This window comes from Perissodus microlepis, chromosome 1, assembly GCF_051167445.1.
Source record: "Perissodus microlepis isolate ML-2025 ecotype Zambia chromosome 1, ASM5116744v1, whole genome shotgun sequence".
NCBI classification, from domain to species: Eukaryota; Metazoa; Chordata; class Actinopteri; order Cichliformes; family Cichlidae; genus Perissodus; species Perissodus microlepis.
The window spans coordinates 33,875,873-33,942,211 of NC_140461.1; the positions used below are offsets into that span (position 1 = coordinate 33,875,873).

Here is a 66,339-nt window from a genome sequence, read left to right on the forward strand (position 1 = left end):
CATAATTGGTCATGCTAATCTAATTGTAACCTATGTTGTTGGAGAGAGAAATAACATCGTGGAAGAGACATAAAGTGAGTAAAAAACGTCCTAAATGCATTTAGAGTTTATTTAGAACTACAAATTAAATTTCTTTTAGCAATTATTGTTTTTTTTTTTTAATGTCACAATTCCAACCCTGCTTCTTTACCCGGGCTTGGACCGGCAAAAGTGACCCGAAATAGGCACTCTGGTGGAGTTACTTTGTGTGTGTGTGTGTGTGTGTGTGTGTGTTTACAAGTAGTTTTAAACCTTGTGATCCACAAAACAGCAAAAGAGTAAAAGAAGAACTGACTGCGTTACAGCACCCGCTGCTTGTTGAGAGTAAAAGCGATATGCACTTTCACGTCTTTTTTTAGCGACAAAAAAAAGTCGCTAAGGGGTCTGAAAACTCGCTAAATATAGCGACAAAGTCGCTAAGTTGGCAACACTGGTCACAAGGCAGAAACCAGCAAACTGCTGCCTCACTTTGATTCTCAAAGAGCCATTAGCTGAAAAGCTCAAAGCCTAATTTTCTAAAGATAGAGTGAATAAACCAAACTATTTGCAGTGAAATGTATTTCCATTCCTATTTGTTGGATCTTCCAACGATACCCTGTTGTTGTATATTCAAGCAGAACATACAGGAGAAGGCCATTTTTAAGCAGTTTAACTGAATTTGACAATTTCTAAAGTTCTGGGTTACAAAAGTCCCAAAACCTTTAAGAACTTACCATTGCTTTATTTGCCTCCGGTCATTGCAGTTCATCTCATCTATGTTGTTAAATGGCTAATCCAGAGGTAATACCCCAGCATCAACAGGTTCAGTGCTGCAGGATTAACAGAAGGATCTGAACTCCTCACGGAGGTCCCCAACTTCTCCGATCAGCTCTTACATGATTGTAAGTTTTTGGAAGGCTGCATCTTCATTTCAGTTTGTTTGTTTTCATCAACAAATAAAGGAGGTTACTTTTTTTTTATTGCTCAAAACTTGCACTTGTTGGTCCACGGTGATGTATGTGGCTGAAGAAAACAAATTGCTGTTATTTTTAGGTTGTACAGTCCTGATCAAAAGTTTAAGACCATTTGAAAAATGGCAAAAAAACCCATATTTTGCATGGTTGGATCTTAACAAAGTTCCAAGTAGAGCTTCAACATGCAACAAGAAGAAATGGGAGTGAGGCAAAACAGGCAGACTTTCCCAGGGAGGCTGAGGAGTGTGATCCCCCTGTAGTTGGAACACACCCTCCGGTCTCCCTTCTTAAAGATGGGGACCACCACCCTGGTCTGCCAGTCCTGGGGTACTGCCCCTGATCTCCACACAACATTGTAGAGGCGTGTCAACCAGTACAGCCCTACAACGTCCAGAGCCTTCAGGAACTCAGGGCGGACCTCATCAACATCAGGGGCTCTGCCACCAAGGAGTTGTTTAACTGCCTCAGTGACCTCGCCCCCGGAAATTGGCGGGTCATTCCCCTCATCCCCAGACTCTGCTTCCTCCTCGGAAGACGTGTCAGTGGGATTAAGGAGGTCCTCGAAGTATTCCTTCCACCACCTAACAATTTTCTCAGTCGACGTCAGCAGCGCTCCGCCAGCACTATACACAGTGCGGGTAGAGCACCTCTTTCCCCTCCTGAGACGCCTGACGGTTTGCCAGAATCTCTTCGAGGCAGTCCGAAAGTCTTTTTCCATGGCCTCTCCGAACTCCTCCCACACCCGAGTTTTTGCTTCATTGTTATTTATTTTATTGTGTTTTAGTTATTTAATATTAACTATTTAATTTAATCATTGTCTCTACTGGTTTTTCATTAATGTTTCTAGCAAATTATAACAAAACTTTTTGTTATAATTATAGGGCTGATTGGCATAAAATTTACAATCAGCCCTATTATGTTTATTGCCTCATTTGTTGGAGCTTAAGTTTATAGACGACATTCTGGCTAAAACAGCTGCCAATAATTTGCTGTAAATATGAACTTTTGAATAAAAAAAAAAAAAAAAGTTTTGTATTATACAGCTCTTCTGTGCTTCGTCAATAGGAGACGGTAATCAAGCTTATTAAAATTGTATTTTAACAGGTTTACATTATATTACTTTTTTATTTCAATGTAATTATTGTGCAAAAACCAAAGTTCACTGTGAACTTTACATTTCTCAACAAAGTATACCGTTATGTATTCTGCATTATCACTATATTTTCCACAGTGAAATTCTGGCAACCACAGCTGCCAGTATTTTACCGTAATATTGAACTTTTTAATATGTATTTTATCCAGTTTCACTGTATTTAACAATGCAAAACTGTAATCAGGTTAATGGAATGTTTGTTGTTTTTACAAGTTACCATGAACACGTTTATGATTCTTTATTGTGAATTTTACATTTATCAACATAGCATACCGTTATATATTCTACATTATCACTATATTTTCCATGGTGAAATTCTGGCAACCACAGCTGCCAGTAATGTACTGTAATATTCAACTTTTTACTATGATACCGTATTATTTTATACTGTTTCACTATATTTAACAAAGTAAGACTGTAATCAGGTTAACGGAATGTTTGTTTTCACATGAATTATCCATAAACAACTTTACAATTTATTTTTAAATTCAGTCATTTAGTGTAAAAAAAAAAAATAAAAAATAAAAATAAAAATTTACAAATGATCATTTACTGTGAAATTTATGATTACCAAAATAGTATACCGTTTTGTGTTCTACATTTACAGTTTATTTTTCACAGTGAAATTCTGGCAACCACAGCTGCCAGTAATTCACCATAAATTCTACAACTTTTTTTTACAGTATAGGTCTCAGAGTTCTCCCCGCCTCACCTGAACATGGCAATCCCCACACACCTGCATAGGCCCCTCAGCACAGCACGGTGGCCACAGGGTAGACAGGCAGTTCCATCAGGCATCTAATGGAACCCTGGTCGTCTGACCGGAGCCAAGCGTCATAAACATCAACCTCCTGACAATTAACTTCCACCAGCCCAGGCCTCACAGAAGGGGGGAATTAAGTGACCCAGACATGGATTCACCCGTCCGGGCCCCACTCACTGCTGGCTGCGTTAACCGACGAGCTGCGGGCAATATGCCAGACAGGCTAACAGGCTGGAATGCTACTCGCTGTCTGGCTAACGGTTAGCTGGCACGAACTGTAGCCTAATTCCCCATTCCACTGTTTATTCCCCACAGAGTGAAGCAGGCTGAAGCAAACAGTTGGAACCCTGAAGCCGTATCCCCTCTGTGTACATACACCGAGCTGCACAGTGCCCAGGCGCAGTAGTTCCACAGCAGTGCAAGAGCACCATCTACTGGCATAATGAAATATAACCATGGTCTGGCAACACATAACAATGTCAAAATAAGTCACAATAATAAACAAAAAATAAGGGGGTAATTGGTTTTCTTACAAAAATAAACATGTAGTTTTTTCAACCTGCTACACTCTCCCCTGTTTTAAGGATAGTTCAATACAATGTATAAGGACAATCTATAATCAACCTACAGCCAGAATCAAAGTGAATGGTAGCCTGACGGATAGAATTCAGCTACATAGAGGTACAAAACAGGGCTGTGTCTTGTCACCAATTCTTTTTGCCTTATATGTCGATCCACTAGCGCAAGCAGTGCGGCAGCATTCAAATCTGGAGGGGGTAACTCTAGCCAGACAAAAACATCGTAATGGATTATTTGCTGACAATGTCATTTTTTTCTTACGGGACCCTGACAAGTGCTTTCCAGTTTTGATGCAACTATTCCATACCTTCGAACACTTGTCGGGCTACAAAATTAATGTATCCAAAACACAAATTCTATCATTCAACTATACACCTTCTCAAAAGATTAGAGATGAATATAAACTAAATTGGCACTTGAATACCATGAAATATTTGGGTGTAACCTTGACAAAATCATTATCTGTTATGTTTGACACGAACTACAATCAGGTGGAGGGTAACATAAAAAAAAGACCTAGAACGGTGGTCAACAATACCTACAAATTTTTACTCTAGAATTCAAATAATAAAGATGAACGTTCTCCCAAGATTGCTATACATGTTTCAATCACTCCCACTTCCTATACCTCAAAGTAAATTTAAAATATGGGACAAGATGATCTCAAGGTTTATATGGGATGGGAAGAAGCCCAGAACAAGGTTAACAACATTACAACTCCCGAAGTGTAAGGGAGGGATGGCTTTGCCTAACCTAAGGGAATACTTTTACGCAGCCCAATTTAGAGCTCTTGTTTGTTGGTGTAGACCAGAATATGAGGCACGGTGGAAGGAAATTTAGAAAGAAATTGAGGGAAACAAGATTAAAACTTTTATCTCCGACAAACAATTAATGACCTCTTACAAAAGTAGAATGAATCAAATTGTGAAATTTACATTAGACATATGGCACACAGTAATAGAAAAACATCAGTTAAAAGAACAATTATTTTTTGCTGAGATGGTTTAGACATGATAAAAAAATTCAAGCCGGAACAATTGGATCAAACATTCAAACGATGGGAGTTAAAAGGGATTACAGCAGTTTGTACTCTAATGAAAAATGGAACACTAATGAGTTTCCAACAACTAAAAAATAAATACAAATTGGAAAATAGAGATTTTTTTTAGATATCTGCAAGTAAGGGATTATTGCATAATGCAAATAAAGACTGACTGGCTTGACAAACCATTGGGTGTTATTGGACTAGTAAAAAATTGCTATGAACATAAACAATTCAAAGCAGTTTCCACTTTCTATAGATCATTAGAAGAAGATAGACAGGACACAACCTTTTACCTTAAAAAGAAATGGGAAGCTGAACTGGCCATAACTATAACAGAGAAGGAATGGGTCAGTATGTGTGAAATACAACACAGCACAACGAATTCGCCGTTGTGGAGGGAATTTTGCTGGAAAAATTTGACACATTTTTTCATTACACCCAAAATTTAAAGTAAACAGATCTCAAGTCCACAGAAATGTAAAAATAATTCTAGCCGCAACTAAAAAAGCAATCACAAAGAAGTGGTTACACCCAGACCATCCCGCTCAACAAGATTGGATTAGGATTGTTCAATATTAGACTGATGGGATGTAAATACAATAGACAACGGAGGAAGTGGAAAGCATTCCGAAGTGGCACCAAAAACACAACAGAAAAAGAAATTTGCATGTGATAGGTGGAAAAAGAAATGTAAACTCCAGACTGTTTGTATGTTTGTTTGTTTGTTTGTAATTTTCTTTACTGTATTATTTTCTGGACACTCTGCTGCCTGGGATCCTTTGTTTACTCGCACGACGTTGAAGGAAAACAAAGAGGGGGAAACATGCCGGAGTTTTGTGCTGAACGCGACAGAGAAACAACAAGCTACCTCTGCCCAGCATCCTGTTCGCGAATCTCCAGTCTCTTGACAACAACCTTGACGAGCTGCGTGCACGGATTAAACACCAACAAAACATCAGGAACTGCTGCGTTCTGGCCTTCACAGAGACATGGCTGGAGCCCAGCGTCCCCGACTGCGCCATCATGCCGGACGGATTCACTGTTTACCGGGGAGACCGAACGAAGGACTCAGGCAAGAAAAGGGGAGGAGGGGTGTGCTTTATGGTTAACTCTTTGTGGGCTAGAGATGTGTGTATCTTAAAAACTTACTGCTCTCAGAGCCTCGAGCTGCTGACCATTAAAGTTAGACCTTTTTACCTCCCGAGGGAGTTCAGTTCAGTTCTTCTTTCAGCTGTTTACATTCCCCCACATGCTGACAAAGCTAAGGCTATGGATAAACTATATAACATCATTATTGGACTTGAGAACAAAAATCCAGAAGCTGCCTTTATTGTGCTGGGAGACTTCAACAGAGCCAACATGAAGAAGGTTCTCCCCAAATACTATCAGCACATCTCCTTCCCCACAAGAGGTGATCAAACACTGGACCATTGTTTCACTCCATTCAAAGAGTGCTACAAACCCCACCCCCGCCCAGCTTTTGGCAAGGCAGACCATTGTTCCATTCTGCTGCTGCCTGCATACAGACAAAGGCTGAAACAGGTAAAACCAGTTTCCAGGGTCATCTACAAATGGGACAGTGAGGCTGAGGAGGTCCTACAGGACTGCTTTGACACAACTGACTGGCAGATATTTGTGGATGCAGCTGATGGCGACATGAATGAACTCACAGACTCTGTCATTGGATATATTGGAAAGTGCATGGATGATACCATCACAAAAACCACTGTCCGCATATATCCAAATCAGAAACCCTGGGTAATGCCGGGCTCACACTGTGCGATTTTTTCAGTCGCGCAATTCAGCTCCTGCTCAAACTGTACGATTGACTCGCAGGGGTTAGAAGTTCGTAGGTCACGATGCAGGGTCTCACACTATATGGCCCGATGCTCTGATGCGACCCGAGTGTTCACACTGTGCGTCCATAAAGTGAAGGTTATAACAGAAATTCTGTCGCTCGCTCTCCCTCTCTGTCTTTCACTCACACAGACACGCACACCACCACCATCAACTTTGCTAAATTGCTAATGAAAAACATTGACCAGGCAGCTGTGATTGAGCAGCAATGTCTATCCAACTATTTTCACGGTTGTTGTGGTCGTGATAATTTTGTGAGGCCACATCAAAAAGGCTCGGATGATTTGTGTTTGCGCGTGCGCAGTGTGAGAAACTGCGGTGACACCCTCACGACGGTCACGAGGATTTCAGACAGGTTTGAAATCCTCACGACCAAGCGATTGATGATCGGGAGCTTGTCGTGAGGTGTTAATCGTTTCTCGTTACCCCACGTATACTACATGATGCACGACGCACGATGAAGGCCAAAATTGGGCCGATCGCTAAAAACGGTCGCACGACTCAAAAATCGGCTCAAAATGGGCCAAAAATCGCACAGTGTAAGCCCAGCATAAATAAAGACATTCGTGCTAAGCTAAAAGTGCAGACTTCTGCCTTTAACTCCGAGGATGCTGATGCATATAAAGCAGCCAGGTATGACCTCCGAAAGTCCATAAAAAAGGCCAGAAAGGACTACAGGGACAGCTACCACAGCTTTGACACCAGGCGACTGTGGAATGGACTATGCAGCATCACTGACTACAAGAAGGACAACACAGTCAGTGTTCAGCCCACTGCATCTCTCATAGACGAGCTCAACAACTTCTATGCTCGTTTTGACGCAGACAACAGAGAGCGGATCCTCTACCCTCAGGAGGACAGTGAGGCTGTAACTTTAACTCTGAAAACAGAAGCTGTGAGATGGACTTTTAAAAAGGTCAATCCTCACAAAGCTCCAGGACTGGACGGCATCCCAGGCCGGCTTCTCAGAGTGTGTGCCGACCAGCTGGCAGAGGTGTTCACCAACATCTTCAACCTCTCCCTGAGGCAGTCAGTGGTCCCCACGTCCCTCAAAGCATCCACCATCATTCCTGTTCCCAAAAAATCAGTGGTCTCCTGTCTGAATGACTACCGTCCTGTTGCACTGACATCTGTCATCATGAAGTGCCTGGAGCGGCTGGTCAAAGGTCACATCTGCTCCTCCCTCCCTGACACACTGGACCCTCTTCAGTTCACCTATCGGACAAACAGAGCCACGGAAGATGCCATCGCCCTGGCAACGCACACCACCCTCACTCACCTGGAAAAAGGGAATACATATGCAAGGATGCTCTTCATCGACTACAGCTCAGCATTTAACACCATCATCCCCTCAAAACTTGCCACGAAGCTCGTCAACCTTGGGCTGGGAACATCAATCTGCAGATGGATTCTTAACTTCCTCACAATCACGCCCCAGGTGGTGAGAGTTGGTAAGCACACCTCCTCATCACTCATCCTAAACACAGGTACGCCACAGGGTTGTGTGCTTAGCCCCCTCCTATATTCCCTGTTCACACACGATTGTGTTGCTAAACACGAATCCAACATCATCATCAAGTTTGCGGATGACACAACCATCATAGGCCTCATCACAGACAATGATGAGATGGCCTATAGAGAGGAGGTGATGGCGCTGTACGAGTGGTGTCTGGAAAATAAACTGACTCTCAACATCAGCAAAACTAGAGAAATGATAGTGGACTACCAGAAACGACCAGTCAGGGAACACCAGCCCATCCACATCAACGGTGTCAAGGTCGAAAGGGTCAGCAGCTTCAAATTCCTTGGAGTCAACATCACCGAGGACTTCTCCTGGACCCTTCACACAGACACTGCTATCAGGAAAGCTCACCAGTGGCTTTACTTCCTGAGGAGGCTGAGGAAGTTTGGCTTGAACGGCAACATCACCTCAAATTTCTACAGGTGTGCAATTGAGAGCTTGCTGACGAGCTGCATTACAGTTTGGTACGGAAGCTGCTCTTCCAGCAGCCGTAAATCACTACAGAGGGTAGTGAAGGCAGCAGAGCACATCACTGGCATGAGGCTTCCTGCCATTCAGGACATTTATCTTCAGCGATGCCTCCGTAAAGCACACAGCATCATCAAGGACCACAGCCACCCAGCACATCAGCTCTTCTCCTTGTTACCATCTGGCAGACGTTACAGGAGTCTGTCTGCTCGGACTACAAGACTTACGGTGTGTTCACACCGAACGCGATAGACGCGAGCGAAAACGCCCCAAACGCCCCAAACGCCCCTAATTTGACGTGCGCACATTCGCACCTCGACGTGTGTCCAAGAAAAATCCATCGCGCCTCAAAATTGCATATTTTGATGCGCGTGAACCGGTAATGTGGGAGGAAGTTGTGCCAGACGGTATCTTTGCTAGATGGCAGCTGTTGAGCTAGCGGTTGAAGAGAGAGTCTGCCTTCTCTATTTACTGTGGAGAGCAGAGCAGCTGGGTCCATCAGGTCCTCCAGACGCGTGAGCAGTTTGGTGAGTTTCACCACTTGCTCCAGGAGCTGCGCCTGGATGATGGCGATGACAGCGGTACCACCGTCTTTCACTCACCCAGTTTGAGGACCTGCTGTCCTGCGTCGGTCCAAGCATCGCCCGCCTAGACACCAACTACAGGCGCTCAATCCCACCTGCAGAGCGCCTGTCCATCTGCCTGCGGTTAGTAAAAGTGTTAAATACGGTAGTCCTTTATTGATACCTGTGCTAATATATGCTAAACCATTCGTTTATACACTGCTAACATGGATGTGGTATGCTATCAATGAATGCAGTCGGTGTTTACTGATAGCAAACTGTGGTATGGAGACGACTGTTTATAATATTTCTAGTGATACTCGAAAGGTCTCATCAAGTCCCGATTTAATTCAATTTATGCTGTTATCAGTGTTTGCAACGATAGCTTGGCTGTGGTGTCATATCAATGTATGCTCTCGGTGTTTGCTGATATCAAACTGTAGTATTAGGACCACTGTGGGTCAATCTTTGTAGTGATACTCACTCCTTTTTTTTTTATTTAGACCTGGTTTAATTCTGGGATAGTTGAATATTTGTATATAATCTCCGCAGCTGTCAGACTCTATAACAGGGGTCACCAGCGTTTCTTTAAACTGAGAGCTAGATAAAACTGTGAACAGTTTGGTTCATCTTTAGTTATAATGGTTCTATCCAGCATATTCTATCTTGATAAGCTATGTCTTATCACAGGTTAATTTTTCAAAAATATTAACAATGATTTAAGCAAGGAAAGGGCTACATGTCAACATACAACTCTTTATTTCTATTAATGTCTTACTTCATTCCTACCTGATTGACATGTCTAGGAATTATGCGTGATTGGCTCGCTGTAGTGGTAAAAGTTGCTACCAAATGAAATTATGATATGTTTAAGTTAAAACAAAACACCCCAGGTAGCGACGGCCATCTGGGACTGTCTAGTGGACGACTTCATGGCTGTGCCTTCACCTGGAGACTGGCGGTCCATCACAGAGGGATTCCAGGAGCGCTGGAACTTCCCTCTCTGCTGTGGAGATCTGGATGGGAAGCACGTCCAGACAAAGGCACCCCATATATCATATAGGAGACACACACATTGATATACACTAAATATTTATTTCATTTCTTTTTTTGTGGTGCCCAAATTTATGCACCTGCTTGATTTTGTTTAAACAATTATTGCACACTTTCTGTAAATCCAGTAAACTTCTTTTCACTTCTTAAGTATCACTGTGTGTGTCTCCTGTATGATATATTTAACTGACATTTTTTATTGTAACAACCAACGATTTATACAGGAAAATAATGGCTATTACATGAAACATGATAAATTTAGCAAGCGCAGGAGACACGACACGGAGGAGATTTGTCAATCAGGCTGCAGAATGCAATGCTGTACTGTGCAATAAAAAAATCAGCGAAAAAGCGAAGCAGCGACGGATGAGCGGGACCACTGTGTGCTGTTTATTAATAAACAAAATATATTCCTATATGACAACATGCATAAAAGCAGAACGGTATTTGTACATCAGTGGGAAAATAGCGGTGGCTTGCTAGCTTTTGTGCGGCTTCCCCGGGTCAGTGAAAACTTTCAAAAGAGAAATTAATGAAATTACCAGGTTGCCCGATCTCTTCACATATCTTCCTCCAAGCTCGGTCCTTTATATTCCTGTCTCGGTACAGAAAGCAGCTGGTGTTGTACAGCTTCGGGTTGTTTGCTACAGCGTTGATTAGCCTTCCCTCCATTGAAGAATGAAGGGCTTTGGCTGGATCTGCCCCTTTGACCTAGGTCACAGCCACGTCACCAGGCTCCTGATTGGTTGTCGCAGTGCGATTTGACGCTGGAGTTCAGATTTTTCCAACTCAAGCGGTAGACGCGAAACGCGCGTATGCACAAAATGCAACACAAAAACTGACGCGCGTGTTTTTTTTCGCGAGTCAAACGCGCCAGACGCGGTACACTGACGCGTGTTTCACGCGTTTTGGCGTTTTCGGGACCTGCAATTGCGTGTCATTGCGCTTTTCCATTGACTTTACATGTAAACCTGACGCTCTGGCCGCCTCTATCGCGTTCGGTGTGAACACACCGTTAAACACAGTTTCTACCATCAAGCCATACGACACCTCAACCACAACACTTAAACACACACAGCACAGTCCACAGGACGCACTCAGAAGCCACCCTGCAGCTTCACAAGTACTCTGTACAATCTGCACTGGTCACTCAACTTTATTGATATTTATATTTTAAAAAAAGTGCAATACTGTAACAACTGCCACAAAAAAACTAACAAACTTCTGTACTGTTCAGTTTGTTCTGCTGCTAAAAATTCAATAATTTCTATTTTCTGGCAACTGATTTCATGTCAACAGGTACAAGTTAACCAGTAATGGTTGTGTAATTGATTACTAATGATCAGTTTGCATAATCACATCTGAAAAAGAGAAATTGTGCCTGTGCACTGATAAAAGCTATTTTGGAGAAAGGTATATATAATCTATGCAAATCATATAAAATTTACTCTATTATTGCACTCAGCCAAGGAATTATAAAGTAATGGGTTAATTATACCCTTTTCTTAAGAGTAACAACATTACATTAAAAAATGCAGTAATATATACCCCCAAACCGTGAGTCTTATGTTCGTAATTGCGCATGCGCCAGACCGCGCTTTTTGACTCTGTGGGACAGCAAGAAAATTCTGGGTCCTTTCTCCGGCTTCCATCGAACCCGGTCGAACCACAGAAGTGAAGGTAAGCTATTTACATAGGGTGAATAATATATAATAGCGCATGCAAATGGTAATTTTTGAAGTGATGAGCTATTACACTTTACTTGTATTGGTTCCGTCTGCGTAATGCACCATTACTTGAAATGAAACTTTGAATCTGTTGCTGTCTGTTAACTGTCTAGACAACTGCCGGTAAGTTGCAATGAAATGTGTTCGTGGTGCACTTTCAGTCAGCATGCATGACCAGTCCCAGACTGGTAATCGGAACACTGAGGTCGTGTCCAAATTCATGGGCTGAATCCTCCTGAGGACGCGGCCTTCGCTAGCTACGTGGGCCAGGTCCTCAGAAGGTCGGGTAGACCGGATGTAAACCTACGTTTAACCTGAGTAGTGAAAGACCGCGGTGATCTGAAAATGATGTGCCGGGAGTTGTGCCGTTCTCGGCGGATCTAGTGACCCTTGAGCTCTCGGCTAGCTATCGAGCTGGTGGGTAACAGACGTCTCCGAAAACGTTGAAGCACTTTGGCAATTATGCGATATCTTGATAAACCGAGCAGATATTTGAAGTTTACACACCAACATTCTAAAGCTCCCAGCCTGAAATGTTGTCCCAGTCCTGTGCATGACTGTCTGACTGCTTGTTTTAAGTTTAAAAACTAGTCAATTCTAGCTTTTTCTAAAATATTGAAATGGCAGATGTTAAAAAATAAAACAAAGTACTACTGTATCTCACTAGTATGTGTGAAAATACCCACTGTTGCTGCACCTAAGTTTTTCTTTGGAATTGTGGGATCAAGTAAAAGATTTTTGAATTGATTTTATATTATATTGGGTAGTGTTAGAACGTCAGTGCTTAATAATTGTTTTCATAATCATACTTCCCCAATTATTCAGCAGGCCACATATAGCCACCTGGTTCTTTTAAACACCTCGGGGTGCAAATTAATTTTGCATATTATATGCCTGGGCTATAATTTGGGGAAATACGGCATGTTCTATGAAGCATATTACATCTATGAATATGATCTATGAAGCTAATTCCATGAAGCATGAATATTAATCTATGCAATTGCAATGCCTTTATTTTAGTGAGATATAGACATTATCCCTTATATATTTGCTTTCCAAGATGGCGCCACAGTAGGCAGCCTGTTTCCTCAGCTCCCAGCTTTTTCCTTTCCTTTCTGTTTTTTCTTGTGCTTTAAGCTTTTTTTTACCCGACACTCTTGGTCGTGTTTTATTTGTTGTGCAACGGGACATGGACCCACAAATTTTCGTGAGAATAGTAGCATGCCTTCTACTCTTTTTGAGACTTTTTACCACCACTTCTGGAGAATCTGTAAGCCAAGCCATTGTTTACAGTAGGGAGCAGCTACTAGCACTTGGCAACAGGAAAGTACTCCCGGAGGAGTGACCCAAGATTCCGAAGGAATTACGACGTCGGAGGAGGGGATGCAGGGCTGGAGCGAAGTACCAGGAAAGAAGGAGACGGTACAAACTAAGCATTCCATCCATTCTCATTGGTAATGTAAGATCTTTACCCAACGAGATAGAAGAGCTAATTGCGCTAACCAGACTGCAGTGGGAGTACAAGCAGAGCAGCCTCCACCTGTTCACTGAGACATGGCTCACGGACCACACCGGACTCTGTCATAACTCTGGATGGTTTTTAACTGGTTAGAGCAGACCGGAATACAATGGAGAGTGGTAAGAGGAGAGGTGGGGGACTAGCAATGTATGTCAATGAGAGATGGTGTAACCCGGGACACATCACTGTGAAGGAACAGAGCTGTACCAAAGACATTGAACTGTCCGGCCATACCACCTGGCCAGGGAATTTTCACACATTATTGTGCTGACTGTTTACATCCCACCCGCAGTCCCTCATTATTATGTCTGGGGACTTCAATCACGCCTCGCTATCTGTCACTCTCCCTAACTTCTCCCAGTATGTTGACTGCCATACAAGGGACAGCAAAACCCTGGATCTATTGTTTGACAACACAAAGCAGGCTTACAGTGCATCACCTCTCCCCCCGCTTGGCCACTCAGACCACTACTTTACCAACAGACCACAGTATGTGAGGCTCCATGACTGTGTGTCCGAGGTGGTAATCTGCAGCACAGGGGCACCACAGGGCACGGTTCTCTCACCTTTCCTGTTCAGCCTTTATACTTCAGACTTCTGTTATAATTTGGACGATTGTCATCTACAGAAGTTCTTAGATGATAAAGCCTTCATTGGATGCGTATCAGACAGAAATGATCAGGAATACACGGGGGTCATCAGTGACTTTGTTGGCTGGTGTGAGACCAACGTACTCCAAATCAACGCTGGCAAGACAAAAGAGATGATCATAGACTTCAGGAGGAAGTCACCCCCTACAACACTGGTGAACATCCAAGTGAAAGACATTGAGATAGTGGACACTTATAAGTACCTGGGTGTTCACCTCAACAATAAACTGGACTGGACTACAAATACAGACATCCTGTATAAGAAGGGCCAGAGTCGACTCCACCTGCTGAGGAGACTGAGGTCTGCAGGACTTTATTAAGGACATTCTATGACACTGTGGTAGCATCTGCCCTTTTCTTTGCAGTGGCCTGCTGGGGGAGTGGATGTACGGACAGGGACAGGAGCAGGATTGACAAACTGTCGCAGAGGTCTAGCTCCGTGCTGGGATGTCCCCTGGAGTCTGTGGAGGTGGTTGGCGAGAGGAGGATGTTAGTAAAGCTGACATCCATCATGAACAACCCACATCACCCACTGCATGAGTATGTGAGTGTGCTGAGCAGCTCCTTTAGTCAGAGACTGAAACACCCTCGCTGCAGGAAGGAGCACTTTCGCAGATCATTCATCCCAACAGCAGTTAGACTCTATAACTCCTCAATCACGATGTCATGACTCACCACTTCATGCATAATGGACCTTCCATGTGTATGAACATGTGCAGATATATACAGTGTACAGAAGCCTCCAGACCAGGACCACCCGACATAGGAACAGTTTCTTTCCCCTCGCCATCTCCCTTCTAAACAGTTGACCTGTCATACTGCTCCCACTGCCAGACTGCAACTGCACCTTATGTACATTCTGTAGTATTGATTCCACTTCATTTCTGTATTCTATGTATATAAGTTTAGATTGGTTATTTATAGTTGGCTTACACAGCTTTGTGTATGTATGTGTATGCATGTGTAATGTATATATAGACACACGTGTGTGTGTGTGTGTGTGTGTGTGTGTGTGTGTGTGTGTTTTACATTGCTGTGCTTGAGAGCCTCCATCTACCGGAACCAAATTCCTTGTATGTGTCTGCACATATACTTGGCCAATAAACACGATTCTGATTCTGATTCTGATATATGTATGTATATGTATACATATGTATATTTAGTGTGTACATGTGTGTGTGTACATGTCTATACATAGGAATAGTAGCGGTACAATAGTTATGTCAAGCTATATAGTTTATGTCTTGCATATTTCCAACCATATCCATAATCACATACTGTGTATGCTACCATTGTATATACTGTATTGTCTTACTTTTTTTCATTGATTGTACTTATTTGTATTTTTGTATTTCCTTCTGATATCTGTACCTGAGCTGAGGTAACGCAAAAAATTTCCCCGTCGTGAGATCAATAAAGTCTTATCTTATCTTCTTATCTTATCTCTTACATGGTACAGGTACATGTCTGAAAATGTATTTTGTGTAATATATTTTCTTATTTTTGTTGCAGGAAGAATCTGTGTATGTGGACACTCACTATTTGCCCTCTTTTTCAGATCCTCACGTGTGTCCTTTACAAGCAGAGACTCACTTCACTTCACTTCACCAGTTCTAGGGCTGACGCACCCACCCACGTCCCCACCCCCGGTGTATCCTTTACAGCAGGGGTGTCCAAACTTTTGTCACTGAGGGCCACATACATAAAAATATAGGAGGGGCTGGGCCACTTACTAGAAATTAGGTATATAACCTTAACTTTAGTGTATTAAAGTTAGAAAAATCACTTAAAAGTGGTCAAATGTGTTATATTGTTGAATATAATTAAAGACAAAATGCCTTCATCACTGCTTTCCATAAATGGATCTTTATTGATTTATTCAGAAAAAGCTTTGGTAGCTCATTCTCAGAACAGCAGCCTCAGATTTCTTCTTAGACAGAAGATTTACAGTACAGAGAAAAAAAACAATAAAGGGGAAAATGGGACGGGTACATTTCAAGTTTGTTATTAGGCTTAGCAAAACATCTATTAACGTCCGTTTGAAACGATTATCAACATTAACAGACTGAACTGGACTGAACAGGAGTCCATATAATTTTAGTAAATTATTCTGGTGAGTATCAGCTGTGCTGGGTATGTAAATTGGGCCATCCAGCTGCGGTGCTGATCGCCACTCGTGCCAAAAATCCGGACAAATGTCACTTGATCAAGGAGCAGATCTGAAACGGACATCTGCCCTGCCAATCATGATGCATCCTCACAGGTGTCAGAGCAGGCACGCTCCGTTTTGCGTAACTATTTTTAAATCCCAGTAGATCTGCAACCACGTAAGCTAGCGCAATAATTTTTTTTTGCATATGAAACCGGAGGAGTTGTACATACATCTTATGTCATCAGCTTGTCCTAGGTTACGGTTTCCTTACACATATAGCTTTGCAAAAACTGCATAAAAAAGCACTTGCAGCAACAAAAACATAATATTCCAGAAACACGCTTTGCCGATCCAATCAGCTGTTTGTAACACTTCCTATGTCCATCCAGTGTTGCCAACTCCTCAGTAAGGAAAATCGCTATTGGCTGTCCTAGAAGTCGCTAGAAGTCGCCAAATGACGTCATCGCCCAATTTGCATAATTGGTCATGCTAATATAATTGTAACCTATGCTGTTGGAGAGAGAAATAACATCGTGGAAGAGACATAACGTGAGTAAAAAACGTCCTAAATGCAGTTAGAATTTATTTAGAACTGCAAATTAAATTTCTTTTAGCAATTATTGTTTTTAATGTCACAATTCCAACCCTGCTCCTTTATCCGGGGCTGGACCGGCAAAAGTGACCCGAAATAGGCACTCTGGTGGAGTTACTTTGTGTGTGAGAGTGTGTGTTTATAAGTAGTTTTAAACCTTGTGATCCACAAAACAGCATAACACTAAAGGAAGAACTGACTGCGTTACAGTCAGTGCGGGAGCAGCGGCTTCGCTCATGCCTGATTCATTTGCCTGAAAACTCGCTAAATATAGCGACAAAGTCGCTAAGTTGGCAACACTGTGTCCATCAGCGCGAACTATCGCATGTCCGCCATGACCTGCCCGAAACCGGAAGTGACGTCATTTTGCGGAAATGTAGTTTTTTTGCCTTCAGGGCCTTATGAGCCTATACTGGTGTTTTTAAAAGTTATGTTTGACTTTATGACTTTCTGTGTCGTTTCTGGGATGCTCAGGACTCATATTGCACTGCTGGAAATAGTTTATTTTGATACATATGCTGGTTTTTTGCAAATTTGCATCATAATATTTATTTTCGTTTTTCCTGCAGTGTATAAAAATTGGTGTATTTCAAAAATAAAACTATAAAGACACTCAAAATAAATTTCCTGTGATGGGAAACTATTTTGTGCAACTTTTTCGTATTTGTAGTTTTAATGGATAAGCCTCTTAAATTTCTCTAACTAGAAATATATGTTAAAAGACAAAAATGATTTTAAATTTTTTTGTAGTTTATTGCACGTTTTTGAAATTGATGTAATTACTATGCACTTAATGCATACATATTATTAAAATTTGGGCTATAATGGTTGTATTGATGTATAGCAACTTGAAATGCTCCCAAAAATGTCACTACAACATGTAAAAATATAATATAAGCTCTGGCAGACTTGGTTCTATGGTAGGTCTTAAAGGGTTAAAAGGATTGTGAGGCAGACTGGGTGTTTTAGAAACATCCTCATGACAATGGTAAGAAAACACCAATCGATGATTGCGTATCATACCCACAATTACAACCACCAAAGGCCAGCACTGTCAGTGTCCCAGAAGACTCAAGTGGCAGTCGATGTTCTAAAAGACAGCATTAAAGAGTCCTTTGCAAGGAAATTCCCCAGGGAAGACTTTGTGAACATGGTAAATGGTCTGATTCTTATATAGCGCTTTTCTACTCTCCCAGAGTACTCAAAGCGCTGTATACAACATGCCTCATTCACCCATTCACACCCACTCGTACAAGCACTTCTATACACAAGTGCAAACTAACCTGCATTCACACGCATTCACACTCCGATGAACGCATCGGAGGGCAATTTGGGGTTAGTATCTGCCCAAGGATACTTGACATGCAGACTGGGGAAGCCAAGGATCGAACCACCGACCTTCCGATCTGTAGCTGATCTGCTCTACCACCTGAGCCACAGCCACCCCGCTGACAAATAAAGCAACCATTTTAGGCACAGACTATAATATTGGCATGATGCTGCCATTTGGCTCAACAGGAGGCCTACCTGACTTTGCAGAAATCCATCAAATAATCATTTTGCACAAAACTCCCGTCTTTGTTCTGAAGTTGCTTAGAGGCTGTTACTGTGAACACCTGAGGAGTTTCAAAGTATAGCACACAGGAGAGACAGAAATCCTTAAACATTCTGAACTGAAATAAACATACCCCATGGCTGAATACAATACAGCAGATGGCCGTATGGTGTCCCTTAAACACTTCATTTGCACATCAGAGTAAGTGTAATGGGTTGATTATTTCCGTTATATCAAATGTTTGTGCACTTATTGAAATTATTGAAAAAAAATATATTGTTTTACCAACAACTATATGCGCAGGCATCCTGTCTTATTTGTTTATTGTAATGTTTATTTAACAGGCACAATACATATAACATTGAAAAAGAAAGTGGAAACATGTGATGCATACTTAACTCTCCTCTATTCTTCTTCCCTTATCTCCCTCTTCTTAAAATGACAATCAAAAATTATTTATTCAAAATTCTACTGAACTAAATCTCTGCTTTTATTTCTCTGGCAGAATAATAATGAAGAAAATATATGCAAGTAAGCTTATCAACTCTTAATAACCTGTCTCAATTTCTTTTCTTTCTCTGTCTCTACAGCTGAGGAAACACAAACCAAACAACAATGGCAGTCCAGTTAAGAGTCATTTTAGAAGAACACAGCGTTCAAAAATTGACACTTCCAACAGGAATTCCTAATACAGTGTTTCCATAATTACTGAAATTTTCCAGTTGCGTGGGGAATTTGTACTGCTATACCAAGACAAAGACTTTGACAATCAGTTTTTCAGTGTCATCTCGACTGCTGACTTGTATGACAAGGCCACTGTTAAAGTGATCCTTAAAGAGCCAAAAATCACCCTTGACTTACAACCAGTATGTGAATCAGGATCATTGTCTACATTGAACTCTTCGACTTCAGTGAGCACCCATCCTGCAAGTACTACTGAAACGGACATCTGCCCTGCCAATCATGATGCATCCTCACAGGTGTCCGACTGCACATCGGCAAGTTCCAGTGACACCATCATTCTCCCTGATTCATGTCGCCCTGCTGCATGGCCAGTGCCATTTCAAGTACCGGAGTTTTCCCGAAACATACAACTAATCCTCGCTGAGGCAAACAACTCATATCACGACACTGGAATTACCGGGCCAAGCTAAGATCTCGAAAATTTTCTTCCCCGGAAATTAATGCCTTAAAAAGGAAGCATCCAGCTGATGCAGTGCCATCAAAGAATGTAAAAAAGCCAAAAAAAAAAAGCAGAGGTTAATTATTTCCCTCCGCATCCTACTGGAGAAACCCAAGAGACACTGGAGAAAGAGAGGCTTGAATTAATTTATGAAATAACGAAGAAAAACAACGCAAAGATAATTGCAGATAAAATTAATAAAACGTTCTCTAGCCGAAGAGTTGAAGTGGTCAGCCTCTGCCCCTCTGTGGGTGAGTTAAAAGAAACATGGCCAGCATTATTCACTGAGGGTCAGGTGAGTATGTCTGATAATTTTTCCTTCCCACCAAAAAACATTAATGTTATAACTATGAGATCTGGTCTGTCATTTCAAATTTCATTTTTTTTGTCCCCTTACTTCTTAGCTCATCGAAGAGTTCAGACGCATCACCACAGTTTCCTTGGCGGAGACATTCATGCTGAAACTTGATGAGTACACACCAGGTCTTTTGCAGCTTATGCGTGCCAAAGGAGGAGCTGCTGGTTCCAAGCTGAGACCTCTGCTGGACACTTTGAATGACCTATGTTATTTGACTTTTTTCACAAATATGTAATTATGGAGGGCTGCAGTAGGTAGCAAGAAGGTACTGGGTTCGAATCCCAGCCCAGGGTCTTTATGCATGGAGCTTGCATGTTCTCCCTGTGCATGTGTGGGTTCCCCCCGGGTACTCCGGCTTCCTCCCACAGTCAGAAAACATGACTGTTAGGTTAATTAGTCTCTCTAAATCATAGGTGTCAAACTCTGGCCCACGAAGCCATACCAAATTACTATTAGAGCTGGCCTACTGGTATTATACAGCTAATATATATATTGTTTAGTATTAAGCTTTGCTTGTTCCATATTCAGTTTTTCAGCAAAACGTGTTTGAGTCCATAAGAAAAGATTCATTCTTATATCTGGAGGAATAAATATATTTCAATAAATATTAACGTTAGCCCGCGACTTTGTTCCAGTTTTGAATTTTGGCCCACTGTGTATTTGAGTTTGACACCCCTGCTCTAAATTGTCCTTAAGTTTCAGTGTGTGCGTGCATGGTTGTTTATCCTGTCTGTCTCTATGTTGCCTTGTGATTGACTGTCCAGGGTGTACCCAGCCTCTCACCCGTTGAAAGCTGGAGATAGGCATCAGCCATGTTTTTGTTTTTAAGTAATTCAGTCTTAATCGGGGTAGTGGATTTCTGAAACGGGTTTCCAACCTCACATTCCCAGTTTTAATTAACGACACATTCCCTGAATGTCCTTCGTCAGCTTCCAGATTGAAACAGAATAAAGTGTAGCCGTTACCAAAGTAGTCAAGTGTTATGGCCAAGGGTCTGTCCTTTAAATGTCTTCCTGTGGTTTGTATCAGTTGGTAAAATTCTCTGGTATAGTGTTTTCTCTGGAGATTTGGCTGGAATGGTTTAACGAGATAAGCATGACTATCGGCATATAAAGACATAAATTCTATATCACAGTTTTCAAAATTAAATGAATTACGCCGGTAGGTTCCAGTGTATGCTTCATTGTCGGTGAATGCAATGATGAGAAATTTAGGTATCCTGCCCATAAATAAATTGTCATTAGTTGATATTCTAGCCCCTGCAGGTATGGAGAAGGTCTTTAAAGATTCTCTGTCTACTGTGTATTTTGCGTTTACATGCTTCAGTGCCTTGCCGTGCGCTAACCTAACGCTGGGTGAGACGGTGACTTTTTTCACGAACAAGCTAGCCGAGACAATTTTACCTCTGTAGGCTGTGTCAGCCCCAGTCATGATAGCAAATTTGTCTTTAGAGCGCACAAATTTCAGCGACAGATCGATTCCATTAAGTAATAGATTTTCTTGAAAAAACAGGTGTTAGGGTTATATTGTTGGATTGTCATTTATGCTTAGAAATTTATATTTCTATATGCTTAGAAGTATATATTAATTTGTAGATTGAAAGAATGTCTCAGTATTCTGGCATAGATCAGACACCTCCTAGGATCACGAGAGAGGTCGTATCATCTCTTGCTGATATATGGTATAGCAAACACACGTATATCTGTTTGAGTGTAAGAGCAATTTGTTTAGATGGACCGCTAGACTCCTGGCACCAGCTTTGGGGAGTCTTCACAGGGTCACATCTTGACTCTCCTCTATTCTTCCTCCCTTATCCCCCCCCCCCCCCCCCCCCCCCCCACACACACACACACACACACACATACCTACACGACACACAGACAAGGTATTCTTTGTCCACATGTATACCTATGGAAGACGTCATATGTTAATGAACCTATGCATATTCATGTAACCACAATAAAAGGAGTACTACGGGGAACCTGGCTGAGAGTCTGACGGAGGTCAAGTGGGCGGAACGACACTTGGCTCCAGTTGGCCACTTCGCCTACTTGTTTCTTGCTTTGCTGTGTAGTAGAATTGTCTCGTTCCAGCGGTGGGCCTGTGCTAGACAGACCCATCAACAGGTCTGCATGTACTGGTGCAATCAATTCAACAATACTGCTATTTGCTCTCCTTCTATAGATGTGTCATTCATGTGCGATGATGTATCCTTACAGAATAACCCCGTGCTGAACTGTGTGTCTGAAGTCTCCTTATTATAATTGATAAGGCATTGTATTATGCCTCTGTATGGATACGTGTTGGATGATTGGTTTATCAACCTATCCCCCAAATTTATATCGACTTGGGAAAATAAGGTACAGCCGGGATAATTAACAAAACCTACGTCAGCGTCCCTAGCTAAGTTTGTACCATCAGCGTTTGTGATTCTTACACGGGTATAGATATATGAGTCATTTAGATCCAGGTAATTTTCTCGGGACGATGAGATGTAAAACTCGATCGGCCCTCCATCAGTGATTGCAGATACAGGTGGGATTTTGATAAATGTACTTTTCTCAATGCTCGTTTGTGTGTAGGGAACAGTAAACAGGTCCAGCTCTGTTTTTACACATTCTCCAGAATGACTGTTACACAGTCATTCTGGAGAATGTGAATGTGGGGTCATAGAAGGCTTGGGCGTATACACGTACAAGCCGTTACCATCCTGCTTAGTGGTTGAGGGTCTGGTTATGTTGGATATGACATCAGACACTATGCCTGACGCGGTTGTTTTTAGGTGGGGTTTGACTATGCTGACTCCTTTTTTAAACAACGGTACAGCAAATCTAAACAAACTGCGGAACAAGCCCCCCAGACCTGACCCATATTGCGCGCTGGACCCGATATACCCTCTGAGCTCTCCACCAGCCTGCGATACGTAGTATTTTACATATTTTGCTTCATCTGTGTTGTAGATGGCCATCCTTTTTTTAAAAAAATGCTGGGTTATCGGTCGGAAGTGGAGCTTGACAGCTTGCAGTATCGAAAGTGTATGTGTTGATTTTGGTCGTCTTTCAAATCAATTTCTATGCCGTCGATTAATGTCTTTGACACATGTGTGCAGTGCGGGCTGTCAAATCATCGTCTGTAATATTTGTAGCCCTTAATAGCCGTGCGTGGGCGTCGCCCACAAGCTGATAATCAACGATATCTACATAAATAAAGATGTTATATTTTCCACCGTATATGTCTGCGGGTATGTGTTTTTATAATGAAGTACAAACGGGTCTCCTGTTTTGAATCCTAGGATTTCTGCCAATGTCCCTCTAAATGTGAGAATGGTCCCCCTAGGCCCCATAACACAGGCATGGTTACTAACTGCGTTGTATTGCATTTTAATGTCGCCTGTGGCTTGGTGCTGCTGACATTTAAAATTAAATTCTTTTATTATCTGTTCAACAAATGCATAATGACACACAGACAGCTCAATCGTGGTTACGGCTATGGTTTCATCTTTGACTGTGTCATAAATTTCCACTCTAGAATCTGATTGTGGAAAAGACAGCCATATGCGTGGGTACTGTATCTCTATAACAGCAACCTCATACGGCTGATTCAAAACAATAGATTTTGCTAGCTTTGTTCTAAAATTAGATATCTTATTGCCCGGGTAAGCATGTGCCAAAGCATTCAAGAAGATGCTTACATAAAAGCCTTTGTTGTTCTTTTTATTCATGCTTCCTCAGTCTTTGCTCAGTGCTGAATGAATGTGTGTAGAGCTGCGTCATTTGAGTTAATTATTCCTCAACTATGTCTTTTTCTGGAATCCACGAATTAAAGCTGGTGGACCATCCTAGCCATTTCACTAGCACCTGCTTTTTCCGACTCACTTTTTTTCTAGCCAATATGTTTTCAATTTTAAATGTTTTGTTTTCATCAACAACCACACGTTGTATCTCAGGCTCATAAAATGTCCCTTTCAATACCTCTCCTGCTAGATCCACTAGTCTGTACACTGGGGGCTGTCTCCCTATACGCTCATTGACTGTGAAAATCTCATCAGTGTAGCTCTGCTCGTATCCTTTTCGAAACACTCCTCTCAGTTTTGATATTCGTACAGTGTCACCAATATTAAATTTAAAGCGCAGTTCCCTCTGAGGCCTCATTTTGTACAGCGCGTTAAAGACTGACTTCTCATTATCCTTATTCACCTCTGCCAGAGCCATTTGGATAGAGCTGTGATAAAGCATTGTTATATGCTTGTGTGAGATCTGGTATGACATCTTCATATTTCCGGGAGTTGGCAGCTGTCAGCGCCAACATCAGCAGGTGGAGAGTAGCGAGCTTGATGTCGATTACTGTTTCCTCACACAGGTCTGACACGGTGGGGTCCTGCGAGCATTGTGGAGAGGGTGGGGGAGACTGGGGGGTCTGGATTAGCAGCGCTGGTGGTGGTGACTCTGAGAGGTCCCACGACTGCATGTCGTGCTCTGTAAAATGAAAACCAAAAGCTCTTAATTTTTCGCATAGATACACACACAAGCGCACACACCCACACATTAAACCTACCAGTTCATTGTTTAGTTGTTGGAAGGTCTTATGATTTTAGGTTTGCACAGGGTAGCAGGCAAACCACTCTTCGCCAGATCATCAAAAACAAGGCGTTTTCTAATACCCTCGTATGCAGTGTTGAGTCTGTCCCTCTTGATCGCGTCATCAATCTGGCTAAACAGACGCGACAAACCTCTCCAGTCGCTCCACTGTATAAAAAACAAGTCCTTAAACCATCTTGTGTGCTCTTCAAGGTTTAGAGGGTAAGGATTTAACCTCCAGTTTTCAAGCCCTCTGGAAGCAATAAGACTATCCCTGTCATCACATACACTGAGAAAAATAAAGTCGTCAGGGAAAGGATCAGCCTCAACCCTGTAAAGCTCAGGGCCTAATGGGCTGTTCCACTGGGAAACATACAGCAGCTCTGGGAAGCCTACATTGTCCAGGTCTGCACACACTACAATGCGGAAGAGCTTCCAGTTTTTATTTTATTATTAGTCCTTTATTTATCCAGGTAAAAAATCTCATTGAGATTAAAAATCTCATTTTCAAGAGAGACCTGGCATGACATGACTCGGGGTTCCCCCCAAAACAATCCCTCAAAACAATCTACACTAAGCACAACTGCTCCATTGGTATATTTAATGGCATACACATACCCTTCGGCGCCTCGATATTCTAACTTAAATACAGTCTCATCTACGGTGTTTTCACTGCGTTGCTTTTTACGTTGAGGACCCCGACTGCATACTCCTGTAGACATACCTAGAGCGGCAGCGGCATGGGCTATGTCCTGGCTGGGTGTCATGTTTGATGCCAATGTCATCCTGAGTTCCTTAGGTCGAGGCATCGGGGATCCTTAGCTCAATGTGTCGGTGCTCCTTAGGTCGTGGTGGCGATGCTCTAAGAATGTGAAAGAATTACTTTTATACCTATAAAACCTAGACCATCTGGAAGATGTCGTTACTTTCAGTTTGTACACCTAAATGAAAATTAATGTTAACTGTAGACCTAAATGTGTCCAATCATCACAGGCTACATTCTATTAAGATTAATTGTGTCCAATCTGGCTGTTTAGCTCCAGCTGCTGTATAGACAGTCTGCAGCTTCCCATTGGACTGAGAGGAATCAAACCATTGAAATGCATTCAGCTATGACCTTACAGCTTAAAACCAAAGCACAACTCTTTGACCTGCACTGCTCTGTCAGTCTGACTGACTGGGACATGGAATAGGAGCTGAAACTGGCTACAACCACTAACCAGTTATATCATGGTGATTGATTTTATTTTTGCCAGTAGTGTTTGCTCTTTATTTTGTCATATGGATGAGCAGTTTTTGACTCGTTCTGAAGCAGTGAATCAATCTGAAGGTAAGACAGTGTGTATTTTCTCATTGTGCATGCGTCAGTGTGTTTGTCTGTCTCTGACAGATGACAAAGTGAATGATCAGTATGTGGTCCAGAGGCCTTTTGTAAGAACCTCGAAAAGAGAAGATACATTTATTTGGTACGATAAAACATCAGGTGAGCCTGCCTTGAATCCCACCCCCATAACTTAGCAGTAAAGGTCTACTTACAATCACTCTCAGTTTTTCTTAGTTTGCCTTTAAAAAGGTGGCATGTGTAATCTTTTTAAAGAAATGGAAATAGTCAGTTTATACCTCAACAGGCCAGTTTGGGAGGCACATTGTATTGCTTTAGACACTGATGTGTGTGATTTTATTTTATTTAAATCCTTTTAGTTTTCCCTTTTTTCCAGTACAAAAGGATATAGTTCCATCACCATATTGAAATTATTTAGTGAGCTTTGTGTGTTTGCCACTACAGTGCAGTGTGTGTTTGTGCTTGAGTGTTGCGTGAATAGCTTTGGAAACCTAGAGGCAAACTACCTCTAGTTTGCCTTTCTTAAGGGGGAGAGGGAGGTGCAAATATATACATTATCGTGCCAGTGCACAGTAGCAGACAAACAAAATAGATGCCTGCTTGTCAAAACTTTGTACTGCCGCTATGCTTTCTAATATACTTTTTTTTTGTATGCAGTCACTGTGAAAGGAGGGAAATTGTTACAAAGAATTTAGTTGTTTTCTTTTCTGGAAAAGAAGCAATCACACGACACTTTTGCCTTTGACTTTATTCGTCTGGCTTCATGTGTTGGAGAAATGATTCTAAAGTAATCACTGTAGCAAACTGAATATTTCTGTCCATCAGATACGTTTGTGAAACCAAGCTTGTGGCTGCTGGGGAATCCCAGCATTGTCTGCTCGATCCAGTACAAAGAGATTAAAGCTGACGTGCAGCCTTGTGTGTAAAAATAAAAAGCTAAACTCTGCTCCTGGAGACCTGATGTCCCCTGACAGCAGAGCTTCATGTGTTTTCCTCCCATGATGCTCCTCTCCAGGAGGAGCTGCTGAAATCAGTTTCCTCTTCCTCTGAGTACACAGTACACACTAACTGCTCACAGCCACACTATTATGTACCACCCATATCTGTTTGCAGCAGCAACCTTTAGGTTACTTTGTTAGAGGATTGGGTGTTTGTGCAGAGTCTCAATGAACATTTATTTTCTGGATTTAACATGTGACTTTATCAGATAATATTGTAGGTTTAAACACTTACAACTGGTATTCATGGGATATCCCAAGGCATTCATTAAAGACCAAACCATGTTTGACCAATAAACATCGGTCACAAGTCAAACACAGGCCCCCAGTCATTCATTGTTTGCTGTAGGTAATCAATAAGTGACTTCAGTCTCTACATACATCTTTTACACAAAGTCAAATACACATTTTGAATACTGAAGGATTTTTTAAAATTTTATAATTTTCTATATGCAATGCTAGAAGACTAGTTAGTAATGATTGACACAACCTGTATTTGTTGATGTTACTGTCAATAATCTGATCATCACTGACGATTAGGTCAAGAATGATGTCGTCTCCTGTCAACCCATCAAGAGCAGAAGTAAGGCAAGGACCATAAAGCCCAGGGTGGGAACACTAACTTTGGACCTGGACCAAAACTCGCCTTTTTGAAAAGTCCTCAAGAACCTTTTTTCCTCAGACAGGCTTTTGTCCAAATGATGAATTAAAATCAGAAAGTGTTTAAAATTTTCAGGACAATAAGCCTCTTAAGCCAGGCTGCTGGCCTCATCCACCAGTGAATTACTGCATCCTCATTGCCTTGGCACTCAAGAGCAGCCATACTGGGAGCCTCAAAGCAGATTTACAATTTCACCAGGTTAGGATTTGATTGTCTAATTGCCCATGAGGTTCCTTCACTACTATCAGGAATGATTAGGTCTTTCAAAATGTCAGATGGGTCCCTTTTCATTCCAAAAAGATGTTTACATTGGATAAAACTGCTGCACTGTCTCTGAGGTATTAGCTTTTCTGATGTTTAATACTTTCCCAGAGAGCACTTCCCATTTTTTCAGACGGCTCCAGGTGGCTGGAAGAACACCATCCAACAAACTTGTGCTTCAACAGCAGTTTCCGCAAAACATGCAACCAGCTGTGCAGAGATGGCAAGAGGAAGTCATGTTTTTGGCCACGTTACTTTAGATGGCCAATGGCAGCTTGAGGATGAGAGCCACACGTTGGCAGGAGAATCCTTAAAGCAGCTGGAGAAGAGCATGCCCCACCCAGGTAAATGGAATGCAACCTTAATATGAGGAATGAATTGACTCATAACTCCAGTTTACTGTTAGAACTGGTAAGATATTTACAAGGAATTCAATTTGGTACCAAATATTAATTATTTTAAAGAAAATGCTTTGTAATAAAACTCATTTTGAAGTGTAGAATTCAGTTTAATTAACTGAGGTGCTGTTGGTTTGCAACAAATAACTGCGTTTTGTTCCAGATATGAGTCAGTGTTTATTTCCTATGTGATTTCAGTTAAAGGGGGAAATGTGCATTTAAACACTAGCATAATAAAACATATACTATAAAAGATCCATCTTCTGCACTGTTCATTATCTAAATTTATGAATCCATCTTCTTACAAATAATTTGTCTTCCCCAAAGCTCATACACACACAAATGGAGAGAGGTTAAACTGCTGACAATCACCCTTGATCAAAGACTGCAGTGTGCAGTAGCCAGCTGAAACAGGCTACTTTAGATGAGTGGTACTTATAAGTGGTACACTGTAAAATCTAAATAGTTCCCAGAAGTTAAACAAATTATGCAGACTCATTGCCTCAAAAAAAAAAAAAAAAAAAAACTAAGTAAAGCTCACTTATGATAACTAAGTTAGGGTTACTTATTCATTCTGAGTATAATGCCCAAAAGGCTTCCCAGCAAATCATTGAACTGATGATCCCACTGCTTCCAATGGCTTGTCTTTTTCCCAGATTGGCTTTCTGGATTTTTATTTCACAGGTACATGTAATGTATTTTTTTTCCTCAAGATCCAATTTTCAGAGAAATGTCTAATCATAATTTTCAACTCAATCCCACAGCTGATGACACAAAGACTATTTTTAATTTAAATTCAACTTGCCTGTTTTCTTTTGCAAGATGTTTTGTCTTTATGTAAATCTTTCCTTCATTTGACAACAGTCAAATGCTTTCTGCATATGCACTGACTGAAGGCTGATGTTTGGCAGACATTTACATTTCTGTTAGTCAAATCAGCGTTCTTGTATATGAAATTTAAGCAGTGAAACACTCAGTTGGATGTTGGTAGCTCACCGGGCAGCAGCAGGTATTTCTTCGTAAACACTTGAGCATCACACTCTGCAAAAAAGACAACATGATGCATAAGAGCAGGTATGTGCACCAACTGAACACTAAGATTATTGCTGCTCTTCATATTAACTGCTCATATAGAAAAGAACTATCCCTCTATTTAAGTAAAAGTGTCTTAATGCTCTCGATACAAAAGAATTTGGCTGGCATTGAAGACCATCTTGTGTGGAACCTTCATTCTCCTCATCATCACGACGCAATCATCATCAGTGTTGCCAAGAGAATATCTTTACATCCAAAGATATTACACTTGGCAGGATGCCCAGAGATACTGCAGAGGGTAGGCTTTCATTTATAGTGATGCTTTTTAAAGCTCTTAAGCTAATATAACACTTTGTGATACAGCATTGGGAACCATGGAAAATATTTCACTTCATCCGAACAAGAAGAAAGCAATAGTGGAAATGAAACACTAAATGTATAAGGCCTAATTTACACCGTGGAGCCGTGCTCTCAAAAACTGATATAGATGTAACTCTGTGTTGTTGGATTTAGGAAAAAAGTGCTTAAAGTTTTTTAAACCTGTTTAGCGCCATCTTCTGTCAGTACAGAACTTACGGAGTTGGTTAGTTGTTGCGGTCAATACACTTACTTTAGTTTGTGTTACCTAACTAGTAACAGAACCAAAAACTCAGTGGAAAAAAGGAGACTAAAACTAAGAATGAATCTAAGAGGATCTCTTTTTGTACTGCAAAAATTAGTTTAATGTTAAGAAACCGAGGATGTACTGCCCAATTTGTCTGTCTCTTTGGCAGTAGGTTGTTTATCTAGCTGCACTAAAACAAGAAAATCCACCTATTAGCTGTAATATTTGTGTTTGTAAAGCACTTTATAGGTGAGGACAATGTGGAGGGGAGCCTGTTTGAAACACCAGCTCAACAAGCTGGACACAGCAGCTTTTCATGGTGTTTTCCCTCCTCAGGCCAGAAGTACCAACATCATTTATTACTTCCAGGCTGGACTACTGTAATTCATTATTATCAGGAAATCCTAAAAACTCACTGAAAAGCCTACAATTAATCCAAAATGCAGCAGCAAGAGTCCTGCCAATGACTAGAAAGAGAGAGCATATTTCTCCTGTATTGGCTTCCCTTCATTGGCTTCCTATTAAATCCAGAATTGAATTCAAAATCCTGCTCCTCACATACAAGGTCTTAAATAATCAGGCCCCATTTTATCTTAATGACCTTGTAGTACCATATCACCCTATTAGAGCACTTCACTCTCACACTGCAGGCTTACTTGTTGTTCTTAGAGTATTTAAAAGTAGAATGCGAGGCAGAGCCTTCAGTTTTCAGGCATTCGAAAGTTCCCTCTTCTGTGGAACCAGCTTCCAGTTTGGATTCGGGAGACAGACACTATCTCTACTTTTAAGATTAGGCTTAAAATGCTCCTTTTTGATAAAGCATATAGTTAGGGCTGGACCAAGTGACCCTGAATCCTCCCTTAGTTATGCTGCAATAGACGTAGGCTCCGGGGGGATTCCCATGATGCATTGAGTTTTTCCTTTCCAGTCACCTTTCTCACTCACTATGTGTAAATAGAAATCTCTGCATTGAACCGTATCTGTTATTAATCTCTGTCTCTCTTCCACAGCATGTCTTTATCCTGTTTTCCTTCTCTCACCCCAACCGGTCGCAGCATATGGCTGCCCCTCCCTGAGCCTGGTTCTGCCGAAGCTTACTTCCTGTTAAAAGGGAGTTTTTTCTTCCCACTGTTGCCAAAGTGCTTGCTCATAGGGGGTTATATGATTGCTGGGTTTTTCTCTGTATATATTATTATAGGATATACTGTACAATATGAAGTGCCTTGAGGTGACTGTTGTTGTGATATGGCACTATATAAATAAAATTGAATTGAATTGAATTGAATCTGCAAAGCTGGCAAAGCAAGTGTTAGCAAGGGGCTGCTTTTTTCACCCTCCCCATCGCACATGTCGGCCTATTTTTACTGGGATTCCCGATTGTGCTTTGGTAAGCCACATGTTATGTTTGGTGTGCATGTAGTAAGCTGTTATGTTGTAAACTGTTTGGATATGCTTGGGGGGTGGGGTAAAGATTTTGCTATATAAAATAGCACTGATCACATCAGCAGATTGCACCGCAATGCCTGTGAAAATTGATTCCTGACTCCAGCTTGTTGGGCTGATGAGCTGCCTGTCACCTAGCTCAAACGGGCTCTCCTCCACACCCTGCTAATTTATAAAGCGTTTTACAAGCCCGAACATTATGGCTAACAGGTGAATTTTTCCATATCAGTGCAGCTAGCTAAACAACAAGGGAATACTCAGTGCTTAAGAGACAGTTAAAGAGGACAGTATATCCTCGCTTTCTTAAACTAAAAATCATTGTTGCAGCCAGGAGCAGCACAAAAATGATCCCCTTAAACTAATTTTTTAGTTTTAGTGTCCCTAGTTTTTACTGAGTTTCTTTTACTAGTTAACTAACACAAACTAATGTAAGTCAACTGACACCAACCAACACAGTGACGAAACATTCTGTACTGACAGAAGATGGTGCTAAACATGTTTTTAAAACTTTAAGCCCTTATTTCTTAAATCCAGCTTCACAGAGTTACATCTATGGGAGTTATTGAGAGCAGGTTTCCATGGTGTAAATACCCTTTATACATTTGGTGTTTCATTTCCACTTTAAAGCTTTAATCAAAACCTCAATGCACTAATATTCATTATCACTATCAAAATCCTCAATGTAGACTTTACAATATAAAATGATACCTCTGGTCATTTATATGCTCAATGGCTAAAAACATCACTAATGGTGCATTTTTTCTTACATTAAACACAAAATACCTTAGCCGAGGGAGGGAAGAGTATTACACTTGTAGTACAACACCAGCTACAGTTAAACTTGAGGTATGCAAAAATGTAGATTTCAGATGGGGGGGGGGATAAGCAAAGGAATAGGCAATAGAAAATAATTTTTTCTGAGCGATCACTACAAACTTTCTCTCCCCTCCAACAGACTTTACGGCCAGACTGATTTGGCTACCATCTATACAAAATCCGATGCAGATGCAATGGACTTGAGGGAATATTATGCATGGGTCTGTTGGTTAAACAATAATTTTTTGGACTTGTTCAGGGGACAATGTCATCCACATAAAAAAAGAACATGTGGTGCTATTCATTCTGACAGTGGCAGGTATGTGACATTGTTGTTGATAATTCTTGTTTAAAGACGTGTTAAAAAAATACTTTTTGCATTTTTAGTAAATATTTACAAATAAGTTACAGCTTTTAGATTTACATTAATGGCTGTATTTGGACAAACTTTGAAAAATCTGTTATATGAAATTGGTGTGTGTGCTAACTTTAAAAGAGACTTTGAGAGAGTCTTCAGTTTTTGTTTTCTAGTAAGAAGTGGGTAATAAACAGAACCACTGGAAATTTTTTGCGTCACTACACGACCAATAAATCCTATAACACAGCTGGACACTTTGATTCATTTTTCTCAACCACTCCCTTTAGCTGAGAGAACCACAATCTGCTGCCAGTTAGCCACATTTCCTGACTTAGGCTGGAGAGCCGCAGTGTCTCCAGATACTTCAGATAACAGTGCGGCTCTTAAGTTTTAAGTTTTAAATGCATCAGATTCTTTCATGTTGTATTGATTCTTTCTCTTGAAAGGGTTTATGGAGCTGAATGCGACAAAAAATTCTTCTTCATGTGTGAAGGTTCAACTGAACTTATAACTCAGCCAATGAAATTTGATGATGCCCATAAATACTGCGAGAAGAAAGGTGGTCTGCTAACTTCGTCAGACTATGACCAACTGAATTCATTATTTGGTGATCAGGACTTTCCCATCTGGATTGGACTCCAGAGAGATGGTAAAGACAAACACTTCTGTTACAGTTTTGTAAACTAAAATGTAGTTCCATAACTCGGTCACACATTTTTTTTACTTTGCTTTTTTTTCACAGTTTAAGTCAATATCAGTAGCTGAAAATATAATAGCTTGCAAAATCTTCATCCTTAAGCATGTCTTACAAGTGAGATTCATGATTGTTTAGTTTATGATAAACTATTAAGTACTATTACTAAGTAATCTGGTAATTAAGCTAACTAACTTATTCAAATCTGTAGAGTTGGGCATTTTTTCCCTGCCCATTTTAGCCTTAAAGCAGGTGGTGGAACAGATTGATTACTTGAGAAACAGTAAACATATATTAACCTTATCTATGTGTGGAAAAAATTCATTGTCTTCTGCAGGGCAAACGTGGAAATGGAGTGCAGGCTTGTCAAACTACACAAACTGGGCACCGGATGAGCCAGATAACAGTAAAAACTGTGTCTCCATCTCGTCTCTCAGCTAAAGCATGACTACCCAAGACTGCTCCTCTCGGTTTCCCTTCCTTTGCTACAGGGCTGGACAGGACAGGACAGGACAGGACAACCTAGTTCTCGTAGAGGAGGATAACCTAGTTCTCGTAGAGGAGAACAAAACCTGGGAGGAGGCACTGGAACATTGCAGAGCACTCAGTTCACCCACAAGCTACGACTTGGTCAGCATACAGCCTGAAGACTACGATTATGTAATGAAAAAGTTGGTGGAGGCCAATGCTGAAGAGGTGGGTTCAAATTCAGTGACTCATGCATGAAATGTTTACATGAGATTTGCTTTCATGTTGTTGGTTAGAATGAGAACATGCAGCCAACATCTAACCACTGAAGAATCAAATCAATCAGAATCAAAAGTGAAATCCATACAAGATATGTGTAGTCCAGAATAGTAACATATTCTGGCTATTTGTATAAATGATTTACATGGCCATATTCAACCTTATTTGCAGTCTTTTGCCATTTATAACACTTTAATAGCATATTATGGAAAATGCTTTTTCAGCTGCAAGAGATTTTTCTGTTGCCACAATCGGTGGAATAATTGACTATGAATATATCCATGTATTTTCACTAGCTGCTTTTCCCCCCTAGGTGTGGACAGGTCTGCGTTTCCTGGCTGGTAAATGGCTGTGGGTGAATGGCGCAGATATGTTGTACTCTGACCTGCCCCTCTGCCCCCCAATGGTACAGCGCTGTGGAGTCTTATCCACAAACAGCACAGGCAGTATGGAGAACAGAGACTGTGCAGAGAGAAAATATTTTATGTGCTATAGGAAGTAGGGCCCTCAACATCTCTAAAATCATCACCATTAGGGTGGTCCCAAAAATAATTTACAAAATTTACAAAAGACAAACCACTTGAATTTCTCAAATGCATACATTTGTGCTCAAGAGTTTACTTTGGCTTATCATGGGCATGAACATCATGGTGTACTTTCTGTTTTAATGATTCATTTGAATTTTTTTATGGGATCATGGGATTGTACAGCATCCATCTTAGTGACTTTAAAAAAATAAGACTTGGGTGCACAAGTTTGAATTTATTTTGGATTCTCTCTGATCTACATATGATCAAAATTATAGATAAATATTTGGTTAAATGACCCTTTAGCAAGCTGCAACTTGACCAGAAGGTTATGATGGTCATCAACAAGCTTCTGGCATAACTCTGGTTTAATATCTTCATTTTTTTTTTTCCAGAAGCTTAATATTTTCCTGCTTTATCCCAAAACCCAGTTTTGATGTTTGGGATCATTGTCCCGTTTAAAGGTCCAATTATTTCAAATTTTTAACTGTAGCTGCAGTTTTAACTGTAAGTTGGAGAACTTGGAGGTAGTCCTTCATTATTCTAACATCTTTGCAATATATCAGCACCACTGAGATAAGAACAGCATTAGATCATGTTGCCACCATCATGCTCGACAATTGGTATAATGTTCTTAAATTTGAAAGCCTCACTTTTACTCCGCCAAACATACATCTTGTCATTGTGACCAAATAAGCTTTTTCTGCTCCAACCATAGAACTTTTTTCCCAAAGGTTTTTTTTCATCCATGTGGGATTTCAGCTGACTTTGAAGGTGTCAATTTTAGAACAGATTCTTCTTTCTCTCTTGGCGCACACTTAGTCCATGGCGGTGTAAAACTAGCTTCACTGTGGACAGTGATGCTGGTATTTCAGCAGTTTCCAGGTAATGGCAGGCTTTGGGGTAGTAACAGTAACACGTACCGAAAGAAGACCCAAAGTGACTACATGTCTGAATAACTTGTGTGCAGTTGTTTAAACTGATGATCCTGGAATCTGCAGTTGTTTAGAAATGGTTCATTCCATCCAGCTTCTGGAATCAGTTGTGTTGTGACTTCATGTTGTGATTTCATGGTGTGCATTATATTTAATTCTTTTTTATTTATGTAGCACCAAATCACAAAAACAGGTACCTCAAGGCACTTTATATTGTAAGGTAAAGACACTACAATAGTACAGAGATGCAGAGAAAAAAATACAGTAGAATGCCCCAGGTTGTCTTTAGGTACACTGTACAAACTGTGGAAGGTACGTTTTTGTGTAAGATGTGCTTAAGCATCTGGTTTCACAAAACCATTCTTCGATCAATTCTCTTCCGCTTATCCTTCATCAGGGTCGCGGGGAGCTGGAGCCTATTCTATTGAGGCTAGATGTAGCACCCTACTGTAGGCCTTTCCACTGTTTAAACTAGAAGAACAAAAAAAAAAGAATCGCATGAGCAGGGTTTAACTCCTTTGAATTTCAAACACAATTTTTTCTTGTCTGCAGCTCAGTGTGTTGTTTTATCCTGCACGCACCTGACATCACCTGATAAAATAAACCCGAAGAAGGATTTGCAAGAACAAGAGTTAACCCTCTAGGCACTAAGACACAGGAAAAGAAAAACAGCACTGGCTTTAGAACTCAAATTCAAATTCAAATTCAAATTTTATTTGTCACATACACAGTCACACACAGTACGATATGTAGTGAAATGCTTACACAACTGCTCGTGACCTAAAGAAAAAAGAAAAGGCTATGAATAAGATAGGAAATAAATTAAAAAGGGTAAATTTAACTAGGAAGGAATAAAATAAAATAAAATATAAAAATTAAAGTTAAAAATGAAATAACTGTACAACACAAATTAGAATGAAGGGTAAATTTAACTGGGAAAGAATAAGATAAAATATATAAATTAAAGTTGAAAATAAAATAACTGTACAACAAAATACACAATACACAGTATAGAAATATATAAGAATGTATGAAGAAATATAAATATATATATACACAATAACAGCAGCTGTACAAGTATTAAATGGAAATGAAGAATATAATGTCCAGTGTTGTGCAATCCACATTTGTAAGTGTCTTGTGCAGTGCAAATATGCTTAGAGTGATTTAAGTGATGAAGTGAAAACAATGTCCAGAATGTTCAGTATGTGTGTAAGAACTATATGTGTGGGTCAGTACTGTGTGGTGGTGTGATTGAGAGACCGTATCGCCTGCGGGAAGAAGCTCCTCCTCAGTCTCTCTGTGTTGGTCTTCAAGGAGCGGAATCGCTTTCCTGACCTCAACAGAGAGAACAGTCTGTTGTTGGGATGGCTGAGGTCCTTCACGATCTTCCTGGCCTTGGTCCAGCACCGCCTGCTGTAGTTTGAATGTAGAAGAACTCCAAGCACAGCAAGCACACATCTGCAGTATACTCTCCCATTTAGAACTATTAGCCTGCCAGAATAAGTTAAAGGTTAAATAGTAATAATAATAATGTTCTAAATGGTAATGTAATGACCCTAACCCTAACCCTAAGATATCCAGCTCAGATTTGAAAACATCCGTATGTGCTAATCAGAAGGGGTTTTCCATAACCTGTTTTACATTTATGTTTTTTGTGGTAGGACGACACATTTAGTAATTTATGTTAAAGTGAGATCTGTAATACTGGTCTAGTCTCATGGTTATAAGTTTGAATAACATGTAAAAAATATGATGGCTAAATATAAAACTCTGCCCTTGCAATCTCTAATTCTGCAAAGAAAGTGGGCTGAGCCAATATTTTGGGGGTTTATTGAAAATTTTCAAAGACATATATATAATAATTACATTATGGGTTTGATTCCTCATGCTTTTGTATTCTAAATGATCCAAAATTAGCAAACATGGCAATAGCAGCTGTAGCCTAAAATAAAGGGTCTGCTTTCCTTTGGTGTGGCTGACTTGTATACATATTTTTTTTTAAAGAGCACACTGATTAACTGAAGATTATGCAGTAAATATTTGCAATTATGTCTTCACACATGTCAAACAAAATGGCTTGAATGTCAAAATAATGATGATTATAAACAAAATATTTCAAACAGAAATATTAACCAATGGTTATTGTAAATATACTTGGAAAACAAGAGTTTATCAGCAGTAAAGACAGTCTGCACAGAACTATTTCTATAAATTGCAGAACAATTTCAGAATTAAGGTCCTCAGTGTAAAATTGCAAAGATTTTGAATGAAGATTTTTTTTTGCCTGAAAGGTTGGAGTGTGTGTGACTATCTGATCACAATCTTAAAACAATAAAATAGAGTGTTTCATTTTAAAAAAAAAAAAAAAAAGTATATTTACTCTCATTTTTTAAACAAAGGCTAGGTATGATCTTAAAGGAATTTGCTAAACTTTTTAACAGCTTACCTTATGATTAGTGGATGACCTGCTCTACCTCCTGAGCCACAGCAACAGACAAAAACTAGCTCTAAAGGTAATAAATCTGTGCTTGGACCACATGGATATTAATGAGACTTTTGCAGAGTATAAAGTAAAATATGCAAACCCTTAGAAAACAGAGTTGTCACAGTGAAACATTTTTCCTAAACAGATTGCTTGCTTGATAGGGCACTGTCAGGTAGATTCTTTTGTAAAGCAAAAATTGTGAGCATGAAGTTTTTGAAGTGTTGCATTTTATAATTACCAATGTTCAGTGCAACAGCCTATCATAAACATGGTTGACACTCATTTCAATTACTGTAATCTATTGCTAATGCTAATTATACATGATTTTTTGTTTTTGAGTGATATTTAAAATTTGACTCTGTGTGTGAACAAACAATATAATGCCGTAGTAGTTTTAGTTGCAGTTTCTTTTTACTCCTTTATACCTGTGTAACTCGTCCCTTCATTTGCCATCATTCAAATGATTTGTGCACTTATGATGAAAAGCATGTGACTGTTGACTTAAGTGTTTAAACTAGTCAAATGATTGTTCTCATATGAAAAAAACCCCACAAACTTTAAAGTAGTGAGAGACCCACCTTGAAGTTGAGCATCTAGATGGACTGTCAGCATTGAGCTGAACCAGCTGTTACTCCCCAAACCATTTGCAGCAAAATAGCAAAGCAATGATTCAGAGCAGGTAACTGCACCAATTTTCTGCTTTAACACTTCTGCATCTGCTTAATTGATTTAAATGACTGAAACTATTTTAGCTGTTCAGTGTCCATTGATGGTTTTCATGTTTTTTTTTCTAAAATCTTTTACTGTATGATTACAAAAAAAATAAATAAGATACGATAAGATAACTCTTTATTGTCATTGCACAGTCATACATAGTACAGTAGTACAATGAAATTGGAAAACTGTCCTACGTCGGCACTACATATAACACAACACGACACATCACAACGCAACACGAACACCACATTGTTAAGTCTGTGTTTTGGCGTTTTGTCTTTCGGGTGAACCAGTTTTTGTCTGAGCGTGTTGCTGGGTCTGAAATGCACCGGGATGTCATGCTTGGAGAAAACTCTCCTAAGTTTTTCTGATACACCGGCTACATAGGGGATGACAATGTTGTTGCGTCTGTCCTTCTTATCCTCCCTCGCTGGTGTCTGGTCTTCATCAAAACACAGACTTAACAATGTGGTGTATGCTGTACAGTGCAGCGAGGAATGCCCAGACCTCTACATTGGAGAGACCAAACAGCCACTTCACAAGCGCATGGCACAACACAGAAGAGCCACCTCCACAGGACAAGACTCAGCAGTCCATCTGCATCTTAAGGATAAAGGTCACTCTTTCGAGGATGCCAATGTTCACATTTTGGACAGAGAGGACAGATGGTTTGAAAGAGGAGTGAAAGAAGCCATCTATGTCCACTGTGAGCGACCATCTTTGAACAGAGGCGGGGGTTTACGACACCAACTCTCTGCCATCTATAATCCAGTTTTGAGATCCCTTCCCAGACGCCTTAACGCCCACTCACATCCTGGGCCATCTGACCTCAGGAATTCGCATGATAAGGTGGGGCCAGGTTTCACAATGAACACACCCGAAACTCTGGCTGATTGGGACCCACACCCAGTTTCACACCTTGGCTCAGGCGATTACAGGATCATCAGGGGGTCCTTTTGTCCCTCTGTGGGGGGATACTCCCACTAGGTTTATATCTGGGACTCTCCACCATTTGACCTTAGAACTGAAGAAGCTTCTCGGATGAGAGGTGAAACGTCTTCAAGTAACTTAAAGAAGTCCAGACGCTTTTCTTTGCAAGCTCCTTTGACTACGATGACCTGGATGACTGAGAACCTTCACAGACCTCTTGAGACAGCGAGTGCTGTACAGGTCCTTCAGGGAGGGAAGAGGATGTCCAATGATTTTTTGGGCCATATTAATGACTGTTAAGGGTTCAAATATTAAGGAGGGATACAGGAGGTAATCCAATAACAACACTGATCCGGCCGGGTGGAGTCAAGCGATGATTTTAATGAAATACACGCGTGGAGAGACCACTGTACGCAGACAGCATTGATCTCTAACTAACAATACACAAGCAGATGTTTTATACCATTAGGGCTTAAATTTAATGACGCCCCTTCAACGTCAAACAGATACAATACATACATAGGTTTCAAAACCACAAACGTTTCATTAACGATTTTAACAAAGTTCAAAAGAGCATCTTCTTCGCCTCCGCGCCAGGTGTCTTCCGGTGGCTGTCTCCCCTCGCTTCTCCAAAACCTCGAACCCTGCTCTGCAACACACTAGCAATTCTGCACGCACAAAAATGCAGTGACCAGCAGATATCTGAACTCTCACCTAGAACATAGCATACAGTGTATGCAGGTGTGTGTGTGTATGTGTGCCCTGACCTCAATTGACACTCTGTGTCACCTCTCAACTCACCCACTAACGCTCACAGTCAAACAGAGGCCACTCTCAAATGTGTTAGCAATATATGGAATAAATGCTGTAAATGAATGCCACTACTTCAAAGCTTACTGAAAAGATATAAATGAACAAAAGATAACAATGAATCATCTGGAATAAAAGGTTAATATGATAACAGTATGCGTAAACATTTTAAGGCCATCGTAAAGCTATCTGTTACATTGTTAAAGCAATGATTATACCGCAGATTATATTGTACTGATAAAATACTTTTATTCAATCCCACATGACCCTCTGGAGTGCCTTTCTGTGTGCTGTGGTGCAACTGGAGAACCACACACCGATGCAATATGTCAGGACACTTTCAATGGAGCAGCGGTAGAAGATGGTCAGCAGCTCCTTCTTCAGGTCCATTTTTCTGAGGATTCTCAGAAAGTGGAGACGCTGTTGGGCCTTCTTTAAAACCGCAGAGGTGTTAGAGCTCCATTGGAGGTCTGTGTCTATGTGCACACCCAGAAACTTGAAACTGAAGATCCTTTCCACGCACTCCCCGTTGATGCTGACAGGCTGCAGCTCGGACTTCCTCCTTCTGAAGTCAGCTACCAGTTCTTTTGTCTTGGTGGTATTGAGGTCCAGGTTGTTATCTACACACCAATCTGACAGCCTCTGAACTTCAGCTCTGTACGCCGTCTCATCTTCCCTGAGATGAGCCCCACCACAGTGGTATCATCTGCAAACTTGATGACTGCGTTGTCTGGGTGGGAACTAACACAGTCATGTGTGTACAGAGTGTACAGTAGGGGACTCAGTACACAGCCTTGTGGAGAGTCAGTGTTGAGGCTGAGGGCTGAGGAAAGATGAGGCCCCACTCTAACTCTCTGTACACGGTCTGAGAGGAAGTCTCTGATCCAGCGGCAGGTGGTAGAAGGAAGTCCAATTTCCAGCAGTTTAACTATTAGTCTGTCCGGGAGTATCGTATTGAAAGCAGAGCTAAATGGCCTGTATTTGTATAGCGCTTTACTATTCCCTAAGGACCCCAAAGCGCTTTACACATCCAGTCATCCACCCATTCACACACTGGTGATGGCAAGCTACATTGCAGCCACAGCCACCCTGGGGCGCACTGACAGAGCTAAAGTCAACAAAGAGCAGCCTGGCGTAACGGCCCTGCACTTCCAGGTGAGAGATGGTGGCGTGGAGCGTTATAGCAATGGCATCTTCAGTTAATGTTGTGTGTTCTCACTCACTACAATAATACAATATGTTTCAGTGTGATGTTTTCTTTGTACGTTAGAAGTCTGATGACAGTGATGAAGACCTGCTCGGTTGGAACCTTCCTTCTCCTCCTTCTCAGCTGTACTTTATCCGGACTGGGATCAGTGGTGTCAAGAAATTACTCGTACATTCAAATACATTATACCTGGCGGGAGGCCGAAAACTTCTGCAGGAAGTGAGGCTTCTTTTTTCTTCTAGTTATTCATGCCCAATAGTATGTAACATAGCAATGTATGCAGTCATAAAAACTGAGAAAATTTACCATTTTTAGAAAATATTAGTTCATTTTCAATTTGATTGCAGCGACACATCCAAAAAGTTAAGGCAGGACATCAGCATCGGGCAGGACATAAAAGAGGTCCATCAACATCTAGGAACTGAGAAGACAAGTTATGGGACTTTTATAAGAGGAATGTTGTCCCATTCCCATCCGACATTCTAGCTGCTCAATAGACCTGGATCTTTTTTTGTCATATTCTTGGTTTCGTAATACACCTTATGTTTTCATCTGAAGAAATATCTGGCAAGCAGGCAGCACTGCTATTATGATAGATGCAGTATGAAATTTAGCATTGCCTTGCTGAACTATGCAGGGCTTAACCTAAAAAGGGCGTTATCACTAAAACAAAACTTAAGTAATGAGCCAAAACTCCATTAGTTGTATTTTGTCAGATGAAAGTGAAAATAAAAGAATTTGAATGAATGCCAACTTATGGCATTGGATTTAAATTGTTATTTGTGAAAAGTTAAAACAGTTATGGTAAGACTAACACTGTTATCTGTAATTGCCCTTGTCTTACGAGTTTGATGTGGGCAATGTTGGGCTGGAAAATAAAGTCCCATTTAATTCCACTCACCAAACAGGAACTGATCGCGTTTAACTCAAAACCTTTTGAAAGCTGATAAGGGTTTTTTTTGTTTTTGTTTTTTCTAATGTTTTTTCTAATGTTCCAATAGCACTGGCAGTCAGATTTGTTAAAATCCATGCCCAGTTGTCAAATTAATGGATTTTGTGTGTTTTTATTGACTTTATTTTCTTTTTGTCTATGAATTGGTTAGTGTGCAGCCTGAAGACTACAATGATGTGAGGAGCAAGGTGATGAACGCTAACACTGAGGAGGTGGGTTTATAATGCTATACATCTAAGAAATGTTTACTTTAGATTAATTATAATAATTATTATCATTATTATTAATTTTTATATGTGGTGTTTGTAAAGGTGGAATATGCTGACAGGCAAACCATTAGTAAACCAATGCTCTGTTGATAACTAGGGAACTTTTAAAGAAGTTCTGAATTGCTTCATGGCACAAAAGCTGAAACAGAATGCTATTTTTTCCTTTTTAGTGAGCAAAAAAAAAAAAAAAAAATCAGCTTGTCATTGTGTCTGGTTGAATGAAATTTCTTTACTGTCCCCTAATGTGTATGTGTGAAAAATAAAGTCATGCAACATTGATGTTGCATAATTCTGAATGATGCAGAATTATGAACTCAGGGAGGGCTAACTTATTTAACAAGTAAAAACTCACAGTACAGCTATCAGTACTGCCTAGTTGACCTCATAGACTTAATAGACTTATAATGGAGCTGTAGCAAGTTTGTAAAATCATAATTTTTTAACTAGCAAAAACCCACCTTATGAAAGTGTTAAAGTGGAATATGCTGAAATTCATTTGCATGTTATTGAATGAAATAAGAATTTGTCCCTTAAGCAAGACATGACTTTTGGTACTCTCCAAATCCTTGGACTTCTTGGTTTCTTGGTTGCTGCTTGGCAACTTGAAGCTTCAGCTCCCTCAGCAGATAGATTGGCTAGGCCATGACCTTAATGTGCTTCTTCTTTAGCCACCCTTTTGTTGCCTTGGAAGTATGGTTTGGGTCATTGTCATCCTGGAAGACCCATCCTCAATCCATCTTCAGTGTACTAGCTGAGGAAAGGAAGTTCTCGTCCAAGATTTTTAAATATTCTAATTTTAAAACAGTTCAGCCAACAACTTTATGGAGTTTTATTTATTTTATTCAGCTTATTTAGCTATATATCAATAACTGCTAAAACATGCTAGGTGCACTTCTCAAAGTAAAGCCCAATAGCTCAAACCACGAATGATCGTGCATATAAATCACAAATTTTAAACCTTTATTGTTCAAAAAGGAATAGTAATTGTCGTTTTTGTCAATTTTTTTGCAGTTGGGTGTGCCCTGTCATTTTGTCATTGTTATTGATAAGTCTTTTAAGCATTCTATGAGAAAGAAAGGGGATGTTTTCATTGTAGTAATTTGACCACTGGGACAAACTGACTCTCACCTTGAATTAAAGCTCTTAAAGATCCATGGAGGTTCACTGGCTGCTTCTACCCCCTAGGTAGGGGGGACAGGCCTGCTTTTCCTGGGTGGTAAATGGCTGTGGGTGAACGGGGCAGATATGATGTACTCTGACCTGCCGGTCTGCCCCACCATGGTAAACCACTGTGGAACTTTATCCAAGCATGGCACAGGCAGTATGGAAACCAGAGACTGTACAGAGAGAAGAAACTTTGTCTGTTATTGGATGTAACCTTAATGACATCACTATCATCATTGGTGTCCAGGCCATCACTGCCTTGTAGCTCCCATCCACCACCTCTGTTTATAATCACATCCCAGAAGGGTTTTGTTTTCATTTCATGTCATTTTTGACCAGGACATGTCCTTCAACGCACATATTAAACAAATATGTAAGACTGCTTTCTTCCATTTGCGCAACATCTCTAAAATTAGAAATATCCTGTCTCAGAGTGACGCTGAAAAACTAGTTCATGCATTTATTACTTCCAGGCTGGACTACTGTAATTCATTATTATCAGGATGTCCAAAAAACTCACTGAAAAGCCTTCAGCTAATCCAAAATGCTGCAGCAAGAGTACTGACAGGGACTAGAAGGAGAGAGCATATTTCTCCTGTTTTGGCTTCCCTTCATTGGCTTCCTGTTAAATCCAGAATTGAATTCAAAATCCTGCTCCTCACATACAAGGTCTTAAATAATCAGGCCCCATCTTATCTTAATGACCTTGTAGTACCATATCACCCTATTAGAGCACTTCGCTCTCGCTCTGCAGGCCTACTTGTTGTTCCTAGAGTATTTAAAAGTAGAATGGGAGGCAGAGCCTTCAGTTTTCAGGCCCCTCTTCTGTGGAACCAGCTTCCAGTTTGGATTCAGGAGACAGAAACTATCTCTACTTTCAAGATTAGGCTTAAAACTTTCCTTTTTGCTGAAGCATATAGTTAGGGCTGGACCAGGTGACCCTGAATCCTCCCTTAGTTATGCTGCAATAGACGTAGGCTGCCGGGGGATTCCCAAGATGCATTGAGTTTTTCCTTTCCAGTCACCTTTCTCACTCACTATGTATTAATAGACCTCTCTGCATTGAATCATATCTGTTATTAACCTCTGTCTCTCTTCCACAGCATGTCTTTTATCCTGTCTTCCTTCTCTCACCCCAACCGGTCGCAGCAGATGGCCGCCCCTCCCTGAGCCTGGTTCTGCCGGAGGTTTCTTCCTGTTAAAAGGGAGTTTTTCCTTCCCACTGTCGCCAAAGTGCTTGCTCATAGGGGGTCATATGATTGTTGGGTTTTTCTCTGTATCTATGAAGCGCCTTGAGGCGACTTTTGTTGTGATTTGGCGCTATATAAATAAAATTGAATTGAATTGAATTGAATTGTTTCTTTAGGTACTAGATATAAACTATGTTATAATCTGAAAAATTATCTTTCACAGAAGTTAATTATCAAAGAAGTCTCCTCTATTGATTTTTTTCATCATTTTCATTAGCACATCTGCTTCATACATGTTGTAGAATACTTTGCAATCCCTCTGCTTCACTGTAAATCATGTCATTTACTGTATGTAACACTATAAAGCACTAATACTAACACATCAGCTTGATGCGTTTGCATCAGTGTTGATACACTGACATTCACAAAGCATTAGTGATCTGAGGAAATGCTGTCTGGATTTCATGAGTGTAAAATGACGTCGTTAGTTCTAATTTTGGAAACATTTAATATTCTTAAAACAAGCTAAAAGAGATCTGTGTTTAAACTGGATGAAGTTTGTTGGATTTTATGACTAGATTTTTAACAGCTAATCAAATGCCATTTTTTCATGAAGCCAACTGCTTTTCAGTCATGTTTTACAGGTGTGACATGATGACTGTGACTTATCAATGTATCTTAATGATATTAAGTGTGAAAATGACAATAGGGCTTTGGAGTTGACGTCATGCCACAATGCATTGTGGGAGCACGGCACCATTTTAGCAGGCCACGAATCAAAACAAACACACTGTGTTGGAAGGAAGATTGCTACGAACCACACTTAAAAGCAGTTCAAAGGGAAAAGGACGTTATAGAGACAGACTGCGTCCAGATCATAGCTGGACTGGCCATCGGGCATACCGGGCATTTGCCCGGTGGGCCGATGTGATTTTTCGTTGTTATGGGCCGATCTTTTTTTGTTTTCTGTTTTTCCGTAATGGTATAAACACTGGAAGGTGGTGGATTGGCCAGATGCTGGGAGATGTGTAAAAATAACTCAGTTGTTTGGTGGTGGCTATCGCGGAGCTTCCACAGATTCAGTAACATTAGCAAGTGGTGGAGGCCAGCAGGGGAGGCAGGAGGAGGAGGAGAGACTCGAGGCGGCCGCTGGTCCGAGCGTTAGGTGAACTGAACTTCAGGTAAGAAGTTATGACCTGCAGTCTATCTGGGTCAGATATAAACCAAGTTTAGGTATAATTTATTTTCGTTATGCTGACTTTTTGCAGTCAGTTACAATAACTCGTACTAGCTAGCATGATGGAGTTTCTATACAGCTGGGTGGGTGCTATGATGTTACCGATAGTGAACTTTATTTAATTCATAAAGTTGCCAACCGTCCCGGAATCGTCTCGTATTCAGAGAAAATATTATGCGTTTCGTATTGAGATGAAAAGGAACACAGTTTGTTCAGCTACAATGAAAAATACACAAAGCTGGAGTTATTCTGTGTCTTTATGCTGCACAGCTGTTTCTTCTTCTCTCATTCTCTCCCCCCGGTTGTTATTTCAATCATGAAACTGATCAATGATCAGCTTTTCTCTCTTGTTTGTTTATCGCCAATCCAGTCCATCCAATGCACCAAGGATTGGGTACAAGATTTGGCTATTTTTAAGCCTCCACGTCGTGAATTCGCTGTCATTCAAACAAAGGTAAGTCAGCTTGAGTACTGCCAGTAAAATGCGTTTGATTTCTCTCCAAACATTCAGATTAGTGCAAGCATAAATTCATTCACGTGGGGAAATTATAGTGAGAACATGTAGAGGCTCCGTTAGATGGATAACATAGTGAGTTCAGTGCATTGATGTGACATTGTCCTGAAGCATTTAGTTATTCTCTATGGTTAAAGAAATTGCACTAATGAATTCATATTTATTATAAATAATCCTAATTATACATATTGCTTCCATGTTTATGTCCTGTGTCACTAAAAATACATTCTATTTTGGTTTTATACATTGATTAATGACCTGCAGAATCTCCTTATCATATTAAGTGATTCATAATTGTCACTTAAAGTCGAACTTTATGCTTTCTCCCTCTTGAAAGTGATTACATCCTTGCATTACATACTTTAGGTTAATTTTTTGCTGGTAGATTTTAAAAACAAAACCCAAAAAAACAGGCAGATTTAGAATATAACATGCAGCGTTCTATAGATGGATACATAAAAAGATTTTTAAAAAAATTACATGTTTGTGCTAACTTTCTAAACACTTTGTTACATTTATGATAAATGGATTTGAAAGTAGATAAAACACATTTGTGTCAGCCTTCCCTCATTAAAATTTTTGTCTTTAAATTAACTGTGTGTGTTTCAGGTACTGCACTCTCAAAGACTGAACGAACCAGCATTGCAGCCATGGGTCATTGTGAGCATCACAGAGAAGGTTGAAGCCGCCCACTGCACCCTCCAAAAAGGCTCTCAATCAAAACATAAACAGACCATCTGTAGTGACAGGTAAAAGAAGCCGTCCTCAGAAAAGAAAAATTCCAACTGCTACTGCAGAGGAGTTGTCTGAACTGAAAAAGTTCTGAAAATATTTCTAAAAGCATAGTTCTTTTCTGAATAACCCATAATGTTGTATTTAGGGGGTCTACATTTATGCATGAAGGTGAATTTACTGAATGATACTGATACTGCATTTACTGAATGATAACACAGTTTAACAGGCTTAAAATTGTATTTTTGTACCAACAAGGTGATTTCCAAAGAGCTTTTGGTTGAAAACTTGGCATTTCTCAACATACTGAGCAGCATGGTGGATGATAAAAGTATCATGGATGATAAAAGTAGCATCCACTTTTGGACAAGTGGAGGACAAAAGAAGAAGTGGAAGGCCTAAAAAACTATCTACAGTAAAGAAAAGTCATGTCCTTAAGAAATAGAAAAAAAAATCTATCAATGACCCGACACAGGACCTGAGGGATACATGTACTGTTCACTGAAGCATCTGGTTGGCAACAGCTTCATTTTTTTCAGAGTGACATCATCCCAAACACACTGCCATTGGAGTAAAAGCATACCTGGATAGAAAGTCACACAATGGAACACTATCAGTCATGGAATGATCGTCCCAACCCCCCTGCACTTCAACATTATTGAAGCAGTGTGGGGTCATTTTGACATAGAATTGAACAAAAGGCAGCCAACTTCCAAAGAAGAGCTCTGAATGTCCTTCAAGAAACTTGGACAATTAAAACTACTTACAGGAAATACAAGAAAGCTTGACGAAGAGAGTTCAGACTGTTTGGAAGAATTAATGTTATCAAACTAAGTATTGATTTTCAAGGTTGTTAGAATTGTTCAAACTCTGTTGTTGCCTCATATACTGTTTTCCATGTATGTTTGTGCAAAGGCAATTGCTCAACAATTGCTCCAGCTATTTCCCATTTTCCTAGTAAAATATAAAGAAATGAGGGGTGGCTCCAGACCTACACATTACTATTTACTGTACACCCTGAGCCTTTAGCAGAGAAAATTAATGCTTCTCCTTAATTCAAGGAGGAAAAACATAATAAAATACAGAGCAGTCATATGAGATAAGGCTGACTGTATGTTTTTCTTTCACTATATTTATCTTTTTCATTTTCATTTTCATTATAGTAACACCCAGTGCAATCAGTGCTATAATCTGCTTCTAAAGCCAATCACACAAGGAATATATTATGGTTTCTGAATGATGTTAAGATCACAATCAGAATCACAGTACTTTATTAATCCCTGAGGAAATAATGTAAGATGTGACTCTGGATGGCTACATATAGCAGTGTTCCGCGATTCTTAGGCCAATTGTTTCTTTTGTGATTTGATGTAAATCTTCCCTTCATTTGCCATCAGCCAAATGATTTGGGGAGTTGCAGAGACGGACAGCTGATAGTTGACTTAAGTGGAAAAGCTAGTCAAATGGTTGTTCTGCTATATAAAACTCAATTTAGTAAGACTTCCATTGAGAGTGTGGAGTGTCATCAAGCAGCACCAGGTATAAAGGGACAAAGCAATTCATCAAAAGAGGTAACTTCACCAGCTGAAAACAACAAAACGTTTGCTTCTATTTATTTGATTAAGGCAGATAATAATATTTACCTGCAGCATTAGATGCATTGCTGAGTCCTTTTGCTGGATAGTTAAAGGAAAAAAAACAAATGTCATTTTTTTCTTACTTTGTACATGCACAATATTTATCTACAGCCTAACCCTACCCTGACTGCAGGAAGTAAGGTTTGCATTTCTTTGGCTGACAGTACTTACCATAATTTATATTTATATTTATTAAGAATATATGCTTAAATGAAGGCTAAAATTGATATTATATTATATATTGGCGCTGGAATGCCAGCAGCCTTAACCCAATATCCTTCGAGATCAATAAAGTTTTAATGAAATTAAATTAAATGAAAAGTGTATTCATGCTCTTGAGTGAAATGGCATTTTATTTGCTAACTATTAAGAATGCTGGATTACTTCATTGTTTTATGTGCTCTTTAATATTAATGATAATGAAAGATAATCTCAACTAAACATTTTTTAAAATTGTTTCCAATGAAGGAAATAGGAAGTATTCATAAACTTACTATAATGGCAGATGAAAGTGCAATTAAAACTTGTTTTTTTCCAGTAGTTTAGGTGGAGACTTGGCCACTATCTATAGACAGTCAGATATAGAAGACGAGGACTTAACAGGATATCATGCATGGATTGATCTGAGAATCCAGGATCAGAGGCCTTGGCACTGGTATTGGCCCAATGGACAAGAACTCCACTTCTGGGATCTCTGGGACTACAAAGAGCAAGACTACAGTGAAGGCTGTGCTTTCATATACCACAACAGCAAAAAGTAAAGTGTGACTGTAGACTATTTAAAGATATTGAACAGTTCATGTTAAACTAATTAAAATTAATATTACACTAAACTGCTTAACATTTTTGCTAAGCTTGCCTCAGGGTATTGAGTTTAATATTACACATTACTCAGAAGTCAAGTACTCTTTTGTACACCATAGATGAATTGAAATATAATTTTTAGAACTGCAACATGAAGGACCTCAAAGTTGTTTTTTTCTATTGTTTGTTTATTTTTGTTGAACAGCCATAGTTAGAATGACACCATGATTGATGAGTTTTCTTTTAATTTTTGCTTGTAATAGTCGAGTTGACTTTTTGACACTTGGTGGATTGTTTTTTCTGCTATTCCAAGGCTAATGATGATAATTTCTAATGCAGATAATTTTAATTCAATCAATTTATTCTCAAACACCCCTGATGGAAAGCACACTACCTCAGTTTTTGTCATTTTAACCCCTAGTGTATCATATTTGATGCATGAGTTTTTATGAGTCTTTAAGACTCAGTGTGTTTGATAAAAATCTACATTTTTATCAAATAAATTTTTAAGCAATAAAAAGTGAAATATTTGATACAAATTAAAACAAATGAATATTTAATTAATTTTAAAAACTGACTGAAGATTCAGTAAACAGAATTAGTCTCGATGCATTCTCAATCATCCTGGTAAGTAAATCTCCAAAAGTTGATTCTGTTCATCTGGATGTAGCGTTTTCAGTGGGAGAAATGTTTCGTCACTCATCCAAGTGACTTCTTCAGTCTCAGCTGACTGCAGGTTTCCCCAATCTTATAAACAGCACATTTGCATAATGACTGAAACCAGCCCACTGAAGGAACAATGGGCTGGGAGGTCAGTTCCTTAATCTTAATTAGAATAGAATAGAATAGAATAGAATAATCCTTTAATTGTCCCACAAGGGGAAATTTGGTTGTAACAGCAGCCAAAAAGACACATATACAAACAAACAGTACACAGAACAGAAACATACACAAATTTTTCTTACATATTTACATTAAGGACAATGGTTACTATATACAGAGAGTACTGTACAGTTATTAAATTAAATAAAAATAACTACAGATAAAAGGCAAACCAGGTTGTAGTGCGAATCGGTTAATTAACTTATTGCAGTTACAGCGCAGATGTAACATCTATGTTTGTTGGGAGCAGTTCTGATTGTACAGTCTGACAGCTGCAGGGAGGAAGGACCTGCGTAATTATATAATTATGCAGATTCTCATGACCATTGGTCAACAACCACTGATCAAGGCCCACTGATCAAAGATCACTGATCAGTGGCCATGATTACCTTTCATAGAGAGTTGGGGGATGGCTGCAATCACAGCATTGTAAGATGGTGAAGATGTACCCTTAGGTCCCCCTCCTCGATTCAGAGATGGTCTTTCCCTTTTCACGTAAATGGCTTCCTTGACTCCGCAATCAAACCAGCGTTCCTCCCTGTCCAGGATGTGTACATCCTCATCATTGAAAGAGTGTCCACTGGCCTGTAGGTGTAAATAGACTGCAGAGTCCTGGCCTGACGAGGTAGCTCTTCTGTGTTGTGCCATCCGCTTCGCCAGAGGTTGTTTGGTTTCCCCGATGTATAAATCCTGGCAATCCTCCTGGCACTTAACAGCTTACAATACGTTACTCTGTTTACTCATGGCCATTGATCAGTGGTCTTTGATCAGTGGTCATTTCTCCCACTTTTGGAGATTTACTTACCTGGATGATTGAGAATGCATCAAGACGTTTTAACCCACTTTGGCAAGGACTGCCTAATTCTTGTACGTCAGTATGAGCAAACAGCATGTAAGATGGCGGATTACAGGAACCACCTGAGATTCAGCCTCAGATGCAGACAAAACAGGATTGAGCCTAAAAGTCTGCAAATGAGCTCTTCAGTTAAAGGCTTCCGGGCAACAAAAATCCTCCAGAAGGCACAGTACCAGCTGCTTAATGAATGGGTTAGGCAAACTAATTTTACCATCGACATGTTAAAATCTCAAGAAAAGCGGATCCAACAGAGACTTACCATGCTTCTAGATGAGAATGGGTGTTTGACTTCACTGAGAAGGCTCATCTAGCACAGCACAAGAAGTCTAAGACCAGACAACAAAGGAAGTTTGACTGACTTGTTGTACGTCGGAAACCACAGCAAAATACGGAGAGTATCCTAAGCAGCCAGAAGAGAGAAGGATGCGACACCGATGATGTGGACAAGTGGGTGAAGAATTTGTCTGACAGACAACTCACCCAAACAGAGAAAAACATCCTTGCTAAAGGGTTGAATTTTGCTGTCACGCTGAGACAAATCCCGCTAGTGGAACTGATCACAGCCACAGAAACAGCAATTCGTAACAACAATATTGCAGGAGTGGAAGCAGAGCAACTACGGACGAAGGTTTCGGCCTGTCTCAGCAATGCAAAGCCCCCAGCATCCAACATCACCATGGAGGAGAGGAAGGCACTCACATCACTTAGTAATGACAACATTATCATCCTTCCGGCAGACAAGGGTAGGTGCACAGTTTTGCTAAACAAGAAAGACTATCGTGAGAAAATGTTGTCACTCAGTGATGAAAGTACTTATGAGCCCCTGAAACAAGACCAAGGAAGTGTTTACAGGAAGAGGGTGATAGACTGTCTGAAGCAGTTAGAACAAGACAATGTTATTGACCGGACCTCATACCACAGGCTATACCCAGGAGACTCTACACCAAGTCTGTATGGTTCACCGAAGATACATAAACAGGGTGCACCTTTAAGACCAATTGTCTGTATGATCAACTTGGTCATCTATAACATCTCCAAGTTTCTGGCTTCGATCCTCAACCCGCTGATAGGCAGCTCTGAACACCACATCCAGAACACCTTGGATTTTGTTGAGAAGGTGAGAGATGTCATTATGGACGCAGATGAAACCATGGTCTCATACGATGTTACATCTCTCTTCACTTGCATCCCAGTCACGGAAGCGCTGGAGGTAGTTCGTAAGTGATTACAGGATGACCCCAACCTCAGCAACAGGACCACTCTCAGCATTGACCAAGTGTGTTTGCTTTTGGAACTGTCTTCATTCCACCTACTTCACATACAAGGGTCAGTTCTATAAGCAGAAACATAGGTGTGCCATGGGTTCCCCAGTTTCACCCATCGTGGCCAATTTGTATATGGAAGAAGTGGAAAAGAGGGCTTTGTTATCCTACCCTGGAACACCACCAAGTCATTGGTTCAGGTATTTGGTTGGGTGAAAATCAATTCTCAGGACGTACCACAATTCACGGATCACATTAACTCAGTGGACCGATACATCAAATTCATCAGGGAGGATATGAAAAGTGGCAGGTTAGCCTTCTTAGACTGTGAGATTTCCATCAGTAATGGGGGACATCTAAAAGCTGATCTGTACCAGAAACCTACACGTACAGATCAGTATTTAAGGTTTGACTCTCATCATCCACTGGAGCATAAACTGCGTGTCATCAGGACGCTCCAACACAGAGCAAACACCATCCCCACAGACACAGCGGCCAGGGAAGCAGAAGAACATAAAATTAAGAAGGCCCTGAGTGAATGTGGTTAACCCAGCTAAAGCTGGGAAGGCGCCAAAAGAGAGCTCCAGCCAAACCAGGAGAGAAGGACAACCGCTGCCTAAGCGAAAACCTGTAGTGATCCTGTATGTGTCAGGAGTATTGGAACAGTTGAGATGCATTTTTTCTAAACACTGTGTCTCTGTGGCTTTCAAACCCCAAAACACGCTGCGCCAAAAATTGGTCCACCCCAAGGATCGGGTGTTTGTGTACTCTGTTTGTGTTGGGTCTGACAGTGATGAAACGTTTCTCCCACTGAAAATGCTATGTCCAGATGAACAGAATCAACTTTTGGAGATAAACAGAATTAGAATTTTCTGGTGTTTATTTCATGGTTCAAGCTTTAAATTTTTAAAGGCTTTTTAAGTTTTTTTTTAAAATAAAATATATCCAAATGGTCAGTATCCAAACCGATGCCAATACTGCCAAAATGTTCAACTTCTTTTAGTAAGTCTTTTCCTACTTCCCTTGTGCTGTATCTGTTGCCACATTGTGGTGTGAGCTTATGTTTGCAGTGTTTGCCTTCTCTTTCTTAATGTGAAATCGGTAAGTTTCATTTGTTTGTGTTTTGACTACTTGCATGTGTTTTCTCATGCTGCAAACCACTGAACTCCCTCTGCCGAAATATTAGCAAAAAAGCCTCAAAATGTATAAACAGCACACGGTCAGACTATTTTTCTCAGTAGGATTTATTTAAGCCCTGAGGTGCATTGGTCTGTCAGGTTTACATTGCCCCCTATAACTGTCCTATACCTGCTAGGAAAGGCGTTGGGATGCCCATGACACTGAACCGGATAAGCAGTTTTAAAAAAATTAATGAATGGATAAATCTCTTTAAAGGGTAAGTAGCTATGGTTGTGGACAATATATCTTCTTAAACTGTGATGAATCCAAATATATTCCAGAGTCAAAGATGTGGAATGATGCTGAGGCATACTGTGAGACTAACAATCAACGGTTTTCCAGTGTGGATTGGACTGTACAGAGAAGGTAAAGAGTTACACATCAGCAAGATTTCACACTTTATAGATAATTGCAACTTATTGTGAAGTGTGGAATAACAGTTTTACTAGCAAATAGCACTAATACTACCAAATCTGCTGTGTAACCATATGTGGCTTAGTACATGCTGGTCAATTTTACAGCTTTATAACAAGAAACTCTGAACACAAAGTTGCAAAATTGATACTATGAATTTCTAGTACTGACAGTACTATAGTACTGTACAGTAACTAGTGCTACAGTTGAATAGTAACTACTGTAAAACTATAAATTTCACCTGGTACCTCCATTTATAATAAAAAGCTTTAAAGGCAGCCTGTTTAGAAAAGTCACCCAGTGCAATTTTCCTGTAGTTTAAATTAGAGCTATAACTCAACTAATGTTGCTTAATATTAAAATATTTAGAATGTGTCTTTCTTTCTTGCTTCTCTCTCTAGTTCATCAAATTTTTTTGACGCAACATTTAGTTGATTTGTAGTCATCTTTGTTGCTGAAATTTCACCACCTATTCTGCAGGGCAAACAGGTGTGTCAAATTATACAAACTGGGCAGACCATGAGCCAGGGAAGAATGGTGACTGTGTCTCCATCTCCTCCGTCAGTAAAAATATGGATATCCAAAACTCTGTTGATCTTTTTCCCTGCACCTGCTATAGGGATAAGCTGGTCCTGGTAAAGGAGAATAAGACCAGGGAGGAGGCGTTGGAACACTGCAGAGCCCTCAGTTCCCCCACCCAGCCTGAGCTCATTTATGAATTGGTAAGTGTGAAGCCTGAAGACTACAATGATGTGAGGAACAAGGTGATGGAGGCTGACACTGAGGAGGTGGGTTCAACATGAATAATACATCTAATAAATGTTTTCTTAATATTTGTTTTTGTATGTAATTTCTGTCAAAAGGAAAGGATCAGGCTGCACTAATGGTTGAGGAAATTCTGCAACACATAAGCCCAAATGGCAATTGCTACTATAATCTTACTATTACATGTCCTCAATGCTACAATAAGAGGGAGAAATGTGATGCCAAATTTTCCATATATATATATATATATATATATATATATGTACACACACTAGGGGTGCAACGATACACAAAATTCACGGTTCGGTTCGATACTTTGGTGTCACGGTTCGATATTTTTTCGATACAAAAAAAAATGTTCATGCCTTTTTAATTTGTCATTTATTAAAATTATAAATATATATTTTAACTCAAAAGTACAGTTTTTAAATTTAATATTGCTGAAACAACAAAGTAATAAAAAAAATAAATCTATCTGATCGAGAAATCACTCATCTTTGGAAAAGAGAGTTTATTACAGAGAAATGGCTCTTTCCAAAATAAAAGCTATACTATACGCTTCTTCTGGGGTATACTCTCAGCAGCATATTAAACATATCAGGTCCCCATAAGGAGAATCATGTGCTAACGGCTGTCTAAATGACTCAGGTAAAGTTTGTAGCATGTGTGCTTGTTGTTTTTGTCTGCTTCCACTTGTCTTTGCACAGGGATGATGTCGGCGTAAATGTGCAGTCATATTCGTTGTGTTCCCACTAGTGCTGTCAGCGTTAATCTCGTTGAACTGACGTTAACGCCACAACACAGCAAATCTCCATTAACGAGCTACCGCGGATCGCCCCGTGCGTGGGGCTGGACGGCCAACGCGTTAACAAGCAAACTGCGCTAACGCACTAGTTCCCACCAGTGTAATTGAGCATTGCGTGGCACATCCGACATACTGTTTTACTTTTGTCCATGACGCGCCTACCTTCAGGGTCATGCTTCACATGAAAACTAAAATAGTTCCAAACGCCAGCTCTGAATTAGGGTGGGGGAGGTTCAATTTGCCATGTTGCAAGGAGAGCTTAACTTCTGTCTGGCTAGCTTGCCCTGCCTAGGCTGCACTGTCGAGCGCAGATCCACTGAGCGCTCAACACAGACAGCATCGTCTGAAGGAAAGTTGATAAAATAAATTAAAATTTTTGTATTGTTCGATACATATGCGTACCGAACCGAAAGTACTGTATCGAACGGTTCAATATCGATACGAGTATTGTTGCACCCCTAATAAATATATATATATATACACTTTGGCATTGGACTGCATATGTTTTTATTGGGACAAAGCGACTCTCCTTGTAGTTAAAAAAACTCTCTTAATACCTTTCGCTCCTTCTTCCCCGTAGGTGTGGACAGGTCTGCGCTTCCCTGGCTAGTGAATGGCTGTGGGTGAATGGGGGAGATATGATGTACTCCGATATGCCCCTTTGCCCCTTTACGGTACAGCGCTGTGGAGTTTTATCCAAGCATGGCACAGGCAGTATGGAGACCAGAGACTGTGGAGAGAAGAAACTTTCTGTGTCGTAACAAAAGAGCCTAATATCTCTGCAAGCATGCAACACTACTTAGACCTGCCTGTTCAAACAGTAACAGTAACTTATGTAATTGTATCACTCTAGATTAAAATTATGAAACACTGTAAAATCTGGATGTGTTGGTCAGTGTTAAAACTGATGAAAACTGATATTCACAGCAAAAACATGGCTGATATAATCAGTCGATCCTATTGTATATTTTATTCTATTTACTCTACTGAATATAGTATTTTATTTTATTCTTTTTTGTACAGTTGTGTACAGTATTTTATTCTTATTGTATTCTAATTTTTGCTATATAACTTTTGCACTGTCCACTTCTTGCTGTGACAAAACAAATTTCCCACGTGTGGGACTAATAAAGGTTATCTTATCTTATCTTATCTTATCAACCATTTGATCATGTCATAGTAGACTGCGTAGGTCCACTGCCAAGAACAAAGTCGGGAAACCAATATTTACTCACCATTATGTGTGCAGCTACATGTTTCCCTGAGGTTATTCCACTACACAAAACTACGGCAAGGTCAGTTGTGCCCTTACTATGTTTTTTTCTACATTCGGCCTGCCTAAAGTCATCCAAACAGATCAAGGTTCTAACTTTCAGTCTAAATTATTCAGGCAAGTAGCTAAAAGCCTAAATATCAAACAGGTTGTGTCCTCTACCTATCACCCAGAATCCCAAGGAACTTTAGAGCGGTGGCATGAAACCTTAAAAGCCATGCTCCGCAAGTATTGCTTAGAGGCCAAAGTGGATTGGGATGAAGGGATTCCCTTTGTGTTGTTTGTTGCTCGCGAAGCCGTCCAAGAGTCACTCGGGTTCAGTCCCTCTGAACTAGTGTTTGGCCACATGCGTCGTGGCCCACTTAAAGCAATAAAAGAGGAAATTTTGATCCAGGAAGGGAGCCCTAGAGTGGGAGTGACAAAGTATGTGCAAGATTTCCATGAGCGTTTGAATCAGGCTAATGCTCTGGCTAAGCAGCACCTCGCTGTTTCACAAGGAAGAATGAATGAATCAATCAATCAATCAATCAAAGCTTTATTCGCCACATGCAGGTTGCCCTGCAGTGAAATGGGAGCCCCCCCCCCGACCTTACACACACAACACAGACATTACATGGGAATAGAAGTCGGAGATCGGTAGCGTTACAGAAAAACACTGAAATATACACTACAGTGGGAAAGTACAAGAGGAAAAAAAGAGACCTCTACTCATGCTGTGCTTCCATGGTAGGACAGCATGAGAACAGGAACCAAAAAAACTCCTCTGCACAAAAAGCACATAAATGTCCACAGCACAACTTTGTGAAAGACATGACAAGCCACAGGATTGGGTGGGGGGTGAGGAGTAATCAGTTCAGTTCAGTTCATTTTTATTTCAAACATTTCAAACATGTGCCTTCACAATCATTACAAAATATCATTCCATTATTTGTTTGAAAAGGAGTAGGCAGAAGTATTTACTTATTTGTCCCTACCCCCTCAAGTTTGTCCCTACCCCCTCAAGTAATCCGAAGCGAACACAGCAGCCGCCCTGCACAGCGCTACCATTCCAGTGCGGCACACAGACCCGCCGTGTTCCCCCGCAGGAAACAAGCATCGAAGGCGTTTGGAAAGGGAGGGGGATGAGTGTGTGCTTATCAGTGTAAGTGGATGTGTGTGCGTGTCCATAGTTCAGCTGAGACAGTGTCCTTTGCCCTGCCAGGCTAAGTAAACAGTCTACCAGCCAACCCAGATGGCCTTGCATGGAATGGGAAGGAACAGACTAAACACAGTCGTTATCAGGGTGTTGTTTTTCGGCTCCAGCCTCAAGACCGCCGCTGGCGCCAAAGGGGTATCCGCATGAAGTGATGGTGCTTTTTACTTTAGTGCGAACAGCTCATATGAATTTCAAAGCAGTTCTACAGTCCAACACTGGTCTCTCAATCTCCCGTTGGAGAGCCGCGAGCTTCACCATACTTGCGTTCTGTGATGTTGTCATTTCTTGTGCTCAAGGAGCCGATTTCTGAGAACTCACGGCAGTGTGCCTCCCCGAGATGTCATCCAATTTGCGCCCAGAGATCTTATTCTGAGTATTCACAGCAGCCGTAGCCTCTCCAAGATCTTATCCGTGCTGACTCAATGAGCCCATTTTGAGAAACTCACGCCTCTCCCATCCATTTATAAACACACTTATGATAAGGCTGCTGTCAAACGACAATTCCAGGTAGGAGATAAAGTACTTGTTCTCTTGCCTGTCCCCGGATCATCTCTTTCTGCTAAGTATGAGGGTCCTTATGAGGTACGCGAAAGAGTAGGAGAAACCGATTACATAATCGGCACGCCAAATCGAAGACACAAAACTCGTGTTTGCCATATAAACAGGTTAAAGTTATACCATTCCCGTCCCCAACCAAAACCCACTGGGTGCTGTGCTCCTATGGCCGTCCTCAGTCACTCAGAGGTAGAAGCACAGACGAGGCTGATGGTTTAAAACTGAACTACTCCAGTTGTTCTAGGCCCCACTTGCCTAACTCTGAAGAGTTAAAATCACTCCGGAGTCAGCTTGATCACCTGTCTCCCGAGCAACAAGAAGACGTAGCTAGTTTGGTCCATGAGTACCCCTGTTTATTTGGTGATGTGCCTACCCGCACTACAGTGCTAAAACATGACATAGACGGTCAACATGCAAAGCCCATCAAACAACAACCTTATCGCGTAAATCCCAGCAAACGTTTGTTGATGAAGCAGGAAACTGAGTACCTGCTACAACACGGTTTGGCAGAGCCCAGTCAGAGCCCGTGGAGCTCACCATGCTTGCTAGAAGCAAAACCAGATGGTTCACCTCGTTTTATCACTGACTTCCGTAAAGTAAATGCCGTTACTGTCCCGGACTCATATCCACTCCCTAGAATTGAGGATTGTGTGGACAGTATTGGAACGGCCCAATATGTGACTAAATTAGACCTTCTCAAAGGCTATTTTCAAGTCCCCTGAACCAAGCGTGCTTCTACCATTTCAGCTTTCGTAACACCCGACACCTTTTTGCAGTACACTAGTGATGGGATTTCCGGCTCTTTTTCGAGAACCGGCTCTTTCGGCTCGGCTCACTAAAACGAGCCGGCTCTTTCAGCTCTGAACCGGCTCTTCAGGTTGCACTTCCAAAACAGAGCTACCTAGATCACTTAAATTACACAATTGAAAGCATATGTGTATTGTTTGTGTATTTATCAAAGAATATCTTAACCAGTTTTCACATCCATTTAGTGTCACTGCCTTATCAGAAACTTGGATCAATATGGAAAAAGGAACAGACTTTGAACTGGAGGGTTATGAATTCACATTTATAACTAGGTGAAACAAAGGAGGAGGAGGAGTGGCCTTGTATGTGGACAAATCCTTGAAATTTAATGTGGTGGAAAAGATGACGATGGTGATTGATAATGTACTAGAATGTATTACAGTTGAAATTTGTAAAGAAAAAAGTAAAAATGTAATCATTAGCTGTATATACAGAGCTCCAGGTAGTAGTATTGAGACATTTAAAGACTGGATAGAAGAAACATTTATTGAAATAGCTCACAAAAAAGTTTTCATTTGTGGAGACTTCAATATTGATTTGCTAAACCCAAATAAACATATAACCACTGAGGAATTTATAAACACAATGCACTGTAAGAAACCTATTCCCTAAAATTACAACTCTCATAGATAACATTTTTACAAATGACATTGAAAATAAGACTGTAAGTGGACTCCTGATTAACGACATAAGTGACCATCTTCCAATTTTTACAATCTATGATATGAATTACAAGATCAATAAAATGGACAGTAAAAAAGAGTACAGACGAGTAAGAACAGAAGAAAGAATGAATGCATTTAAAAAAGATTTATTGAAAGAGAACTGGGGTGAAGTATATCAGAATATTTACATTACTGTACAATACCAACTGTCCAATAAAGCAATATAGTAGGAAACATAAATATATGGACTGTCCATGGATAACAAAAGGTCTGCAAAATGCATGTATAAAGAAAAATGCTCTATATAGAGAGTTCTTAAGAACGAGAACTAAAGATGCTGAAATCAGATACAAAAGATATAAAAATAGGTTAACTAATATACTTAGATTGAGTAAAAAGGAATACTATAAGAAGCAATTAGATATAAATAGAAATAATAATAAAAGATTATGGGAAATCCTGAACAGTGTTATAAAACGTGGGACTGGACAAAAGAACTATCCCAAGTATTTCATTTGTAATGACCATGAAGAATACAATATGGATGTTGTGGCAAATAGTCTCAATGAATTCTTTGTAACTGCTGGACCAAATTTAGCAAGAACAATCACTCATCCTGGGAAAGCACAGGAAAAACCGGATACACTGATAGACAGAAATCCATATTCTATGTTTCTCACAGCCGTTGATGAAAATGAAGTTTTTGAAATTGTCAAAAAATGTAAAAATCAGAAATCTTTGGATTGTAATGATATTGATATGATAGTGGTTAAAAGAGTCATTGAGGCTATTATAAAACCATTTACATACATCTGTAATTTATCATTTCAAACTGCCCGATTTCCAGACAGAATGAAAATAGCAAAAGTTATACGTCTATACAAATCTGGAAACAAACACCATTTCACAAACTACAGGCCTGTCTCTTTACTACCTCAATTCTCAAAAGTTCTTGAAAAACTGTTTAAAAACCGACTGGAAAAATTTATAGATAAACATAAACTACTCACTGAGAGTCAGTACGGATTCAGATCAAACAGATCAACATCATTGGCACTATTAGATTCAATAGAATACATCACAAATTCCATAGACAAAAAGCAATATGTGGCTGGGTTATTTATAGACTTGACAAAGGCATTTGACACTATAGATCATGATATATTAATAAGAAAACTGGAACGTTGTCAGAGGGGTAGTTTTAGATTGGGTCCGGAGTTATTTAAGTGACAGAAAGCAGTTTGTGAAAATAAATGGTGGTTGTTCCTTATGTATGGACATTGCTTGTGGTGTACCCCAAGGGTCAGTTTTGGGTCCAATATTCTTCAACTTGTACATTAACGACATCTGTAAAGTGTCCAAAGTATTAAAAATGGTTCTCTTTGCTGACGATACAAACATTTTTTGCTCTGGTGATGATCTGCAGAATTTATTGGAGGATATGACTAATGAAATAAGTAAAGTGAAGTTCTGGCTTGATAAAAATAAATTATCATTAAATTTGAATAAATCTAAACTTATGTTATTTGGAAATAGTAGTTTAAATACAAATGCAAAGATTCAAATAAATGGTGTTGATATTGAAAGAGTCAGTGAAAATAAATTTCTGGGGGTAATAATAGATGAAAAACTTAACTGGAGAGCTCACGTAAGATATAGTCATTCCAAAGTATCACATAGCATTGCAGTACTAAACAAGGCAAAACAGGTATTCGACAGAACATCACTTCATATTCTATACTGTTCACTGGTTTCACCATACTTAAGCTATTGTGCAGAGGTCTGGGGCAATAACTATAAAACCACATTACATTCACTTTTTACTCTTAAAAAAAAGCAATTCGAATCATCCACAATGCAGGTTATAGGGAACATACAAACTCACTATTTTTGCAGTCTGAAATATTGAAAATTGACGATCTAGTGAAATTCCAAACAGCACAAATTCTATTCAAAGCAAAAAATAAAGAACTGCCAGGAAATATTCAGAGTATGTTTTTTTTGAAAGAAGGAAGTTATAATTTAAGGGGTTTTTGTAACTTCAAAACAATGAAGGTACGTACTACAAGAAAAGGCTTTTGTGTTTCTGTTCATGGAGTGAAACTATGGAACAGTCTGAATATGGAATTAAAGCAATGTCCAAACATAAAACTGTTCAAAAAGAGTTATAAAAAATATGATCTTCTCAAACTATAAAGAAAAGGAAAATATTTAAATTAAGTGAATGTCTCTATTTAAAAAACAAACAAACAAAAAAAAAACTCATGATGTGATATTATAGTATATAGTATATCAGAAATCTGTTCACTATTTTTATTACAAATTATATCAGTAAGGAAGCTGACTAAATATTAACTGATAATTTATGGCAAAGGGGTGGGATTAAATAAGTGTTTACTTCTTCCCACTCCCTTTCAACATGTAAATTAATCAGAACGTTTTTTTTTTTGTATGTAATTTGTATAGTATTTTTTTTCTTTATTATTTTCTTTTCTAAATGTACTTGTATATTGTTCACATGTTGAAATAAATTACCAATCAATATATGAGTGCTTTATACACAAGCACTCATATATATTCAAATAATTTAAAAAAAAAAAAAAAAAAAAAAAGGTTCATTTACCTGTTACTACACACCACTCGTTGGTACTTGCTGGCTTGTGTAGCCACTAGGTAAAAAAAGCTCAACACTGCGCCTAGCATTTTGGAGCACTTCTGTTGTCTTTTGTACGTGCTTCTGAGTTTTTATGTGCTTCTGAGTTTTTACGTGTTTTGGAGTTTGTACGTGCTTCGGAGTTTGTACGTGCTTCAGAGTTCGTACGTGTTTTGAAGTTTGCAAGTGCTTTGTCTCTAGGGGCCACCGTAAATATACTTTTATTTATTCACTCCACATAAAATGTAATAAATAAATCATATAATACAAAAACCAACTATTCACTTTTCAACTTTTAACTGCTTAAATTTTCAGCTTTTCTCCTTTTAAACAAATTTAAAGTGAAACAACACAAAACACTGCAAACCACAACACAATTAAACACATTCTCTGTCATATGGGCCTGCATGAATAAACTTTCTGAATCCTTCTCCAAAAAGTTGATTCTGTTCATCTGGACGTAGCGTTTTGTGGGAGAGACGTTTCGTCACTCATCCAAGTGACTTCTTCAGTCTCAGCTGACTGCAGGTTTCCCCAATCTTATAAACAGTACATTTGCATAATGACTGAAACCAGCCCACTGAAGGAACAATGAGCTGGGAGGTCAGTTCCTTAATCTTAATTATGCAAATTCTCATGACCATTGATCAACAACCACTGATCAAAGACCACTGATCAATGGCCATGAGTACCATTCACAGAGAGTTGGGGAATGGCTGCAATCACAGCATTGTAAGATGGTGAAGATGTACCCTTAGGCCCCCTCCTCGATTCAGAGATGGTCTTTCCCTTTTCACGTAAATGGCCTCCTTGACTCCACGCTCAAACCAACGTTCCTCCCTGTCCAAGACGTGTACATCCTCATCCTTGAAAGAGTGTCCACTGGCCTGTCGGTGTGAATAGACTACAGAGTCCTAGCCTGACGAGGTAGCTCTTCTGTGTTGTGCCATCCGCTTTGCCAGAGGTTGTTTGGTTTGGAGCTTTCTTTCTTTCTTTCCAGCTTTGACAAAAGTCCAGCTGGGATAACCACATTTACTCAGGGCCTTCTTGATGTGCCGCTCTTCTGCCTCCCTGAAAGCTCCAGCCGATCCAGGAGAGAAGGGCAACTGCTGCCCAAGTAAAAACCTGTAGTGATCCCATATGTGTCAGGAGTATCGGAGCAGTTGAGACGCATTTTTTCTAAACACCGGGTCTCTGTGGCTTTTAAACCCCAAAACACGCTGCGCCAAAAACTGGTCCACCCCAAGGATCGGGTCCCCCGACACAAACAGAGTAACATAGTGTATGCTGTTAAGTGCCAGGAGGATTGCCAGGATTTATACATCGGGGAAATCAAACAACCTCTGGCAAAGCGGATGGCACAACACAGAAGAGCTACCTCGTCAGGCCAGGACTCTGTAGTCTATTCACACCGACAGGCCAGTGGACACTCTTTCAAGGATGAGGATGTACACGTCTTGGACAGGGAGGAACGTTGGTTTGAGCGCGGAGTCAAGGAGGCCATTTACGTGAAAAGGGAAAGACCATCTCTGAATCGAGAAGGGGGCCTAAGGGTACATCTTTCGCCATCTTACAATGCTGTGATTGCTGCCATTCCCCAACTCTCTGTGAATGGTACTCATGGCCATTGATCAGTGGTCTTTGATCAGTGGGTTTTGGTCAGTGGCTGTTGATCAATGGTCATGAGAATCTGCATAATTAAGATTAAGTAACTGACCTCCCAGCCCATTGTTCCTTCAGTGGGCTGGTTTCAGTCATTATGCAAATGTACTTTTTATAAGATTGGGGAAACCTGCAGTCAGCTGAGACTGAAGAAGTCACTTGGATGAGTGACGAAACGTTTTACCCACAAAACGCTACGTCCAGATGAACAGAATCAACTCGCCTAGCAGAGGGGGTCGTAACAATGGGTTCAAATTGCTTTTAATAATACTAAAAGAAAGAGTGATATTAAAAGCAAATATTTAAGTACACTTTAAATAATAATCAGTTTTCTAAATTGCAGCACATGGATTGCCCCCATAAATTACAACTCTTACTGTTTTCTGCCACTACTTGTGGCCAAAGAGAAAGAAAAAACCCACAGTGCCACAGTAACCTCATCAGTGAGAAATACAACAGGTTGAAATAAATCAGAAACATTTTATTGTTAGGGTTCATGTCTAAAAGAAACCAGATCACAGAGCTATGATCTGGTTTCTCGGCCAATATTTTAGGTTGATGAGAGATGAGGGGAAATAGCAGTGTGTGTGTGTGTGTGTGTGTGTGTGAGAGAGAGTGTGTGTATGAGTGGGTGGTTGGGGAGGGGTGTTTTAAATTGAATGCAAACCTTTCTAAATCAATGCCTTTTAAACTAACCTGCCTTTTTCCACCCTGTAAGTTATCTGAAGGTTGCCCTGCAGATGAGTTCTTATTTTCCACTCTCTCCCTGTGGCAAATTTTATGAATGCCTCATTCTATCATTACTCTGGAACAAAGACTTATTCTTGAGATGCCTTTTTTTTTTCTTTCATCTCTGAAAAGCTGGAGTAACATCAGACTTTCTTGGATTAACTGTTGAATGCTTCTTGTTGATGTCACTCACCTTGAATCCATTCCCTCATCTGTCTGGATCAGACCAGCAGCGGCTGGTTTCCTGCTCGTGACGCCGTCTTTATGGGGCAGCTGGCAACGTTTACTGCAGTGTGAAAGACTGATGAGGAGTTGGGGCCAGTAGTTGAGGACTGAGCTGCAACCTTAAGGCAAAACTCGGACGGAAATTCTCAGATTGTTTGGTGATGTTTGAAGAACTGTTAAAAAGCTAAGACAAACACCAACAAAAAAAAAAAATCTGTATTTCACTTTGTTTAATTCCACCATGAACCAGATGCAAATGCTTGAAAGTGGTCAGAAAAATAGCACTATTCTAACTGGAACAAATCCTCTATAAGACACAACCACACACACACACACCGTTTTTTTTACATGCAGGCATTGCTTTCAATATGCCACTTTCTTTCGTTTTTCAGTGTCTCCTAATGGGTAGCTCAGAGTATGCAATTTTTATATTTCCCCTATAATGACTTTAAAGGTGCACTGTGGAGGAATTCTGGCCCCCTATTCTTTTCAGGACTGTTTTAACTGAAACACATTGCAGGGTTTTTGAGCAAGGTCATGCCAAATGATCCTATTGTCCTTTTGAAAAACCCAAGCGTGCTTGAGTTTCAGGGCATGAACTGACAGTTGATCTTTCTCTTTCAGGATGTTCTGG

At 40.2% G+C, this 66,339-nt stretch overlaps 1 protein-coding gene and 2 pseudogenes across 1 annotated transcript; 2 read left to right on the forward strand and 1 right to left on the reverse strand.

Annotated features, from left to right (window-relative positions):
- Nucleotides 1-24,296: 24,296 nt before the first annotated feature.
- Nucleotides 24,297-25,117, reverse strand: LOC146394134 (uncharacterized). Its single transcript, XM_084924121.1, is given in 2 exon segments — nucleotides 24,297-24,767; nucleotides 24,827-25,117. Coding segments are annotated over 2 exon segments (762 nt in total).
- Nucleotides 25,118-25,420: 303 nt separating this feature from the next.
- LOC146394135 (forkhead box protein N5-like) lies at nucleotides 25,421-27,940 on the forward strand (annotated as a pseudogene).
- Nucleotides 27,941-32,743: 4,803 nt separating this feature from the next.
- Nucleotides 32,744-43,877, forward strand: LOC146394136 (secretory phospholipase A2 receptor-like; annotated as a pseudogene).
- The last annotated feature ends 22,462 nt before the right edge of the window (nucleotides 43,878-66,339 follow it).